Source organism: Symsagittifera roscoffensis, chromosome 3, assembly GCF_963678635.1.
Source record: "Symsagittifera roscoffensis chromosome 3, txSymRosc1.1, whole genome shotgun sequence".
NCBI lineage: Eukaryota > Metazoa > Xenacoelomorpha > Acoela > Convolutidae > Symsagittifera > Symsagittifera roscoffensis.
This window is the reverse complement of record NC_087064.1, coordinates 12,893,988-12,966,076: the sequence shown is the minus strand read 5'-3', so window position 1 is coordinate 12,966,076 and position 72,089 is coordinate 12,893,988. Positions and strand designations below refer to the sequence as shown.

General features: G+C 34.6%; 3 protein-coding genes across 5 annotated transcripts; all 3 read right to left on the bottom strand.

The window, feature by feature from the left end:
- Positions 1-18,414: 18,414 nt before the first annotated feature.
- On the bottom strand, positions 18,415-27,944 carry LOC134842698 (uncharacterized). The gene is made up of 4 exons (XM_063859153.1): positions 27,723-27,944; positions 24,799-24,894; positions 23,333-24,035; positions 18,415-18,886 (listed from the first exon to the last, which is right to left on the bottom strand). Exons 1-4 carry the CDS (start codon positions 27,741-27,743, stop codon positions 18,552-18,554), a joined length of 1,155 nt encoding a protein of 384 aa, XP_063715223.1. The 5' UTR covers positions 27,744-27,944; the 3' UTR covers positions 18,415-18,551.
- A 6,882-nt stretch (positions 27,945-34,826) lies between these two features.
- On the bottom strand, positions 34,827-50,367 carry LOC134841572 (tRNA (guanine(26)-N(2))-dimethyltransferase-like). Its single transcript, XM_063857603.1, has 11 exons — positions 50,179-50,367; positions 46,930-47,087; positions 43,901-44,110; positions 43,318-43,538; positions 42,499-42,648; positions 42,053-42,193; positions 40,008-40,157; positions 39,578-39,702; positions 36,737-37,001; positions 35,978-36,131; positions 34,827-35,256 (listed from the first exon to the last, which is right to left on the bottom strand). Exons 1-11 carry the CDS (start codon positions 50,351-50,353, stop codon positions 35,020-35,022), a joined length of 1,986 nt encoding a protein of 661 aa, XP_063713673.1. The 5' UTR covers positions 50,354-50,367; the 3' UTR covers positions 34,827-35,019.
- Positions 50,368-52,647: 2,280 nt separating this feature from the next.
- LOC134841656 (uncharacterized) lies at positions 52,648-59,379 on the bottom strand. Of its 3 annotated transcripts, XM_063857690.1 has the most exons (6): positions 59,217-59,379; positions 55,560-55,793; positions 55,006-55,322; positions 54,305-54,835; positions 53,186-53,249; positions 52,648-53,065 (listed from the first exon to the last, which is right to left on the bottom strand). In XM_063857690.1, the coding sequence occupies exons 1-6, from the start codon at positions 59,362-59,364 to the stop codon at positions 52,731-52,733; spliced, it is 1,629 nt and encodes a 542-aa protein (XP_063713760.1). In that variant the 5' UTR covers positions 59,365-59,379; the 3' UTR covers positions 52,648-52,730. The 3 variants fall into 3 exon arrangements, with proteins under 3 accessions (XP_063713760.1, XP_063713761.1, XP_063713762.1); XM_063857691.1 differs by lacking the exon at positions 53,186-53,249 and having other exon boundaries at positions 52,809-53,065; XM_063857692.1 differs by lacking the exons at positions 52,648-53,065; positions 53,186-53,249 and adding an exon at positions 53,275-53,848.
- Positions 59,380-72,089: the final 12,710 nt, after the last annotated feature.

Below are 72,089 nucleotides of genomic sequence, written 5' to 3'. Positions count from 1 at the left end.
CCCGACCCCCCTAGCCCCGTTAATGAAGAACTCGAAAATGAACTTGATAATTTTATAACCCTACAACAACAGCTTCAAAACCCTAACACACTAACAATTCATCACTTATCGCAAACCATCACATCCTCCCAATCCTCCAACCCAGCATCCACAAATGAAGAAACCCGAGACCACCTAGTATTTAAGCGAAAACATCACAATAACCCAATGCTTCCCAAACCCCGACTTCCTCGAATGTTTTACCTTCATCCACTTCACACTAACACAAAAGATTTCCTACCATTCTTTCCACAATATACTTACTACCAAACTACTAACAACGATCAACGAACTTACGTTGACGAACTTGCCTTATTTCCCACACTTCCATGGACATCATGTTACCATTTCACTAACCCATTATCACTTCCATTATATAATAACCAAGAAGACAGTGAATTATGTCACACTCGACTATATCACGTAACCACAGCACTTCATGAAAAACAATTCACAGCTATCGGACTAACCCAAACACTAAATAGGTTTGTTGCACAAAAAGCAAATCGATTTTCCATTAACCACTATGATCACCCTATTGCACGTTATATGGAAGCTACATTTTTAGAAGACGATACAAACGCTAGTCCCCAACTATCTGAAAAATTTTTCATAAAATCTCAATACGTATTTGTCATTAACTGCATGAATACAGAATATGATAATGTTATATTCACAGCACTTTGCGACACCAAAACCTACGATTCCTATTTAATAAAATTTAATCATTTTCTTTATTTTTCAATTTCCTAACACCAAAAGAACGTGACTTACACTACTCACATCAAATAGTGTTACGCACAACACAAACTCACACATACACTTATTATATATTTATCCAACACCACTACACAACTAACACACCATCACGAAACCCACAACATTGATTCACATTTATTAACTCTAAATATACTTCACCCTTCTTCTTAAATTTCACATACTATATAAAAGACACTAATAAGCAAGGCATCATCCAAAATTACGACCCCATAAAACAAATGTATTTATTCTGCCCACTAACCAGAACTGTCAACGCTGATCAGTCTCGCCCACTAATTATCCCCCACGCATATATACAGCCCGTGGAAGTCCCAATCCTAGAATATATTCACAACACTTATAATAACCACAAGCTTAATAACCTAATTCAAAACACACAGCATGATTTCTCACCAAGTAGACACCATGAATTCAAAAGATCATTAAAGCACTCGAACTTCTATGGCCTCTCCTACAAACTAAATACTTCACCCGCTTGCTTGCTAAACTCCTAACATCATCAGACACAATCCACAATGTTTTCCCAAATGGAGTTTTTGGCCGACGATGACACCTAATAAAAATAATAAGTATTTTTAACTAATAAATTCCAAATACAATTAACAATTCGTTATAACTGTTTAACTTTTTTTTTTACATTTCATCACTCAATCATTTAAAACAAACAAAAATAATGAAAAAATTGAAAACTCTTTTCTAGAAATATTAAATTTATTTTAACAATTGCAGTATTTAATTAAAAGAAGTAAAATTTACCTTTTAAAAAGTAGTAAATTCATAAGTTCAATCCTTTAAAGCAGTAAAATTTCCCTCTACAAAGCAGTAACTTCATAAATTTAAACCCCCAAAAGCAGTAAAATTATTATTTCATTGTGGTAAATTCATAAGAAATTGCAAATAAACTAAAAGAGTACAAACCTTTTCCAAAGACGCTTCTTCTATAAATTTGAAATCATTCACCCGCCCATAAATCACACACTCTTTCCACAATCGCACGCTCGCCCACGAAGAATAATTTAATTAATGAATTTTAATTTTCAATTTTCACTGACAACACCTCTAACTAGTTTTCACACGTTTCAAACTTTCCTTTAACCCAGTCGGAAGAATTTGATAGTAAATTGAAATAACCAACCAAGCTTACTAACGTCACAAAACCACAAACTAATAGCATGACTAATCAAGAAAAACCCACGGTACCCAAACCAGATCAAAACCAGATTAAAACTGGATAAATTATTCTTTTGAAAGTCACTTTCAAGTCTCACCGCAACCAAATAAAACACAAAAAAGTCGAAAGACAAATCCAAAGCAAAATACTCTTTTTTGAGAAAAGGACGCAACCAAAACAAAAAAGAGAAAAACAAGTAATAAAAATGAAACAAAATGTTGAACTCAAAAAGAGACTCTGCACAAAGAGACCATAAAAATACACCCCACTCCTGGCCTCACCAACCAGAGGTACGTCCTGAGGATGCTCTATAGCCAGCCTAATCCCCCGCACTATAACCACGCTTTGTGACCCACAATCTATTTTTGCCAAGAGTTACTCTAGTGTGAGCGCCTCTTAAAAAATAACCATACTAAAGTAAAACGCTTTTGCGATAACAATTAATAACAAATTATAACTAAAACCTTATTAACAAAAAGTAATTATATATGTAAACCAGAAAGGCAGTATGTAAAGATTTCTTAGAGCCCAAGGAACGAGCAGCAAAGGAGAAGAGAACCTAACTTCATAACAACTTTGAAATAGCAAATCTATTCGATGTGCTGCCTAAAGTCACTACCCTCAAATGATTTAAAGCATGGAATCCACATCGCACCAAAGGAAAACCATTAAACCAGACCAATGGCCAACTCGATGTTGGCTACACGTACCGATCCTAGTCACTGGGCACTTCAAACGGAAAAGTCAAACTTCACCCTGCACGTAGTCTGGCTCTAAACTTAACGAAATCGATACATCATTGTATCGATCAGAAGTCTTGATACAATCAACCAAGACTCTTTTATGATTCTTACTTTTGTGATTTTTTCTTAAATTTTCAAAACCACGATCAACGAGACCCATCTTGAAACACGAAAAAAAAACAATCTTCCTCCGTCTAACACAAACAACCACACTTCTCTTCTCTCCAAGAAGTCAACGCTTGCAACTTCAAAAAGAAACTACATCGCCCGTCCTTCACTACATCAAACAATTAAAAACTAAAAACCTCTCTAAACCCCGGATGGGTGGAACCAGTCTAAGCTAGTATTTATAAACCAATTTTAATATTGATGGATTATCACTACAAAGTATTTATAACTAACCAATCATATTCCATCTCTAACATTGACACTTATTTGTAAGTGCTGAAACTACTTGTACTTTCAGCACCAGAACTATTTAAATAGAACTTCGAAAACAGTTGTTCTTTTTATGGATAAACTCCAAGAACTAACTCGCATAAACCAGTATACACTAGATCTATTGATACTAGGAGATATAAGAGTAAGAATAAGAGCGGCATTAGACTAAGAAGTTCCACGAATCTATCCGGCTGAAAAGAGGATAGCGTGACAAGTAGACGGTGCACTTTATCTGAAATTACTCTTTGAGTATAACCAATAGGTCATAACTCATATATTAAACGATAAAAAAATTCCCAACATGCTGAGCCGTTTAGCCCTTTGAATCACGTTTTCATACTTTTATGATTCTTACTTATGTTTTCAAAACCACATTGATAAAAAACATCACGAAATCTAAAACCAGGGCCAACATTAAATGTTCAGACTGCCCTTTAACGTGTCTGTGGAATCTTTTGGTGAAAAAATGGTACATTTTGATATAAAATCATCCATTTTACACAAAAATGCCTGCAAAATACTGGTTTCTGATGTGATAAATTGAGATCTACAACCTGAACCTTTCGGAGTTAATGATGGTTCACATAACCATGGTTCAAAAGTCTTTTGTTCCGAATTTCAAAGAATTATGCTTGGAGTATTTTTTCTTCAGTCAATTTTCGACTAATTACCTAACCACTTTTGACGGAATTATTTATACCATCTGGAAGATTTTTTGTCTTGAGCTCGAAATTCAAAAAAATGTTCATTTTAATTGTGATTTTTTGGGTTCAAAAATTGCTCATTTGTCCGATTGCGGATAATTAACGCGCGATAAATTGCGTTCTTCTAACACGCGTAAGCGGCAAATTAATGCGTTCCAAAATTCAGGCCTGTTAAAACAATGCAATACGCTAAAAACATCCTTTGCATTTTACATATATTTTGGGGGGATAATGATGAAAAAGAAACAGTTTTCTTTTTTTAAATTGTTTTTGTCGTTAAATTTTTTTGCTATTGGTGTGGGATAATTCTCCACGCTTGATAATGCGCGTCAAAGTTTCAGCATCAAAGACTTTTTATAGTCACGTTAGTCCATTAGTGAGTGTTTCACATAAATTTTCTAGGACAGGATAGCCTAGTGGTCAGCGTGCCTCTTCTGGGACCACGGAGCAATTCCCTGTTGGATATATTTTTGAAAATTGGTATGAAAAAAAAACCCAAAACAATTGAACTCAGTCCAACGGTTATGCCTTAGCAATTTCTGTTTCTATATTCAAGGGCATTTTGTTCAATAGTTTTTCCTAAGTAACAAAATTTGGACAACTAAAACATTCATAAAATTGTTTCAACGAACTGCTTCAAAAACCCTTAATCAAATATAAATTTATCTTGTTTGGGTTAATTTTACAGTCGTACGAATGCGCTCCAGTATTTACACCGCTTTATTGTATTTGTATAGATTATTTCAAGAAACTCAAAACTAGATAAAAGTATATTTGATTAAGGCTTTTCAGAAGCAAGTCCATGAATCAGTTTTATGAATGCTTTAATTCTCCAAATTTCATTATTTAGGAAAAACTACTGAACAAAAAGGCCCTTCAATATAGAAACAGAAATTGCTAAGGCATAACCGTTTTTGGGTTGATGCATACGTTGCAAGCTTAATGCATACCGTAATGAATTGAGGAGAAACGGGTCTAGAATCCTAAGTAAAGGGATTGTTAGAAGTTAAATTCCAAATTCTTATAATTGCAGTTCAATTTGCCTGCAGAAAATAAATCAAAAACAAAATAAAATAAAACTATAATTTTAATGAAATCAAAAACAATTAAATACTAGACTTGTGTGTTTATTTGCGAATGACATATAGTTTAGCTTACATTATGACATTATGTTGTTTGGACTGGCGAAGAAAGCGACGCAATGTTTCTGCTGGTAGTGGATTTTTTCACTAGCAATTTTTCGCAGACTGTTAAGAACATTTTTCGAAAAGTATTGTTATCTTCAGCTAAAATTCAAAACGATAATTCTCTACTGATCAATTTTTTAACAAAACAGAATCGGAAGTTTTCTGTCATTTCGAGTTAAATTTTTTAAATACCGTGTTTATCTTATAGCTGATAGACAACAAAAAGATTTTTGTGGTATATCCATTTGACCAGGTTGTACCGGAGCATAGCGCGACTTCAATCAAACACATTGTAATTGTATAGTGTTGAATCTTAGACAGCAATTTATGACCACTTGTTTTCCGTACAGAAAAACAGAAAGTCAAAATTAGAATTTATTGTTCCAACTTTCGAGGAAAGTGCGAAACATGTATGCTTGTTACTCTTGCAGCTACTACAGATTTTGAGATGACCGGAACTCCGTAAAAAAAATTCAAGATCAACCGTACAAACCCTCCCCCCAAATCGGGAGGAAAAAATATCAATTTTTCATAAACTAAATTTGAATACAGCCCAGAATTGTTATAATTTAACCGTGTTACTAAAAAATTGAATTAAATTGAAATAAAATGAAATCTTGATAAATAACAGCATACAAATTCAATCTCGCATTGAAAAGCAAAAAAAAAACAATTTTATTTGCGCGTTTGTATGAAAAATGCATATTTTATACAAAACTAATTTTCAGAACTAATACATGCTGTGGTAGGTCATTTAGGGGGGGGGGTTGGGGGCATGGGTGAGAGATTGTAAATTTGATCCAAATTTCGGAACAGACGTTTTAAACTATTGTTAAGAGCGATTATGTTATGATTTTAAAACGAATGCTCGTTTGAATCGAGCGTGACAAACGCGCATAAAAGACTTAAAACGAATTCAATTTCGCGACAAGAATAGCAGGTTGCTCTGCAAGTAGCACAGAGGGCTCCGACAACGTAAGGTTTAGATTTCCGAATTTTTCTTTCGATACAAATGTTTTTTTGCAACTGAGGGGACTTGAGGAATGAAATGGTAAATTGGAACCCATTACAAAGGTTGTCAATGACATATCAGTAAAAAATTTTCATCAGTTTCACAAATTCAAAATCACAACAAAAAAATCATAACATTTTCCTCTGAAAAAAACTTGAAAAAACTAAAAATTCATGATGATTTTTCTCCGAACCAAGAAAAGGTATTGGATTTTTTTTTATTGATTGAATCACAACTGCATTTGTTTCAACTCTGTAGGGCGCCTTATTGTTAAAAAACTGAAAAACTAAGAATTTTTGTGCGATATATTGACTTGGTCAAAAAATTTGGTGACCAGTTTTTCAATAAGCATAAATTGCCAAAGATATCTGAAAATCTTTCCTGGCAAACAAAAATTCTCACATAAAAAGGTCTGTCTGAAAATCTCTCCAACAATTTGTTTTTGAATTGTTGACTTCCGCTCTTTACCATTTATATGGTACTAAATTGAAAAAATCTAGGGGATTGGAACAGAACGTCAAGCTCTAAGTTGAGTGATTTGTTTCTCAAAATTACTGATTGAAGTTTTGACCAAAAATTTATCACAAAAATAAACCTTTTCTTGGAATTTTACTAAAAATTCCAGAAAACAAATAAGTTTAAAAACACTCGGTTTACTTTTAAAAACAAATTTGGAATACAAAATTTGTGTGTGGTAAATTTTAACAGAGGCAAAGCGGAGTATGTTTTCAAAATATGGCCCGGATTTATGTTTTATTTGCAAACACATCCAAAAACACATATGACAGCGGCTAAAAAAACCAAAAACAATTATAGATTGGCAACTGAATCGACAAAGCTTCAAAAAACGTCAAACAAAAACTTTGAACTATAGATTCTGTTCGTTTGAACTATAAACTGCCAATCAAAACGAGACGAAAACATTTAGACCGAAGTTTTTAGGCAAGAACAAACAAATAAAGCAAAATATGCGTATTTAACAAGGTCAGAAAAAATGAAAATTGTAGAAATGAGAATTGAGATGAGAATTGAAGAAATGATAGAAATGCGTATTGGTTACCAGCAGACTAAATGTACCGGAAACACGAGGAAAGCCAAGATATCATTGTTCTACAAATTTTCTATCAAAACTGAATTCATGTTTTTTTACTCGATCTGCAAAGTTTTCATGGTGAAAATAGTTGTGCAGCAACAAACTCTCCAAGGATCTCAATCCGCTCAAAATTATTCGAGAAACACTGTAAACTCGGTAAACACGGAACACGGAGAAAAGTTATTTTTTACGCTTTTCCACGTAAAAAATCCTTAATCAAATATAAATTTATCTAGTTTGCGTTAATTTTACAGTCGTACGAATGCGCTCCACTCTTTACACCGCTGGGTTTAATTATTGTATTTGTATAGATTATTTCAAGAAACTCAAAACTAGATAAATTTATATTTGATTAAGACTTTTTAGAAGCAGGTCCTTGAATCAGTTTTAAGAATGCTTTAATTCTCCAAATTTCATTATTTAGGAAAAACTAATAAACAAAAAGGCCCTTCAATATAGAAACAGAAACTGCTAAGGCATAACTATTTTTTGGGTTGATGCATACGTTGCAAGCTTCATGCATACCGTAATGAATTGAGGAAAAACAGGTCTAGAATCCTAAGTAAAATTATTGTTAGAAGTTAAATTCCAAGCTCTTATAATTGATGTTCAATTTGCTTGTAGAAAATAAATCAAAAACCAATTAAAATAAAACTATACTTTTAATAAAATCAAAAACAATTAAATAATAGACTTGTGTGTTTATTTGCTTGTGACATATAGTTTAGCTTCAAATTATCATATAATGTTGTTTAGACTGGCGAAGAAAGCGACGTAATGTTTCTGCTGGTAGTGGATGTTTTCTGCAGACTATTAAAAACATTTTTCGAAAATTATTGTTATCTTCAGCTAAAATTCAAAACGATAATTCTCTACTGATCAATTTTTTAACAAAACAGAATCGAAAGTTTTCTGTCATTTCGATTTAAATTTTTTAAATACCGTGTTTATCTTATAGCTGATAGACAACAAAAAGATTTTTGTGGAATATCCATTTGACCAGGTTGTACCGGAGCATAGCGCGACTTCATTCAAACACATTGTAATTGTATAGTGTTGAATCTTAGAGAGCAATTTATGACCACTTGTTTTCCGCACAAGAAAAACAGAAAGTCAAAATTAGAATTTATCGTTCCAACTTTCGAGGAAAGTGCGAAATATGTATGCTTGTTACTCTTACAGCCACTACAGATTTTGAGAAGACCGGAACTCGGTAAAAACAATTCAGGATCAACCGTACAAAATCTCCCCCCCCCCCAAATCGGGAGGAAAAAATAGCAATTTTTCATAAACTAAATTTGAATACAGCCTAGAATTGTTATATTTTAACCGTGTTACTAAAAAAAGCATCTTTTATACAGAATTATTTTTCAGAACTAATACATGCTGGGGGGAGGGCACTCTACGGTAGGTCATTTAGGTGGGGGGGGGATTGTACAGGAGATTGAAGGAGATTTAATCCTTCTTAGAAATCGTTCCAAGTTGAATTGAGACATAATATCTGGTCTTTATAAAACTTTGCTAAATGGACTTTAAGCGTTTTGGGCTTTATCAAACATCTGGCGGGTTGATTTTCAAAAATCAATCTCAAAAAAATATATATTTTTTGTTTTTTTTTTTAAATCATTTTTAAACGAGTTCATGATTTTCGTAAGGGAACATATTTTTTATAGCTCCTGAATAGCTGGTACATTTTGATATAAAATCATCCATTTTACACAAAAATGCCTGCAAAATACTGGTTTCTGATGTGATAAATTGAGATCTACAACCTGAACCTTTCGGAGTTAATGATGGTTCACATAACCATGGTTCAAAAGTCTTTTGTTCCGAATTTCAAAGAATTATGCTTGGAGTATTTTTTCTTCAGTCAATTTTCGACTAATTAACTAACCACTTTTGACGGAATTATTTATACCATCTGGAAGATTTTTTGTCTTGAGCTCGAAATTCAAAAAAATGTTCATTTTAATTGTGATTTTTTGGGTTCAAAAATTGCTCATTTGTCCGATTGCGGATAATTAACGCGCGATAAATTGCGTTCTTCTAACACGCGTAAGCGGCAAATTAATGCGTTCCAAAATTCAGGCCTGTTAAAACAATGCAATACGCTAAAAACATCCTTTGCATTTTACATATATTTTGGGGGGATAATGATGAAAAAGAAACAGTTTTCTTTTTTTAAATTGTTTTTGTCGTTAAATTTTTTTGCTATTGGTGTGGGATAATTCTCCACGCTTGATAATGCGCGTCAAAGTTTCAGCATCAAAGACTTTTTATAGTCACGTTAGTCCATTAGTGAGTGTTTCACATAAATTTTCTAGGACAGGATAGCCTAGTGGTCAGCGTGCCTCTTCTGGGACCACGGAGCAATTCCCTGTTGGATATATTTTTGAAAATTGGTATGAAAAAAAAAACCCAAAACAATTGAACTCAGTCCAACGGTTATGCCTTAGCAATTTCTGTTTCTATATTCAAGGGCATTTTGTTCAATAGTTTTTCCTAAGTAACAAAATTTGGACAACTAAAACATTCATAAAATTGTTTCAACGAACTGCTTCAAAAACCCTTAATCAAATATAAATTTATCTTGTTTGGGTTAATTTTACAGTCGTACGAATGCGCTCCAGTATTTACACCGCTTTATTGTATTTGTATAGATTATTTCAAGAAACTCAAAACTAGATAAAAGTATATTTGATTAAGGCTTTTCAGAAGCAAGTCCATGAATCAGTTTTATGAATGCTTTAATTCTCCAAATTTCATTATTTAGGAAAAACTACTGAACAAAAAGGCCCTTCAATATAGAAACAGAAATTGCTAAGGCATAACCGTTTTTGGGTTGATGCATACGTTGCAAGCTTAATGCATACCGTAATGAATTGAGGAGAAACGGGTCTAGAATCCTAAGTAAAGGGATTGTTAGAAGTTAAATTCCAAATTCTTATAATTGCAGTTCAATTTGCCTGCAGAAAATAAATCAAAAACAAAATAAAATAAAACTATAATTTTAATGAAATCAAAAACAATTAAATACTAGACTTGTGTGTTTATTTGCGAATGACATATAGTTTAGCTTACATTATGACATTATGTTGTTTGGACTGGCGAAGAAAGCGACGCAATGTTTCTGCTGGTAGTGGATTTTTTCACTAGCAATTTTTCGCAGACTATTAAGAACATTTTTCGAAAAGTATTGTTATCTTCAGCTAAAATTCAAAACGATAATTCTCTACTGATCAATTTTTTAACAAAACAGAATCGGAAGTTTTCTGTCATTTCGAGTTAAATTTTTTAAATACCGTGTTTATCTTATAGCTGATAGACAACAAAAAGATTTTTGTGGTATATCCATTTGACCAGGTTGTACCGGAGCATAGCGCGACTTCAATCAAACACATTGTAATTGTATAGTGTTGAATCTTAGACAGCAATTTATGACCACTTGTTTTCCGTACAGAAAAACAGAAAGTCAAAATTAGAATTTATTGTTCCAACTTTCGAGGAAAGTGCGAAACATGTATGCTTGTTACTCTTGCAGCTACTACAGATTTTGAGATGACCGGAACTCCGTAAAAAAAATTCAAGATCAACCGTACAAACCCTCCCCCCAAATCGGGAGGAAAAAATATCAATTTTTCATAAACTAAATTTGAATACAGCCCAGAATTGTTATAATTTAACCGTGTTACTAAAAAATTGAATTAAAATGAAATAAAATGAAATCTTGTTAAATAACAGCATACAAATTCAATCTCGCATTGAAAAGCAAAAAAAAACAATTTTATTTGCGCGTTTGTATGAAAAATGCATATTTTATACAAAACTAATTTTCAGAACTAATACATGCTGTGGTAGGTCATTTAGGAGGGGGGGGGGGGGGGGTTGGGGGCATGGGTGAGAGATTGTAAATTTGATCCAAATTTTGGAACAGACGTTTTAAACTATTGTTAAGAGCAATTATGTTATGATTTTAAAACGAATGCTCGTTTGAATCGAGCGTGACAAACGCGCATAAAAGACTTAAAACGAATTCAATTTCGCGACAAGAATAGCAGGTTGCTCTGCAAGTAGCACAGAGGGCTCCGACAACGTAAGGTTTAGATTTCCGAATTTTTCTTTCGATAAAAATGGTTTTTTGCAACTGAGGGGACTTGAGGAATGAAATGGTAAATTGGAACCCATTACAAAGGTTGTCAATGACATATCAGTAAAAAATTTTCATCAGTTTCACAAATTCAAAATCACAACAAAAAAATCATAACATTTTCCTCTGAAAAAAACTTGAAAAAACTAAAAATTCATGATGATTTTTCTCCGAACCAAGAAAAGGTATTGGATTTTTTTTATTGATTGAATCGCAACTGCATTTGTTTCAACTCTGTAGGGCGCCCTATTGTTAAAAAATTGAAAAACTAAGAATTTTTGTGCGATATATTGACTTGGTCAAAAAATTTGGTGACCAGTTTTTCAATAAGCATAAATTGCCAAAGATATCTGAAAATCTTTCCTGGCAAACAAAAATTCTTACATAAAAAGGTCTGTCTGAAAATCTCTCCAACAATTTGTTTTTGAATTGTTGACTTCCGCTCTTTACCATTTATATGGTACTAAATTGAAAAAATCTAGGGGATTGGAACAGAACGTCAAGCTCTAAGTTGAGTGATTTGTTTCTCAAAATTACTGATTGAAGTTTTGACCAAAAATTTATCACAAAAATAAACCTTTTCTTGGAATTTTACTAAAAATTCCAGAAAACAAATAAGTTTAAAAACACTCGGTTTACTTTTAAAAACAAATTTGGAATACAAAATTTGTGTGTGGTAAATTTTAACAGAGGCAAAGCGGAACTTCACGCCGCTGGTGATACCAAATAATTTCATCAATGAAAAAAGCAATCGACAGCCACAAAATCCACAAAAATTGAAAATCTTAACTGAAAAATTTCAAAATATGGCCCGGAAGTATGTTTTATTTGCAAACACATCCAAAAACACATATGACAGCGGCTAAAAAAACCAAAAACAATTATAGATTGGCAACTGAATCGACAAAGCTTCAAAAAACGTCAAACAAAAACTTTGAACTATAGATTCTGTTCGTTTGAACTATAAACTGCCAATCAAAACGAGACGAAAACATTTAGACCGAAGTTTTTAGGCAAGAACAAACAAATAAAGCAAAATATGCGTATTTAACAAGGTCAGAAAAAATGAAAATTGTAGAAATGAGAATTGAGATGAGAATTGAAGAAATGATAGAAATGCGTATTGGTTACCAGCAGACTAAATGTACCGGAAACACGAGGAAAGCCAAGATATCATTGTTCTACAAATTTTCTATCAAAACTGAATTCATGTTTTTTTACTCGATCTGCAAAGTTTTCATGGTGAAAATAGTTGTGCAGCAACAAACTTTCCAAGGATCTCAATCCGCTCAAAATTATTCGAGAAACACTGTAAACTCTGTAAACACGGAACACGGAGAAAAGTTATTTTCTACGCTTTTCCACGTAAAAAATCCTTAATCAAATATAAATTTATCTAGTTTGCGTTAATTTTACAGTCGTACGAATGCGCTCCACTCTTTACACCGCTGGGTTTAATTATTGTATTTGTATAGATTATTTCAAGAAACTCAAAACTAGATAAATTTATATTTGATTAAGGCTTTTTAGAAGCAGGTCCTTGAATCAGTTTTAAGAATGCTTTAATTCTCCAAATTTCATTATTTAGGAAAAACTAATAAACAAAAAGGCCCTTCAATATAGAAACAGAAACTGCTAAGGCATAACTATTTTTTGGGTTGATGCATACGTTGCAAGCTTCATGCATACCGTAATGAATTGAGGAAAAACAGGTCTAGAATCCTAAGTAAAATTATTGTTAGAAGTTAAATTCCAAGCTCTTATAATTGATGTTCAATTTGCTTGTAGAAAATAAATCAAAAACCAATTAAAATAAAACTATACTTTTAATAAAATCAAAAACAATTAAATACTAGACTTGTGTGTTTATTTGCTTGTGACATATAGTTTAGCTTCAAATTATCATATAATGTTGTTTAGACTGGCGAAGAAAGCGACGTAATGTTTCTGCTGGTAGTGGATGTTTTCTGCAGACTATTAAAAACATTTTTCGAAAATTATTGTTATCTTCAGCTAAAATTCAAAACGATAATTCTCTACTGATCAATTTTTTAACAAAACAGAATCGAAAGTTTTCTGTCATTTCGATTTAAATTTTTTAAATACCGTGTTTATCTTATAGCTGATAGACAACAAAAAGATTTTTGTGGAATATCCATTTGACCAGGTTGTACCGGAGCATAGCGCGACTTCATTCAAACACATGGTAATTGTATAGTGTTGAATCTTAGAGAGCAATTTATGACCACTTGTTTTCCGCACAAGAAAAACAGAAAGTCAAAATTAGAATTTATCGTTCCAACTTTCGAGGAAAGTGCGAAATATGTATGCTTGTTACTCTTACAGCCACTACAGATTTTGAGAAGACCGGAACTCGGTAAAAACAATTCAGGATCAACCGTACAAAATCTCCCCCCCCCCCCCCAAATCGGGAGGAAAAAATAGCAATTTTTCATAAACTAAATTTGAATACAGCCTAGAATTGTTATATTTTAACCGTGTTACTAAAAAAAGCATCTTTTATACAGAATTATTTTTCAGAACTAATACATGCTGGGGGGAGGGCACTCTACGGTAGGTCATTTAGGTGGGGGGGGGGGATTGTACAGGAGATTGAAGGAGATTTAATCCTTCTTAGAAATCGTTCCAAGTTGAATTGAGACATAATATCTGGTCTTTATAAAACTTTGCTAAATGGACTTTAAGCGTTTTGGGCTTTATCAAACATCTGGCGGGTTGATTTTCAAAAATCAATCTCAAAAAAATATATATTTTTTGTTTTTTTTTTAAATCATTTTTAAACGAGTTCATGATTTTCGTAAGGGAACATATTTTTATAGCTCTTGAAAAGCATTCACAACAATCAAGTCTCGGCACTGTACAAGCAGTCTTGTTATTCCGGATTTCGAAGAATATGCGGAGTATTTATGCTTGGGGTGGCTTTTTTATTCTGTCAGTTTTCGTCATTTCGATTTAAAAAATTTGGCAGAACTTTTTTTTACTATAAGAAAGATATTTGTTTGTTTACTTTTTCACAAATATATTTCACTCGTGATCATTTTTTATAAAATTTGTTGTGTTTGAAAACTTCTAATTTGGTCAATTTTGGATAACTAATGCGTAATAAATTGCGGTCTAATAACACTCTTAAGCACTGGGTTAATGCGATCCAAATGGGATTTAGGCGACTCATGTGGTCGTAATTTTAGCATAAAAGACGCTCAATACATCCCTTTTTATGTTACATCAGCGTGTGGGGGATAAATTTAAAAAAGAAAAAAAACTATCTTCTAATTTTTCTCGAATATTTCGTCATTTTTCAACCAAATTTGTTTTTTAATTTTAAAGTTGGCTTTAAAGTGGAGTCGGAACAATCAAGGCTTCACCCTGAAATACAAACTATCTTGTTTGTTTTTGAATTCACTTAGTTGCAAAAAAATTATTTTTTGTTCGTAACTTATCGGCTGTTCAACGACTTGTACGTCATTTGAAGCTTCAAATTTGAGAAAACAAATTTTATACTAGCGACAGAGTTAGGCTTTTTTTTTCAAGCGACTGCAATGTTTCAATTGAGCATGTAGCCGTCAGAAAAGGTAATAGGTCGTTTACCATTTGTTCAGGCTGTCACTTGAGAATAGTTCTCACTCGGGTACCAATCGTTTAGCAGACCAATCTTTTAGCATTAAAAGTGAAAAATAAGTCTTTTAGCAGACTAACAGAATAACGAGATGCATGATTCATTGACAGATTCAAAAAAAGACGCTCAGCCTTGGACCAAGATTCCCCAATTAGGACAATTATCTCACGATTATTGAAGTTTTTGAAACTATCAACTTCAAAAACTTCAATAGTCTTGTGAATTAGCGGCAAAATGAAGTCCCGAATGAAATTGCAGTGGAAAAAGCGACCGCTAATTGCCAATGCACCTTTGAAATTAGCTTTCTGACTTGCTAATTGTTCTGAGTCTGCTAAAAGAGCAGTCTGCTAAAAAACAAGACCGCTAAACTCCCTAGCACCTTCTCACTCACTCGATTAGCGACGTGAGTTTAGACACAACTTTGACCCGTGTTCTGCTATTCTTCTACGATCAGAAGATATAATCAATTTTTGCTGAAAAACTGCAAAACCCGTATCTCCAATAGCGTTACTAATTCATTTCTGAACATTTTGAGGTAAGTTTTCCCAGTTTACAAGCATTTATTTATATTTTGGAAGAACAGAATCGAAAGTTTTCTGTCATTTCGACTTAAGTTTATAAATACCGTGCTTATCTTATAGCTGAAAGACAACAAAAAAACTTTTTTGTGGTAAATCTATTTGACCAGGTTGACCGGAGCATAGCGCGACTTCATTCAAATACACTGTAATTGTATAGTGTTAGATATTAGAGAGCAATTTATGACCACTTGTTTTCCGCACAAGAAAAACAGAAAGTCAAATTTAGAATTTATTGTTCCGACTTTCGAGGAAAGTGCGAAATATGTATGCTTGTTACGCTTGCAGCCACTACAGATTTTGCGAAGACCGGAACTCGATAAAAACAATTCAGGATCAACCGTACAAATCCTCCCCCCAAATCGGGAGGAAAAAATATCGATTTTTCATAAACTAAATTTGAAAACAGCCTAAAATTGTTATAATTTAACCGTGTTACTAAAAAATTGAATTAAAATGAATTAAAAATGAATTAAAAATGAAGAAAAAATTGAATTAAAATTGAATTAAAAATGTTAATTAACAGCATACAAATGCAATCTCGCATTGAAAAGCAAAAAAAAAACTTTTTTATTTGCGCGTTTGGGTGAAATAGGCATATTTTATACAAAATTATTTTTCAGAACTAATACATGCTGAAGTAGGTCATTTAGGGGGGGGGGGAGGGAGAGATTGTACAGTTGATCCACATTTCGAAACAGACATTTTAAACTATTGTTAAGAGCAATTATCTTTGGTTTTTAAAACGAATGCTCGTTTGAATCGAGCGTGACAAACGCGCATAAAAAACTTAAAATGAATTCAATTTCGTGACAAGAATAGCAGGTTGTTCTGCAAGTAGCACAGAGGGCTCCGACAACGTTAGCTTTAGATTTCCGAATTTTTCTTTCAATAAAAATGTTTTTTTTTTTGCAACTGAGGGGACTTGAGGAGTGAAAAGGTAAATTGGAACCCATTACAAAGGTTGTCAATGACATATCAGTAAAAAGTTTTCATCAGTTTTACAAATTCAAAATCACAACAAAAAAATCATAACATTTTCCTCTGAAAAGAACTTGAAAAAACTAAAAATTCATGATGATTTTTCTCCGAACCAAGAAAAGCTATTGGATTTTTTTGTTATTGATTGAATCACAACTGCATTTGCTTCAACTCTGTAGGGCGCCTTATTGTTAAAAAATTGAAAAACTGAGAATTTTTGTTCGATATATTGACTTGGTCAAAAATTTTGGTGACCAGTTTTTCAATAAGCATAAATTGCCAAAGATATCTGAAATTCTTTCCTGGCAAACAAAAACTCTCACATAAAAAGGTCTGTCTGAAAATCTTTCCAACAATTTGTTTTTTAATTGTTGACTTCCGCTCTTTACCATTTATATGGTACTAAATTGAAAAAGTCTAAAGGATTGGAACAGAACGTCAAGCTCTAAGATGAAAATTGTTTCTCAAAATTACTGATTGAAGTTTTGAACAAAAATTTATCACAAAAATAAACCTTTTCTTGGAATTTTACTAAAAATTCCAGAAAAAATAGGTTTAAAAACACTCGGTTTTTACTTTTAAAAACAAATTTGAAATACAAAAACTGTGTGTGGTAAATTTTAACAGAGGCAAAGCGGAGCTTCACGCCGCTGGTGATACCAAATAATTTCATCATTGAAAAGTGGCAGCCGACAGCCACAAAATCCACAAAAAATTGAAAAACTTAACTGAAAAATTTCAAAAGATGACCCGGAAGAATGTTTTCATTTGCAAACACATCCAAAAACACAAATGACAGCGGCTAAAAAAACCAAAAACAATTATAGATTGTTAACGGAATCGACAAACTTCAAAAAACGTCAAACAAAAACTTTGAACTATAAAGTCTGTTCGTTTGAACTGTAAACTGCCAATCAAAACGAGACGAAAACATTTAGACCGAAGTTTTTAGGCAAGAACAAACAAAAAAAGCAAAATATGCGTATTCAACAAGGTCAGAAAAAATAAAAATTGTAGAAATGAGAACACTAGAAGCAACTTGATAGAAAACTGCGTAGAACGAAAAGAAACATTCTAAGATGTGGCAACTAAGCCAACAAAACATAAGCTGATAAAAAATGGGCCAAAAGTTTGTTTGGTAACTCCGGTTTGAAAAAAAGTGCTCCTGGTTAGTTTTGAACACAGGACATTTACGCCCAGGCGTATTGGTTACCAGCAGACTAAATGTGCCGGAAACACAAGGAAAGCCAAGATATCATTGTTCTACGATTTTCTATCAAAACTGAATTCATGTTTTTTTACTCGATCTGCATAGTTTTCATGGTGAAAATAGTTGTGCAGCAACAAACATTCCAAGGATCAACTAGCGTTTTTTTCTGGTGCTCACAGAAAAATAATGAAATTATTTTTTAAGAGAAACGAATTGAAGGTAGCTTTGAGAATGTTAAACTTGATAAGAAGACTGAGATTAGCAACTAAATTCTGACGCTGATTACCATTCCAACACCGGCCAAAAATGATCAGCAAATCTTTCAAATGTGAAGTAAATTTTTTGTTTGGAAAAAAAATTGGTTTCCGTAAATTTTTGGCTCAATCCGCTCAAAATTATTCGAGAAACACTGTAAACTCTGTAAACACGGTACACGGAGAAAAATTATTTTTTACGCTTTTCCACGAAAGTTTTACTGAAATTTTGACATTCCAAATACTGACATACTGAAATAATTTTAGAAAATCCATTACGACTTATCCAGTGCTCGGCTTGTTCAGCATATACACTGTTTGGACTCATTATGATGAGCTAATTTTCTATAAAAACCTTGCACTATTCTTCGTTAAATTGGATCAGCACAAAAACTTATCTTAATTAAGAATATGCTTCCAAATTAATAAATTTCTACATGATTTGAATTGAAAGTTTGCCATCCGCAGCAAAGTGAAACCAAACTGCTAAATGATTCACATGTTTTTTTTTCACAAAACAAGGTTCCAGTGAATTGCCACGGCTGGGATTGATCAGTCAGCAAATAGCTTTCGCTCAGTCAATTTTCAACATGCGCATCTCACTTGAGCGAACGCCGAATGATTTCCAAGAACCATTCAGGTGAATGTTATAGCTCATGTACAAATGGCTAAATGTAGGAGATAAGGCTTCTGCGTTATTGAGGTTCAACCAATCACAATAATCAAACCACCATCCACCGCCATAATGTTCTGCGCACGAATTACCGCTTTGATCTTTATCTGCTGTGGAGAATGGATTATCCCGCTGATAGTCCAGACCTTTGTCGGTTCCGTAATCACTGTCATAGTTTCCGTCGACCCAGCCTGTATATGTCAATGTATACGCCGGTCCAGCTAGGATCTTGAAGCCTGAAAGAAGTTTATTTAAAATATTTAATTGATCACTCATATAGATAGAACAAACTTCGTTTTGCGACCTTTTTTCTAAACAAAAAGTTCCTTGAATGGGTTTTGATGAAAATTTTATGTCTAAAAAATTGTTTTTTATTTTTTTTTCACGCTTGCGTGCGAAAAAAAAAGTTGGATCGAAAACATCACGGAACTTTCTGTTATGAAAACCTTTGAAGTCAATTGAAAAAGTTCGAACTAGCATGCATGTGCCCAAGCAATCATTCGACTACTTGAACAAGAATAACCGGCTCTGAGCAAAAAGCACAGAAAGTGCCAATTACACTATTTTGAGAACAGAAAAAAAGCTGAAGAAAATTTTAAAAATAAAAAAAAACGGAGAGTTGACACGATTTAACAAAATGGTTGATAATCAATTTTATGCTAATTTTTCTGGTTTTTTATGTAGATTTCTTAATATTTCGATTATAATCGATTCAAAATGAATTTTGAATTGTTACTATTCTGTAAAGTAATTAATGCAGTATTTCCAAGAACCATGCAGGATGTCCACAGATATCAATTGCTATCATGAGTTAACCTCTACCCTCTACCGTAGACAGGGTACCGAATGTTTAGCCGAAGGGATTTCAGGCCGAGTAATATACGACTTTTAGAGGCCGAAAAAAATCAAATACAGAAAAAATGCCAAAATATTTATTATTCAGCCCAAATTCCCAGTCGCAAGACATCCGGTACCCGTTTTGACCTCTTAATTTGTAGCTTTTCATCTGTATTCATCTTTCAACTGAAAGGTCATCGTACCTGCAGCAACTTCTCCGCTGAAGAGTCATCGTAACTTGACCGGCCTCTCAACAGAACAGACATCCTACCTGCATCCAACTCTCACGTGAATGAGCATTCTACCTGCATGTACCTCAGACCTGAATGTAGCATAGACTATTTTGGCAGCAGACTACATGAGCATAGCAGATTACATCAGAAGATGTTGAAAAAATTCATTTAAGGGTTTATTGCTGTTATAACGTTGTGTTCTCAGTATATTCTGTTTATTAGCTATACTTCAATTCAGTATATATATCAACTCTGCTGAACAACCGCTCCGGCATAATTGAAGTAGCTGAAATCCACTCCAGATTCACATTTTTTTCGCTTTTCTTTCCTTTTCTTATACTTTCAGCATAGTCGCAGCAAATTTCTTCATTTTCACTCGCAGTTCCATCTACCAAAACGGTATCCATTAGTTTCTCCAATGCTTTGTTTTGCTCTGGTGATAAAGAAACGCCCTCGATAGTATTGAAGACTTCATTTTCGAAATCTGGATAATGAGTCAGTGTCCCAATGTTCCTTTCTAAAAAATTTTCAAGTCCTGAAAACTCATTGATCTTCGTGAAGTTTTTTAGTGATTGACTGCAACTTGGTTAGGGGGTTCCGCAATTCTTCCAGTAAAACGAGATCGTTTGGAGACAAAAAATAGGGAGTCAATTCTCTATCAAGCGGGATGAAGAAGTCTTTCAAATCAAACAACCGCTGAAACATCATGTACGTAGATGACCAAAGAGTGAAATTTCGAGTTACTGGGCAGAGATCAGTCAATACACGCAGGTACCCTCTCCGCTTTAGAGTGCTAGCTTTTTTCATCAAGTTGTTGACTTTTTCTATGAGATCAGAGTTAGGTTTCAGTACTTAAGAACTGCCAGAATGAATCTGTGAATGGCACACCCGATAATTGGCACATTGATCAGTTTCGCAATTTTCAGGTTGGTAGTACAGTTGTCTCCCGTGATGAATAAAACATCGCTCAATGTTCGGTTGAACACAACGAGAGTGAAATCAAAAAATTCCACTTGACTGGACGCAAAAAACTCAGTTTCATCAAAAAGAGCTAAAAATGCTATTAGCAAGGTTTGCGGTTTGAGGTCATTGGTTTGAAAGGCGGCAAACACTGCGCTAAAATGGGTACCGGTTCCTCCTTTACCCCATCCGTCAATGACTAACCCAAACTTTTGAGGGCAAGACTCCTCGACTGTTCGTTCAACCTTCTCCGTCAACAACTGGAAATACCTCATAAACAGAAATAGGAGTAAGCTTTGTATGCTTTTTGTTTAGCTCATTTTCCATAGGGTTGAACGGTTGGCCATTCATTTTCAACCATTCCGGCCATCCGTAGACATTTTTGAGTGTTCGGATTCCTCAAACTTTACAGCAGGGTTTGTTCTATTCATTTCTTCTTGATAATTCTTATGTTTTTGCAGAACGTGGCCGAAGAGATTTTCATAGCCGTTGTTCTTGGTCTGCTTCCGTTTGAACCCACGTTTCTTGCATTCCCATAACAAATCAGGTCCAGTAAGAGCTTTGGAATAATGCAAAGCCACGTCGCGTTTCTTGTGAGGGGCCATAATTATCGAGAAAACGAAATTTCACAGTGCAAAGTAGTCAAAACGAGATGTTCTTGAAGCTATAGTCTTAGTCAATTCTGTTTCATTGATAAATTATTAATGCTATATTGCGTATCAAATTCGTGATCAGTGCTTTTCAAAACGTAACTTTACCAAACTTCAGCTTTTTTAATCAATAGAACAGAACTTGTGTATGACCATAACTTCACAATGTTGATCCGAGGTTTTCACAGGTGTAAAACAAGTTTATATGCGTGTATTAGACTCTAGTTTGGCTTATTATTCAGTTTGCGCCTTCAAAACAATCGTGGCCTATCAATAATTAGAACAGAAATGAGTTCATCAAGTTCATTCGCGTGTAATAATAGCCTATTACAGTCTCTTAGGTTGTTACGAATCGACTTTTATCCTTTTTCTCTGATTTGAAAACGATCGTGGCCAATCAGAATGCAAGCGATGCACGATTAATCCATTCAAGTGAAGCTAGCCGAGCCAATTGTCAATTAGCCAAGTTAAGCCAAGAACTTCAATTAGTAGCCGAGTTATATTGGAAACCTGCTTTGCAATTCAAATATTGCAACTGGAAAATAAATTATTTAAATGTATTTATTGTCAATATATTTTAATACAATATATTTTTTAGATTTCTGCTTCAATTTACATTTACGTTGTTGAGTTTTCGTACATACCAAAATTGTAATCATTTACAAAAGTTTTTTTTTGCTGTGATGAATTTATTTGTAGACAAGGAGAGTTTTATCTATTATAATCGATTTGAAAAGATATTCAGCGAAAACTACAACCAACTATATGTGGTTACAATTTATTATAGTTTCACTAAAAAGCTTAAGACCACAATGAAAACAAAAATCTAACAAAAATTGTACCATAAATAGCTTGATGAAAAAAGTTTGCCCCTAAATTAATAGTGTGTCTGGCAAAGGAATTTTTTTATCAACGCTTTATGCATTCGACAGTGCGGGTTCATTTTTCAAATAGTTGTTCTGTGTAAATTTACTGTTGCATTTTTTGAATGCATGATTGATTTAGGTGAAAATTAAGCAGAAAAGCCATTGTAGTTTAGAACATTAGCTTAAGTTGCGTTAAATTTCTAATTAGTTTGAAATTTCTTCGTGGTATTAGGAGAGTAGCATTAAGAGAACTTAATCTCTATTCAAGCTGTCTTCTGTCTAAAAATCGATAAAATCAGACATTTTTCACAACACAGGTATTTGAATTTTTTTGTTGGGAATACGGTTTACGAATTATTTGGTTTTAATTTGATACCAGACTTGTCCCACCTGATTAAAAGATTAAATAATCTAAAAGATAACAACTAAAAAATAAAACAATAAAAGAACTTTTTTCGGTAACACTTTTTGTGTTTCTTATGTGTATTAAGTGTAATTTTTTAAGTTTTAGTCGTCTTTCATACAAAAAGTGGTACAAAAAACATGAAAAGAGATTTTCCGATTTTGAGGTTCGAAAATGTACATCATAATTTGAACATCGCCTTGTTATTTCTTGTGCAATTGAGGGTTTTTTTTTCTATTTTTTTAAGACTAACTCACATGACATTTTGTTTCCTGTGCTAACGTGCAACTCCTTAAACCTGCATTTCGAAATGTTTATGCGCCAGAGTTCATTTTTGAAACTTAGACTTCGGAAACTTATCGGACGTTGCGCCGGCCAGACCAACTGGGTCTTTTGGAATACGTTGTTTATCAAAAACATGAGTAAATATGATAGCCACTAGATGCTTTTGATGATTGTTAGGCCAAACATGGCTGTCAAAAAAAAAGTTCTAACGGACGGATAACACGCCAAATAAATGGAATTTTTAGCTTTTCTGCAATTGAAAAATGGCCCTCCTGTGTCTATAATTCCAAATGACAAAATATCCAATTTTATAGCTGGTTGCGAATCAATTTCCGCCGTTTATTTGTTCGTCTCTTTACAATATCCCCACTTTCTAACAACTCTGGACACCATGTGAAAAACATTTAGCCCAAATCAGAATTCAAAAATGGCACAATGCGATTCTTACTTGAATACTGAGACCACCACTCATTGCCATCGAAATCTGTGAACATGACCTTCAAATTCCAATTTCCGCTGGTAGTGAGTTGATTCAACTTCGCCAGGCCCAACCAGAAATCGCCACCTTTTTCATCATTTACGTCTCCGAATCCTTTCTCATATGCCACGAATAACTGATCAGTGAAATCTACGTCATATTTAGCACGTCTTTGGAAAATAACCTCTGTCATATTATTTAGTTCGCATCGTATTCCATAATACCCGCGATCACATTGGCATTTTGTGAAAGCTACATCATCTTCATCCCACAAACAGTAGCCATTTTCACAATCCAGGACAGAGCAAAGAGCTGACGTGTCACAAAACTCCCCAGCCCATCCTGACTCACAACTGCAGCTAGTCATTTCTTCGCCATTAAGTTTACAGACTCCGTGATTGCAGGTGTCAAAATTGCATCCCGATGACTTGTCACAGTACTTTCCAGAGAAACCCAAGTCGCATTCGCATCTGGTTTCTTGGTCAGTGTTGTCCCAGACACAAGTCCCGTTGTTACAGTCGAAGTCCAAGCACGGACACCAGAAAGTGCAATAGGGCCCGGTCCAGGAATCGTAGCATTCACAGGTTGCAGAGCCGTCGTGCCGTAGAACACAGAAACCGTTTATGCAATCTGCAGCTGTGCAATCCACAGCAGCGGGTTCCATCTTAGAAGCCTGTGCAATAAGCGCAACGTATGTAGGAAACAGTTTCATTTTTTTTACGTGTGTTTTCGAAAGTTTTTCCACTTTTTTCTTCGAAAAGTTTCAAATTGTGCACGGTCATTCAGCAAAATTTAACAATTCAAAAATGTGACTGAATTTGCGTTTGTGCTTTTACGTGCTATAAACATACCAAACATTAGCGTACCAAATATTATCAAACAAACAAGGTTTTTCAAAAGTGGATTGATTTTTAAAAAAAATCAAAAATTTGTCGACTTTTTGTTTTAGGTCGACCAAATTGTTTTTCTCAGCTTTCAAAAACAATATAAAGAACCTTTTTTGTCAAATTTTCTGTGCTGCAGTCGAATTTATGAAAAAACAGGCTAAAAAAGCCTTTTTAGGCACTTTTTGGAAATTTTTGCCTAAAAAATTGAGTTTTTTGGCGCTTCCTCTCAAAATTAGTTTATATTGGCGCTTTTAGAAAATTGTACGGTTGGTCAGCCAAAAATGGATGTCCTAAAATAAGACCAAACGGACCCTTTGGATCGTAGTCAGGGGGTCAGAAAAACAGAAAAATTTGGACCAGTTTTTTTGAAACTGCGACTAATTTTGGGAATCCGAATTACGGCAAAAAAAGTTATATTATGATAGAAATTTGACTTCATTCGAGCATCCTCTGAGGTAGCCAAAAGCGGGCGAAAAAAACGCTAGCTGATTCATAACTCTTTTCTGTCACTTAGGTGACGTGGTTAGAACATTAAATAGATAAACCTACAGTTTCGCAGGCAGCATCATCTTGGAAGGGAGGATTTGAAGGATCACTTTGATTCTCAACAGCGATAAATGATCCAAAGAGAGAACACAGCAAAAACTAAACACACATCAAACTTTTGTAAACGCAAAATATCTATATCTAATCGTATTTAGTCGTACTTGCAGAGGTTTGTAATGGAGAATTAGCGTTTTTCATCTCTCGCGTTCGCGTAATATTTTCAACGGACGAAGAGATTGATAATCTTTTTGATTGATAAGGATTTACCCTAAGGATGTACTCGCTCTTACTCGGTAAAACAAGTATAATAATTAACAAAATTATCAAAAAAAACGTCAAGATGTAAATTATCTGAGTAATTTGAGCAATATTTTCTAACACAGAGGCAAGGCGGAGCGGAAAAAATAATTGTTGAAAAAAACTAGATGAACTTTAATTTTCGGATTTCTCGATAAAAAAAAGAACTAGTGGCCCAGTTAAAATTGGATATACATGTTTGATATTGAATGAACTTGCTATACTGATGGCGTACGAAAATTGAACTTTCAAAAATTGAACCTTGCCCAAAACCTTAGTTGGTTCTCTACTAAATTAAGTAAGAAGAGTAAAAAAGTTGAGATAATCAATTTACCGAAGGAGATAACAATTCTCTTACAACGAACTAAGGATTCGCCCCTTCTGCAGAAACCTGTATCGCAACCGCTTCTTTCGATTGAACTTTTCATCTTAGATTTGATTGCTAAGCTATAAGAAAATAAAAAAGTTCAAAAAAAAAACGGTCAAAATTTCTGAAAAACGGTCAAAACGATTTCTAACACTCATATTTTTTTTCTGCTAAAAGCAAGTTGTAGCCGTTTAAGCGAAGAAGATTCCCAAAACCGAATTTCTCGATTGAACAAAATCTGAGAATTGGCACCGTAGTTTTCGCGTAGAGTGAAAAATTTCCAAAAATTTGTCAAAGTTTCAAAACTTCAACTTGCTTGAAGGCCATAAAATTTCCTGAAACTAACTGGGCATAGCCAGTTAGCAATGTAGGTAATTAACAATCTGTTGTTTCGATTAAACTTATGATATCAGATCAGGCAGAATAGTTAGCGAGAAAAGTCCAAAAAACGGTCAACAAACCAATCATTTCACATTTCCAAGAATGATAGCTTTTTTGTGTGAGAACATAGGGCATAGCCATTTATGCAGAACAGATTCACTCAAAAGGTAGTTTCGCTTGAACCCAAAACTTTCAGATTTGGCAGGGCAGTTCTCGAGAAATTTCAAAAACTTTTCTTAAAAGCGGTCAAAAATCAAAATTTTGACCTTGTCGTGTCACAAAAATTTGGGAGTAGTCAAAAAATTAAATGAGCTTCCCACAACCCGTTCTTCGAATTGAATCCAAAATCTCATATACGGCTAGACAGGCCAGGTAGTTTTTGAGAATTTTCAAAAAAGTTGAAAAACTGTCAAAAATCAAAATTTGAATTTTACGAGGGTAATAACTTTTTGCATAAAAAAGCTTTGTGAAGTGCCTGCTAATGCAGGGGATTCTAACTACCCCTTGTCTCCATTAATTCCATAATATCAGACTTGAGAAGTTAGTTTTCGAGAAAAGTCAAAAAAATTCACAAAACAATCAAAAATCAAAATTTGAACATTTCACAAAAATTTGGGAGTAGTCACGTAAATGAATGAGCTTCCCACAATCCGTTTTTTGAATTGAATACAAAATCTCAAATACGGCTAGGCAGGCCAGGTAGTTTTTGAGAATTTTCAAAAAGTTTGAAAAACTGTCAAAAATCAAAATTTGAATTTTACGAGGGAAATAACTTTTTGCATAAAAAAGCTTAGTGAAGTGCCGCTAATGCAGGGGATTCTAACTACCCCTTGTCTCCATTAATTCCACAATATCAGACTTGAGAAGTTAGTTTTCGAGAAAAGTCAAAAAGATTCACAAAACGATCGAAAATCAAAATTTGATTATTCCGAGGGCCATAAATCTATGGAAAATCATGAGTCAAAAAATTTGAACGTAGCCGCTCATGAAGAGAGTTTTTAGAAATCAATCTACCCATTGAAACTGAAAACTCAAGTTTGAGAGGGGCAGTTTTTGAGAAAATGATTAAAAAAGGAAATAGGGTTCAATTATTACCTCACAGACTATTTCGAAAGAAATACGAAGTAAATTAAGTAAAGTTGAAAATTATGGGAGTAAAATAAACACTAAAAGTAAACTTAAAAAATGCACGCAGTAAAAAAAAACTGTTTTAAGATGTGTCAACTAAGCCGACAACATATAAGCAGACAAATAATCGGCAGACAATTTTATTTGAAACAGAATATTTCCCGTTTGAAAAACAAACGATCAGATTCAAACCCAGGATCTTTGCCGCCCCAAGCATATTCGTTACCTACAGTCTAAGGTGGCCGGAAACGTATAGAAGTTTAAATTCTGTATGAACCAAGATACAAGTGATTCTGTTAAACAAGTTGTTAACCCGAAAAAAGTCTATATTCCAGTTTGGTAGCGCTTGCTAATCGCAAGCGGAAGCATTCAACAGAAAAAAACCTGCTGCAACTACTCAAACAATGGATAATTTTTTCGTTTCCTTGGTAGTATTAATAATTCTATAAAATGTTTGATCGATCAACCCCCATAATCAGTATGTGTCTGTTTTTAAGCTTTCAGGCCTTTTCTACTTTTTGACCATACTCTGCTCATTGACTGGCCATCTTCTGCAATACTAATTTTGGCTCAAGATGGAGAAATTATGGGTAAAATCTCAAGTCCCCACAAGTCAGAATTATTGAAGTTTTGATACATTGCGGCAACGCCAAACTATGTTTATCAGAAAACAGGATTCAAAACGAATGACGACTACTTGCAGCTAATTCTAATTGCCCAGGTTCAAAATGCAAAATAAAAAAGATTCACTTACAATTACAGCGAGAGGTTCCATATTTCAGAGATCTCTCAAAAATTTAATCAGCAAAAAACTATTCAAATGAGGGAGCCGAAACAGTCTATCTTTAGAATCACAAATGAAATGAGCCATAATTTGCATTGCTGACGTCAGTATAAAAGCTCTTTTTTGTTTAATTCCGTTATTTCGCCAGATATTTATTATGAGTTCGCCAGAGAATCTATCCTCGTAACAAATTTCGTCAATTGGCAAGGATTTACTATAAATATTACCATTAATTAGTCAACATTTGCCTATGAAAGTAAAGAAATTCCATGTTGCAACATGACTCGGCTTAATTCGTGTTCTAACTTTCATAAATGTCAAGGATCTCGCCAAAGGATCGCCTGATATCCGTTCGCTAGATGCTTGCCCGATTCAACAAACAAATAATTTTCTGGGCATTTGACTTTTTCTTGGGCTTACATCATTACAACGATTTCAGTCGAAAGTTCATTTACACGGATTGCAAATATTGTTCCTAAACGTCGATTGGATTATGAAAGAAACAATTCTCTTGGAAAATCTTAACGGATGAGTTTTGAGAATTTCGACTTAGATCTAGTGTTCGGAATAAATTACATAAAAAGGATTGAAATTTATGTCATTATTAAAACATTTTTATGCTTTGACCTGCAACAAATAGTTTCTTAAAATTTGCCCCAGTGTCGACAAGAAAAAATCTAATGCAACACTATGCTCGCTAGCTCGCGCGCTTAATAGAAAAAAAAACAATATAACAGAAGCGAAGCTGCAATTTGCAAATATAAGAGAAAATGATAAATAAATAAAACAATCCGATAAATATAACGCTTCCATTCATCAAAGTAGAACCTATGACAATGAAATTTTTAGTCTCAAGTCTTCCCATTAGTGCCATTAGTGTTAGGGTTTTATTGTCTCCACGGAAACATAGTTAACAAAAAAAAATTACAGATAAAGGGTTGAAATGTATGTCATAATAAAAATATTTTCAGTAATGCTCTCTCTGACCTGCAACAAAGTTTCAAAAAAGTTGTCCCATTGTCGGCAAGAAAAAAAACTGTAAATATCGCGAGAAACTCTTACTTCATATCGCCTGATGCACAGCAGAATTAAGAAGTTGAAACAAATTCTTTAAAAAATTGCATTGTGATAATAGTTCTGACGGGAATCATCTGTGGGAAGGCTACAACCATCTATCATTTTTTTTGCAGAAAGTTTCGATAACATCTTATCAAGTTGAGGAAAACGAAATATCCTTGCGAACGAAATTTTTTTAAAATATTTTCAAAGCACAACTACAGGGTGTCATAGACAAACTATTCGAAATGAAATCAATTTTCTCGTTACGTATATTAATAAGCTGACTAAAAAAAAGGAAAATTTGATATTATAAAGCCGTAAAACAGGACGCTTGATTAATGAAATGACAATCTCGGAAAACAAATATTCTGCTGCATTGTTTGGTAGAAACCAAATTTTTCGATATTTCAACAGGAAGTTTAAATTTTTTGACAATGCCCTGTTTGATTTTCAAATTTTCCTTTTTCAGTGTGATAGACAATGCAATTAACTACATGCTGAGCATAAATTTTGACAATTTAAAGCCTTTTGTCTGAAGATCGATCAATATTAGAAAAACTGCCAGTTAAATATTCTCCGATTTGCGACTGTTTCCGGTTTTCGCTGAAAGTTGGCATTAAGACTGCTATAAAGTTTCCTTCGAGCCGCCTAAAATTTAGAAAACAAAGCCTAACTTAAACCGTATTTTCTTCGCATTTCAGGTAATGGAAAGAACTTCAATTTAAAGTATTCAACACACTTGGAAAGAACTTCAATTTAAAGTGTTTAACACACTAACACTAGCTACATATACAATGACATTGCCAGTTCTTGAAAGTTTACCAAAAGTGTCACCAAATAAGCACTTTTTATTGCACTTTCGGTTAGAAAAACTTGATTCCTAATGCAACATTATGCTCGTTAGCTCGTGTTCTTAATAGAAAAAAAACAATAAAACATAGGCGAAGCTGCCATTTGCAAGTATGCAAGAAAGTGATAAATAAAAAAACAATCCGGTAAATAAAACGCTTGCACTCTTCAAGTTAGAATCTATACAATGAAATTTTTAGTCTCACATCTTCCCATTTATGCTATTTAAGAAACTATTAGCCTAAAACTAGCCTCCAATTAAGCACCTATAGGTGCTGATAAATTGCCAACGCTATGCAGCAAAAATACCATCAAATGTAAAAAAAAACAAAGGCTAAGTAGGCTATTCGATTTTCTATCTTAACATTAGGAGTCTCATGTGCTTGTGCCTGCGACAAGGTCACTTTGAAATAATCAAAAACTAGTCATCTTTGAGCAGAGAACAGATGATATTAAACTGCCATTGTGATGATATTAAACTCTGATTATAGCAAAATTTCCATCAAATGAGCGGTTTTGTTTACGGTTTGAGTTGATTCGAACGAATTATGACACTACGCTCATTAGATTGATGTTTAACGACAAACATTCATACCTCAATAAGCAATTTGAGTTCGTGGTAGATAATTTGACCTCCATTGAATGTAATTTTTGAGCACATGAAAATAATCCGCATAAACCTAACAAATTTCGATACTCAAACATTTTTAACACAGTCGAAGCTTCGCTTCGCAAGCACTACCGAGCAAAGGACAAAAAGCAGCTCAATAAAATGCACTCAAAAAAATTAGAAATAAGCCTCGAATTATAAGGTTCGAACCAGCGACCTGTAGATTAAGAGTCTCGCAACTAACCACTTAGCCACGGAAACTTAATAGGTGCTAAACACTAGCCACAAACAAAACAGAGAACAGATACTATGCAGTTTCGATTGCTACAGTGAAATTTCCAATTAAGTGAACATTTTTAAAGAATACTTTTATTTGCGAGTTAGGTTAAAAAAAGAAACGATTCGTAATAACACACTAAGCTGATGGCTAGTGTAGTAACCTTTTTTAAACTCAAATTATTTGCTGATTGCAGAATAAGCATTCAGTTTCGATGAAGAGAAAATCAATCTATCAGAGAAACTTTCGCTCATGTTTTCGCACAAAGGAAATGCTGCTCACAAATAAAACTTATTTACCTTTCCTGAATTAACATTGAGAGAAAAACAAGTCGATTGCAACCTTTTCCTCATTACGTGTTTTTGGACAAACTTTTGCACATAACCCTGAGATGGGATTTGCTAAGACTTTTTTTTGGTAAAGCGTACTGATCTTAAAAAACTACCCTTAATAACTCGCGTGTGCAAAACGGATCAGATATCAGATTAAATTAAAATTCAACACCATTCATCGTTTAAAATTTTAAAAAAATTACGAAATTTGCTTAACTTGCTTGCACTTACAATGAAAGTTTTTCAGTTTCACACAAATGCTTAGTTCATTACATGTTTACTAAATCAGGTCCCAACCAATCAATCGAAGCAACCAATTTATATCTCAATTTCTGTAAATCTGAGAAAACAACTTCCAGATGTCGATAGAAAAAAATTATAGAAATTGCGTCGCAATCTAACACTGATTTCAACACGAGTGCAACTAAATAGCAACTCGAGCAGCTTGTAGGCTTTGAAATTTCCAAAAAACTTACAGGTTCGAAGGTATGACAAAACTGCGAGCCGCTCTAGTGTATTGGGTCAAACAAAAGAATTTTACCAAAATTTTTCCACTACTATTTCAACTGCGCGTGCAGACTATTCGGTCACAAAAATTTTGCCAATTTAAAATTCAGACACAGCGGAGCTTCACACCACTTGCCATGCAACAAAAACAAAAACATAAGTCAAAAAATTTTGAATGTTGAAAAAAACTAGGTGAACCAGAACTATAGTATGTCCAGCTGGACCCCTAGTTGTTTTTAATCATATCTACGATAGTTCTGGTTCACCTAGTTTTTTTTTTCATTATTTAAAACTTTTGCCGTATCAGTATAGCAAACTCAACCAATACAAAACACATACATCGAGCTTAAGCTGGGACCATCGTTGTTTGTAATTTAGAGCTGGAGGTATGTTTTTTATATTGCTTGAATTTGCTATACTGATACAGCACGCTAAATTTGATTTCAAAAATTCGACTTAGCTCAAAACCTGTGAACAAAAATTCTCAACTAAAATACGTGAGAAGAGTAAACAATTTTGAAACATACAATTTTTCGAAGAAAACAATTTTTCTCTTACAGAAAATTAAGGAGCCGTCGCTTCTGCAGGAACCATTATCACAACCGGTTCGGTCAATTAAATTTTTCATCTTAAATTTGATTAGGCAAATGTTAAGAAAATTCAAAAAATTTTCAATAAACGGTAAAAAAACTTCTACAAAACGGCCAAAAATGTTTCCGCAATCCATGAAATTTTCCTGCAAAGAAGATCTTGTGGCCGCTTAGCATAGAAGATTACCAAAATCGGGTTTCTCGATTGTTCTCAACTGAGAATAGGCACCATAACTTTCGCGTAAAGCCCAAAAGTTTGCAACAAACTGTCAAAGTTTCAAAACTTCGTTTTGTGTGATTTTTTAACAGGTCATAATTTTTTTAACAGGTTGTGCACAGTCATATATAGAGGTAGGCTTTCAACAACCTATGCTTTTATCGAGTAAACCTATGATATCAGATTTGGCAAGATAATTAGCGAGAAAACTAAAAAAAAACGGTCAACTTATCAAAACTTTGACATTTCCGAGAACCATAGCTTTTTGTGTGAAAAATTGGGTCGTAGCCACTTATGCAGACGGGATTTACTCAACCTGTAATTTCGTTTGAGCCCAAAATGTCAGATTTGGGAGGGTAGTTCTCGAGAAATGCCAAAAACTAAAAAAAAAAACGTCTAAAAATCAAAATTTTGAGTTTTCCGAAGGCCAAAACTTTTGGTGTTCAAAAAAAATGCGAGTAGTCACATAAGCAAATAAGCCTACCACAACCCTTTCTTTGAAATTAATCCAAAGTCTCAAACATGGCAGGGTAGTTTTCGAGAATATTCGAAAACTTCAAAAAAATTGACTCCGAAGGCCATAACTTTGTGTAAAAAAATTGATCGTAGCCGCTCATGGAGGGAGCTTTTTGAAATGTTCTATTCATTGAAATCGAAAACTCAGAAATGAGAGTGGTACTTTTTTGAGAAAACAAATGAAAAATCAAAAATGTGTCAACTATTCCCTCAGAGACTTTTTCGAAGGCTGTTGACAGAACTGTCAAGTTAAAATAGACTCTAGGGGAGTATACAGGCACACAGGGGAGCAGACGGTCTTTTAATTGATATCCCATTTTAAAATTCAGTAGAAACTTCTGGGAAAATCAAAAAACTTTTCCATAAATTTGGAAATAGTTTTCCAAAATGAAAAAAAAAAAAAACGAAACTTCAACAAACCGATTGGTAAACATACAACAATCATGAAAAGCGCGGATAGGAGTATTTAAAATGTGTTTCCTTGAAACGACCTCAACTAAGGTCATGAGGCCGATAAAAAACAGGCCAAAATAATTTTCACCAAATATTTTTTTAAGCGAAACAAAAAACAAAGGAAATAAGAAATCAAGTTAAGTACAACTATAAGTTTAAACACTAAAAGCAACACTAAAAATTGAGCGCATTGAAAAAAAAAGATTTCAACATGTCAACCAAGGTGACAGCTAAGCCGACACTAGATAAGCAGAAACAATTTCAACTGAAACAGAATATTTCAAGTTTAAAAAAAATAGGAACTGGCCAGATTCGTAATCATGAGTTATGCTGCCCCAGGCATATTCGTTACATCCAGGCCTCCAGCAAACAAAATAAATTTCCTTTCTCTGCAGCGTCGACAATACAGCAACGCTACATATTATTGGTGTATAAACCGGAAAAGGCAGCAAGCTTCAGAACAATAATGAAACCAAAATATCTTGAGAGCTATAACGATTTTTCAAACCTCTCAAAATCAAACACAGTGAAGATACGTTCTTATACTATGACTCTGGTAAATTGGTCAGCAGAACATTGGCTTTTGCATCATTTTCTGTCTTCGACTTGCTTTCTCAGTCCGACACTTGTCATTGTGACAGACTCTTTTCAGTGGTACTAGATTTTTTTTACCAAGCCTACGCCATATATGTTGTGATAGAAACGACACTAGGCCCTTGGTAAACTCTCTGCTGCCCATTAAAATCAAGACACGTATTAAAAACGTTTCGACTGATCACACCAATGCGAGTAGTAGTAAGAGACTTAAAAAGCCGCTGCATGCAACCCCACAAACAGATGTAGTCTGATACAAAATTATAATTATGTTCTTTCAAACAATCCCTCAGTATGGCGCAAGATACAAAAACTTGGATTTTGGGGCAAGTAAAAGAACGATGACGTGTTTCGCAAAAACCTCAAAAAATTATATTTGTTTGACGGTTGCTCTCGTTGACAGTAATGTTTTGAAGAACTCCAAGAGAGATCGCTAGGAGAAATTTCAAAGTTTGAGGACAAGTATAAGTACCTTTCGAGGAAATCGAAGCCTCAAACAAAAACTTGCTGTTGCAGATTTCAATATTTTTATTTGGTTGCTCAGCGAAAAATGTATTGGAGGCACAGAATGGCAGCTTTAATCAATTTGAGTCCATAAAGCACCCATTCCACCCCAAATTTGTCATGTAGTTTAAGGATGAGCAAAAAATGCGGAAAGCGCTGTAGACACCAGATGGGCGGTGATAATATCAGAAAATTGAAACCCAAACAATCAATAGTCAAGGAGAAACTGTTGCAAAAAGGAAGTTACTACAAACGATACCATATATAATAGTTTTCTGTCGTATTGCTGAAATCCTTGTGACTCCAATAAAATCAGAAAAACTAAAATTTTCATTTGATCTTGTCCCTTTAACCAAAATTTTGGCGGACTTCTCTGTGTTTGAAATTGACTGTAATGTCTAAAGTTCAAAAGTATCTGTGCCTTAAACCACTTCTGAAGCAGTCCGGTTCCTAATAAAAAGAAAGCCTAAATGAGTCAATAAACAAGCTAAGTGTCTAGAAAAATAAGCTTGCCAATTTTAGTATTTAAGTCTTTTATTTGCGTCTGAGTTTAGACCAGAAGAGCACTCAATTTTGCCGATTCAAAAAGCATCGTATTTTAATTATCACTAAGGATTCGCAAAAACTGAAAAACAAACAAACAAACAAATGATATTGACTGCTCATTCATGGCCGATTGATATTCCAACGCCTTTCAATAAAACTGTATTTCAAAAACACGTATCAAACTGAAAAGAAAAGAAAAACTTATTTTAAAGTTCAGTTTGCCTCAACTTCCGAAGTAGTTTTTTCGCATTTCTGCTTCTTATCAGGCGGTTCAGAAATTTCAGTCATGCTGGTCGACCCATTTTTGTGACTATCAGCTGCCGAATTAGAAGTAGCATTTTGGGGTCTCGGTCTGGCCTTGGGACCCCAATTGGGCGGGTTAATAGGAAACCGGGTCACCTTGGAGGTCCTGGACACAGGATTCGCAGCTGGGTGGAGAGTGAAATCAATCTAAAATTGAAAAGAGCCGCTAAATGCCAAAACAGCAGCCGGTTACTTTACTAGAAGCACATAGTCCGACGACAGCTATTAAACAGACATTTTTTCCTCACAACAACTCCGCTATCGTTCAATTTGAGTTTTTTTTCTTTTTGTTTTAGGTGACAGGTGGACTGTTAAATAAGGTAAAACGCTCTCTTATAATTCATGTCGTTTTCCTTTCTTTGCATCAGACCAATTTCTGTAAATCGTCAGTCGAATATATAGTCAAACACAAGAAAAATTTCTAAGTTAAAACCATTTTTTGGATACCGTTTTAATTGAACTTTTAAAATGCAATTCATGTACGATTGAAAGAACTTAAATGTGATACATCACTCAACCCCGTACGAAAGTTTGTTGGTTCGATGTTGTTAAATATAACGGCGCTTAACAGCAAAATATAATTACTGTCGAGATTTAATCAGATAAAAAAATTAGATGCTAATTGCTATTTTTTTCGTATTTAGAACGCTTTTTAGTTGTTACATACGATTTTAAAATCTTTGGATTTTCCGAACGATTACTCTGGTCTATTTAGCAATTTGCAACTGATGACATCTAGTAATGAAAATCAACCCCAACAAAGGATTAGTCCGACGGTTAAGCATCACCAATGTTGAACCTAGTAATGAATTTATCCTTTTCCTTTTTTCAATTAAGGGAGATAAAACAATTACGGCAGACTTGATACCTTGTGCGTAATGGTCTGTTCGAGAAGTGCCTTTGAAAAGGGGGACAGCTTCTCCCTGTTGACTGGGTGATCTCTCTCAAATTGTCTCACAATGTCCCAGAGGAACGAGGAGGGTGCATCTGTCTTCACAGCCACTGGCGAACAGTGCGACACACTAGAAAAGATATAAATTTATTAATGAAATTATCAAAAAAAAAACGACAGGGATTGGATTCTTCTTTCTTTAAGCTTTGCTATTAAAAAAGGAGGCTCAATTTTGAAATGGCGAATATTCGTAGCATGCAACAAATCGAATTTCTTTTTTTAAATCGAATCGCTTGAAGTAGTTTCAAAGACAACATAGGTAAAAAGATAACGAGTGCTCCGCTGCGCTTAGATTTGGCCACAGTAATACATTGCGCTCCAATTTTTGCTTGTCGCTTATGTTTTAGTTTAATATTAGGCAAGAAATAAAATATTAATGCAAAGGAAATGTAAAACTTTAATCTCCAAAACACCGATCGGCGTAACTTGTAGTAGCTCGTTAAGAATTATCGCCATTCTTCTTTCTTCTGCCATTACAAAACTTAAAAATCGTCCCCCGTTTCGACTTATTGGCTGACGTTTCAAAATGCAGCATCACTTAAATGTCTTCTCAGTTTCATCTGAAGCTTTTGAGGACATTTCACTCTTTTTTTTATCAAATAATCTAAATGTAAAATAATAAAATTGTTTTTAGTCTTGTGTATTTTTTATCCCTCCATTCCAATTTTACCTAACCTGAACTTGAAGCCTGCATTAAGAATAGCACTAGACACAAGAGTCAGTTTCGGCCCCGATACTTTCGCTGCACTGAACATCATTTCCTTGGTTAAAAAGAGAGGCGAGTCCGGCAACTCCTCCGAAATGAGACTGACAGTCGCTAGTATTTTCTTCCAACTCCCGAACCGGGATGACCCCTCGTCTCTAATGAAGCCCAAAAGAGAGGTCACAAAATCTGGGTTGTGGAGACGTCCATTCCAAATTGGACCTCCCATCCGCATTGCTGAAAGGACACTTATCTTCAAACCAGATTTTAGCAGCATTTGATATCAATATGTTGAGAAAATGAATGCATGCAATTTTCTGTTCTGCATAGTGAATTCCAGGACAGGATTTGAAACCAAACTTTTACATAGAGGCGAAGCAGAGCTTCGCACCACTTGCAATACAACAAAAATATAAAAAGCACAAATCGAAAAAAAAAAAACAATTTAGATGTTGAAAAAAAAACTAAGAGAACCAAAAACTTCGTATATCTCGATAACAACAACTAGACGCCCAGCTAAAGCTGGAGGTACGTGTTTGATATTGAATGAGTTTGCGATACTGATTGCGGCACGAAAATTGTGATTTCAACAGTTAGACTTTGCCGGAAACCTTAGTTGTTTCTCTACTACAATAATCGAGAAGAGTAAAACATTTTGAGAAAATCATTTACCCAAAGAGACGCCGCTTCTGCAGGATTAATCATTGCAACCAGTTTAAACGAAGTTTTCATTTCAGATTTGACAACTCAAATTTCACACAGAGGCGAAGATGCGCTTTGCAAACATAAGCAAGAAAAATGCAGAAAACCTTCAAATAGGCAATAAATAAGGAAAAGATTAAAAATAAACCTTTCAAAAAAAATTGTTGACATAAGGAGTATCACGTTCTCACATCTGCTCCAAGATCGCTTGTAATTTTGATAAGAATATCCACCAATAAAACAGCTACACAGTTTCTAACAAGTTGCCAATAATAAGCAGCAAAAATTCTACCAAAAAAACTATTTAAATGTTCCGGATTTGAAAACCCGACCAGTTGATTAGGAGTCTCACGGCCTTGTATATTCACCACGGTCACTTGGAAGTAAAAACAATGCTCGATCCACCTGTTCTAATGTTTTTAATCTTATACTGTACTGTTACGGAAATGCTTAACTTTCAAAGTTTCTTAAATTGGACTTTACTCTAAACCGTAGTTTTTCTCTGCTCAATTAGGAGATTAACCGCTTATTTAAAGGAGAAAACTACAACTCCCCCTTTCAATCGAATTCTTTATCTCAAATTTGGCTGAGCAGTTTTTGAAAAAAGTGAGAAAGATTCCGAAAATCGATCAAAAATTTGGTTTTTCCTAAATCCATAAACTTTGCTCTACTAAAGCAAGCATAACCTGAATTAGACTTAAAGCTAAACCTTTAGAGTTTTTCTTCTTGGGCAGCGGATTAACCGCTGATTTAGAGAAGCAATTTACCACACATTCTTTCAATTAAACTCTTTATCTCAGATTAGGCTAAATAGTTTTCTAAAAAAGTGAGAGTTAAGAATCGATTAAAAATATTTTGACTTCCTAATAGCATAATTTTTTCTCTAATTAAGCATAGGATTAGCCTCCAATTTCCGCACCCTGATTTTTCAATTGAACACTTGCTCGCCCTGATGTTTTAGATTTTTAGATTGAACCTTTAGTATCCGATTTAGCTTGTAATTTTCGAGAAGGGTGACGAAATTTCTTAAAAAGGGTAAAAATTAAAAAGGAACTTTTTCGAAGTCCATTTCGGCTTTTCTAGAAAAAAATAGGGTGAAACAGACTACGCAGAGAAAATCCAAATACCATGTCAATTTTAATGAATTATCATTTTTTGAAACTTTGCCCGTTTTTTGAAAACTCTTTTTGTCTTCAAAACCTAACCTGCGAATTAGCAGGTAAGGTTTTAAAGAAAAAGTTTCCAAAAAACGGGCAAAGTTTCAAAATTTAGACATTTTCTAAGGCCATAGGACATAATCGTTTGCAAAAACATGAAAGAAGAAGAGCAGCCGGTCTTTCTATTGGTGCCAGGTTTTTTTAAAAAATCGGTATAGTAGCAGCTAAATATGCTAACAAATTGCCAATGCGATTCAGCACCAAATACAAATAGACCCAATTTTAAAATTATTAACTTGGAATATTACAAACTGAAGACTTCCACAATAACTTCGCAGGTAACAAATCGCAAAGCATAAAGCCACATTATGTATAAATAATGCATTTCAAAATATTGCGAGAAATATTGAGTTTTTATTATCACAAAAGTCCAAAAAAACGGTCAGCAAATCAATGGTTTGACCTTTCCCAAAACCATAGCTTTTTGTAGGAAAAAATTATGCGTGGCCGCCTATGCAGAATGGATTCACGCAACCTGTTTTTTCGATTGGGCCCAAAATCTCAGATTTGAAAAGGTAATTTTCGTGAAATCTCAAAACTTTCAAAAGAAATGGTCAAAAAATCAAAACTTTGACTTTTCCGAGGGCAATAACTTCTTGTGTACAAGTTTTGTGAGTGTCCGCTAATGCAGAATAGCTTCCCACTACCCAGTACTCCATTAAGCCCATAATATCAGATTTGAAAATTTAGTTTTCAAGAAAAGTCGAAAAGATTCACAAAACGGTAAAAAATCAAAACTTGACTATTCAAGGGCCATAAACTTTTTAAACAAATTGGGCGCAGCCACTCATGCAAGGAAGTTTTTCGAAACAATTCTGATAAAATTATTTATTTAAAGTTTGATCCCTCAATTTCTAAAAGGAGTCTTAAATAGCCACACAAGTCTCTTCTTACCACTTTCACACTGTTTGCACTTCTGGCCTCCCCGCACTGTGGCGTGGACATACTTCGAAGGTCCACTCTTCAAAGCCAGTGGATTCAGAATGAAGTCAGTACACTGGCTGCAGTAGTTGACTACACTGTGGTACAACAGAAATGGATTTAAACCCAAACTTAAAAGTTTTTCTCACAAAATTGTCTATTTTGAGACATATCTTTTCAACCAAAACCAGAGCATACATATCAATAATCATAACTATTTTCTAAACAGAGGCTAAGCTGCACTTCGCAAATAAATGTTTACTTATACCAGTCTCTGCATTTTATTAGCTTTTTGTTGCTGTGCATCAAACGCAATTATGCGAAAAAAAATTTTTATATTCATTATCTTTCCAACTTGGTTTAAAATAAGACTTAATTATTGATTTAAATTGCTTGGCCATACCTGTGTTTTAGACAGACGTCTTTGACTAGAAAAGCCTTAGTGTGTACTGTGACTGCCACTCGGATGTAGAAGTCTTTGAAGAAGGACAGTTGGGGGATGATGTATCTCCCATGCATGGCCGCCTGTCTACTCATGCAGTACAGTAGGATCCTAGATAAGAACATCAAAATGAACACAGTTTGAAACACAGAGATACAAAATACTGAACGCAACCTCTGTTATTAATCTTTAAGAGTAAAAAGCTAAATGACCGTACTGACATTGACTCTTTAATTTCAAAAAACTTGTGGCTCGTTAGTCTTTAAATTATAAACACAGAGGCGAAGCTTTGCTTCGCAAACACTAGCAGGAACACGACAAAAAACAGCTCTATACTGCAAAAAGAACAACTAGAAATAAGCCTCGAATTAGTTAAAATTCGGCTACTTCTCGAATTCGAAACTGCGACCTAGAGATTATGAGACTCACACACAAATACTCAGTACGCTTAATAGAAAACAAACACTAGCCACAAAAAAAGCAGAGAACAAATACTCTGCAACTTCCAATGCTACAGTAAAATTTCCAAATAAGTGAACACTTTTACTTGCGAGTTAGGTTAGAAAAAAGGAAGGCTCTTAATAATAGACTACGCTGACGCTTAAGTAAAAAAGCACATCAATATTTATTGCAGTTCTCAAACTCTGCTACTTATGATTAGAACCAGTTTCAAACGCGTATTTCGATTAATTTTTATACACAATTACAAGTATTTTTATTATATGTTTATATACAAGTACAAGTATTTACAAGCACATACGAACAGCAACAAACCTGAGTGCATAATTTTTTCTCTAATTAAGCATAGGATTAGCCTCCAATTTCCGCACCCTGATTTTCCAATTGAACACTTGCTCGCCCTGATGTTTTAGATTTTTAGATTGAACCCTTAGTATCCGATTTAGCTTGTAATTTTCGAGAAGGGTGACGAAATTTCTTAAAAAGGGTAAAAATTAAAAAGGAACTTTTTCGAAGTCCATTTCGGCTTTTCTAGAAAAAAATAGGGTGAAACAGATTACGCAGAGAAAATCCAAATACCATGTCAATTTTAATGAATTATCATTTTTTGAAACTTTGCCCGTTTTTTGAAAACTCTTTTTGTCTTCAAAACCTAACCTGCGAATTAGCAGGTAAGGTTTTAAAGAAAAAGTTTCCAAAAAACGGGCAAAGTTTCAAAATTTAGACATTTTCTAAGGCCATAGGACATAATCGTTTGCAAAAACATGAAAGAAGAAGAGCAGCCGGTCTTTCTATTGGTGCCAGGTTTTTTTAAAAAAATCGGTATAGTAGCAGCTAAATATGCTAACAAATTGCCAATGCGATTCAGCACCAAATACAATTAGACCCAATTTTAAAATTATTAACTTGGAATATTACAAACTGAAGACTTCCACAATAACTTCGCAGGTAACAAATCGCAAAGCATAAAGCCACATTATGTATAAATAATGCATTTCAAAATATTGCGAGAAATATTGAGTTTTTATTATCATAAAAGTCCAAAAAAACGGTCAGCAAATCAATGGTTTGACCTTTCCCAAAACCATAGCTTTTTGTAGGAAAAAATTATGCGTAGCCGCCTATGCAGAATGGATTCACGCAACCTGTTTTTTCGATTGGGCCCAAAATCTCAGATTTGAAAAGGTAATTTTCGTGAAATCTCAAAACTTTCAAAAGAAATGGTCAAAAAATCAAAACTTTGACTTTTCCGAGGGCAATAACTTCTTGTGTACAAGTTTTGTGAGTGTCCGCTAATGCAGAATAGCTTCCCACTACCCAGTACTCCATTAAGCCCATAATATCAGATTTGAAAATTTAGTTTTCAAGAAAAGTCGAAAAGATTCACAAAACGGTAAAAAATCAAAACTTGACTATTCAAGGGCCATAAACTTTTTAAACAAATTGGGCGCAGCCACTCATGCAAGAAAGTTTTTCGAAACAATTCTGATAAAATTATTTATTTAAAGTTTGATCCCTCAATTTCTAAAAGGAGTCTTAATAGCCACACAAGTCTCTTCTTACCACTTTCACACTGTTTGCACTTCTGGCCTCCCCGCACTGTGGCGTGGACATACTTCGAAGGTCCACTCTTCAAAGCCAGTGGATTCAGAATGAAGTCAGTACACTGGCTGCAGTAGTTGACTACACTGTGGTACAACAGAAATGGATTTAAACCCAAATTTAAAAGTTTTTCTCACAAAATTGTCTATTTTGAGACATATCTTTTCAACCAAAACCAGAGCATACATATCAATAATCATAACAATTTTCTAAACAGAGGCTAAGCTGCACTTCGCAAATAAATGTTTACTTATACCAGTCTCTGCATTTTATTCGCTTTTTGTTGCTGTGCATCAAACGCAATTATGCGAAAAAAATTTTTTATATTCATTATCTTTCCAACTTGGTTTAAAATAAGACTTAATTATTGATTTAAATTGCTTGGCCATACCTGTGTTTTAGACAGACATCTTTGACTAGAAATGCCTTAGTGTGTACTGTGACTGCCACTCGGATGTAGAAGTCTTTGAAGAAGGACAGTTGGGGGATGATGTATCTCCCATGCATGGCCGCCTGTCTACTCATGCAGTACAGTAGGATTCTAGATAAGAACATCAAAATGAACCCAGTTTGAAACAGAGATACAAAATACTGAACGCAACCTCTGTCTGTCATCAATCTTAGGAAAAATGACCATACTGACATTGACTCTTCATACTTTGTGGCTCGTTAGTATTTAAATTATAAACACAGAGGTGAAGCTTCGCTTCGCAAACACTAGCAGGAACACGACAAAAAAGAGCTCTATATTGCAAAAAAAAACTAGAAATAAGCCTCGAATTAGTTAAAATTCGACTACTTCTCGAATCCGAAACTGCGACCTAGAGATTATGAGCCTCACACACAAAATATTCAGTACGCTTAATAGAAAACAAACACTAGCCACAAAAAAGCAGAGAACAAATACTATGCAACTTCCAATGCTTCTGTGAAATATCCAAATAAGCGAACACTTTTAATGAACACTTTTACTTGCGAGTTAGGTTAGAAAAAAGAAGGTTCGATATAATACACTACGCTGACGCTCACGTAAAAAAGGACATTTATATTTATTGCAGTTCTCAAACTCTGCTACTATTGATTAGAACCAGTTTCAAACGCGTATTTCGATTAATTTTTATACACAATTACAAGTATTTTTATTATATGTTTATATACAAGTACAATTATTTTAATCATATAAGTAAAGCACATACGAACTGCAACAAACCTGAGTGCGTTTTCGTGCATGCATGGCGTCTTGACAGAGAGTGAGCCATAGAGTGAGTAGCTCTTCTCTGGCACCTGGCCACACAACACGGCCAAGTCAGTGGCAGTCACCAGTAAGAGACCTCCTTCAGACACCATCCTCACTGCAGTGTCTATGAAGATGGCAGGGGATCCGAAAGGGTCAACGTCCACCACGTTCGGCCGAGTGCCTTCTGACACCAGCTGAAGCAGCAACGGTATTCAATGAGTGGTTTCCATCCACGGGAGTCCCACAACGGTAAGAGCATATCGTTATTAAAAAAAGAAGAAATTAAAGAAGAGGGCTGTCACCAAAACGGTTTTCCGAACGGGCCAATATGTAGAAAAATTGAAATGATCATACAACAGATTTGTGGATGAAATCCATGAAAGTAGTGCCCAAAAAGCAATTTAATTATCTCGCGAAAACTTTGGCCCAATCTTGGTTGAGGAACACCGAATTTCCAACTCCGCGAAACACGTTATAAGCGACTCAATATCCAACCTAGGCAAAAAACGGTTCATAGAAAGGTATCTCTGGTGGGGTAAGCTAACTTGAAACAGACCTTACATAAGTTGGCATTGCAGTCCCCGAGCAGCGGCTGCACTAGAGCACCCACTCCATTTCTCTCTATGTTGTCTCTGATACATCCAAAAGCCACTTTGTCCAAGTCATTCGCGTATATCTGGGACACGCTGGATAGTTCTTTGGCGTATCGAATAGACCGCAGACCTGTGGCTGACAGGCCCTCAAAGATGCAGAGTTTTTCATCCTTGAGTAGCAATGAGCATTTAACATTAACTTTTTTCAACCAAATGAACTAAAAACTACGTTAAAAGTTAAATCGTAAACAGTAATAAATTGGAGAGGGCGAGGTGGAACTATTTTCAGGAAGACGCTACGCTACACTCGCCGCAGGAACATTTCTCGCCACCATATCGTCTTCTCAGCGTTTTCAAAGGAGACTTCCCTCAGCTTATACAGGAATTAGATAAAATCCTCTCCGCCCATGCCGCACAAATTCTACATCTTACCCTGCTCTTTATCTTGAAAATAATCACAATTCCATAAGAAAACACACCCCCATGTTGACATATTTCAGAGTTGATATTACATTTTAAGTCTTTCAAAAAAACATCCTACCGAAGTTTGTACAATTCTAGAAGCTTCTATGTCCACTGTTGTTTTAAGTTAATTCTAATTGTCAATAGCATTTGGGTCGCCTGTTTTGAGCTTCTAAAAGAGGTAAAACGGATCGTTGCACTAATTGCGCTAAAAACAAACAAAGCATGGCAGATAATTAATGAAACAGACAAAAAGGAAAGTGTAAACCTAAAAATAACCAAAAGACAGTTAGAAAAGAGTCAAGGAACGCAAGAAAACATTTTAAATATACTGTTTTATTTTTTGAAATATAACTGAACTTAATTTAACTGAATTTTTGAATTGATTTTGGAATTTCAAAGAAAAAAACTAGATGGCTTAAAACTACTTCAATTTCTACAAATTATGACTGGCACTGTTTTGATAAAAACTAACTCCATTTTGGAACACTGGATCAAAATGTAAAGTTCTTATTCAGCTGGGAAATCTGAAAACTTAAGTCTACTTTCGAAAGTAGAAGTCGATCACGTTTTTTATGACCTCCTACTTTCGATGTTCGATAGTCGAATTCACCTTCCTTTAACAAAGGAAATGAACTTAATCAAAAAGAAATCAAAAGTCAAACCACGAAAAATTAAAATTGAGCGTGAATAAAGTTTGAGACTTTTCCTTGAAACAAAAAATTCATCATGACCTATATAAAAGTCTTCACTCCGTTCATCGACTCTGAAGAAAGTATGTTACAATTTGATATCACTATTTTTTAAACAAATTTTTTGATTTTTCAATATTTCAAAAATTCGATGTGCGGTTGCCTTGAACCAATTTACAAAAAGTTTTAATAGAAAAATCAAAATAAGGAAATTAAGAAACGGTGCTTATATTTCAAATGAAAAAATAAATAAAACTTTTGAAAAGCATAGTCAGTAAAAAGGCGAAGCTGCCCTTTGCAAACACAAAAGCGAAGAAGGCAAAAAGTCGCTCTAAAAGGGTCAAAAAGTAAAAAAAAAAAAGGAAAGCAAAAAAAAACTAATTACAATTCTGCTATACACTGCAGTCGCACCCATGACCTGGAGGTTGAAAGTCTCGCATCTTAGCATCTGCGCCATGGACGCTAAATCTGCACCGAGGGCGCTAAAGCTGAAGGTACCTGTTTGATAATGATTTTAAAACATGCACTAATGCGCAAATTTGAAATGTGTCAAAATGTCAACAATTGAACATTTACTAAGTCCATAGCTGATTCATATCAAAAATATGGAGAACGCGCTCTTGCTGGGGAGATTAATTTCTGTTTCAGAATTGGCACGGTCGTTTTTGGGAAAATGAGTGAGTCCAAAAGGGGTTCAAACGGTCAAATATTTCTTTTGCCCATAGCGGAATCCTTGCCAAAATTGGAGAAGTACGCTTCTGAAGGGATATCCTTAGTTTGTTCTTTCAATTGAACCCCAATATCAGACCTGGCACCGTAGTTTTCGAGAAATTTAACAAAATTCCAAACAAACAAAATTTTGCTGCATCGAACATTGGTATTCTACAAAAAATAGGGTGTAGCCGCTATGAAGGGAAACTTTCTAGCGCACATATTATACTGAATCCCTAATTTTAAAAGTGGCCTTAATTTTAAAAGTGGCAGAGTAGTTTTCGAGACAAATAATCCAGAAAGGGGTCAAAAATTCCCTTAGTAGACCTTTCGAAGGTCGTAGAACGTCTAATGAAGTAAAAGAGACTAGCGGAATATCCAGGCACACAAGAGTGTTGCCTGTCTCTCGATTTGTACCATTTTTCAAAATCAGGAATATAGGTCTCGAGAAAACGTCATAAGCGTCTCAAAAACTAAGGTATTATGAAAATGTATGTGGTTTGGGTTTTCGGTAGTTTTTGAGACTCTTATGACGTTTTTTTCGTTTTTTTTCCACTTTCCGCAAAACTTGTAGTTTTTCTCGAGACCTATATTCCTGATTTTGAAAATGGTACAAATTGTGTGCCTGGATATTCCGCTAGTCGCTTTTACTTTATTAGACGTTCTACGACCTTCGAAAGTTCTAGTAAGGGCAAACAGCCACCAACAAAGCAGATACAAAATATAATGCTATGGAGCAAAAGTTAAACAGAGACAAAAACGCAAAGAAGCCACCAAATAATGAGCACCTTTATTTGCGACGTAGGTTAAAAAAACAGTGGATACATTAATATTAAACTACGCTCCGTAAGTGCAAAAGAAACACACGGCAAGAAAGCCGAAAAAAAAATCATTTTATTTCTGAAAAGATTTGTTACCATTTCAGCTCGAAACTGCCACAGCATTAAGAACCATATTTAGATGCAAAAAGATTACCAGACTACTAAAGCTGAAGATTACCCCAATTTCAGTCATCCTGCAAATGAAATGGTTTCCGGGAAAATTTCAGTGCCCCGTAGCAATAATCATTTAACCAACTTGATTGAAAATATTTTTTTATTACTATTTAAATGCTCATAGTTTTCCTTCTGCAGTGATTCGCTGTATGTTTTGATCAACGCGATACTGAGGTCTCGGTTGAACTCCTGCACGGGATTGTAGAACACAGTGGCGTCTGACTGTCCTGTAATTTGGGCCTGGCCCTCAGTAATTACATTTGACTGGCGATTCTCACTCATTTTGAAATCACATCAACAACAACTTTGATCTGAAATCATTTCTCGCTTTATTAACTGCCTTTAATTTTTAGCATGTTTTCTTATTTTGGGTGCGCTGATTACACCATTTAACCATTAAATAATTCTTTTCAATGTACTGTCACGGAATTTAGAAGTTGTATCTAGTTTTCAAGCAAGTAATTGAATGAAAATTTCTCCATATTTCTGCCGTTTTCTCTTCAACTACTTGAGACCCATAGTTCAAATTTTGACGTAGGATGAATGAAACTGATCATCAGAATATAGCAGGGTAATAAACCGTAAAAAATATTTTCAAGGCGTTGATGGGCCATTTGACCAGAAGGCGTTGAAGAGATGTTCTTAGTGTCAAAAATTCTCCGTTAACAGCAAAAGAAGTTTGAAATTTTGAACATAAATGAATTCGTTGAAAAGCTAAGCATCTAAACTAGGCCCTTATATAGGTTTCAAATCAGATATGAAAGAACTAAAAATTTGACTAAGCTTTTAAACACTGTTTACGGGGAACTTTTGGAATTAGGACCATCTCTCTAACGCTCTCTAGTTAAATGGCCCAACAACGTCTTGAATTTTTTTTTACGGTTTCTTATCCTTCTATATTTTAATGAGCAGTTTCATTCACCGTATGTCAAAACTAAAGCTGTCTCCAGTAGTTGAAGAAAAAACGGCAGAAAAAAGAAAAAAAATTTCGTTCAATTAACCGTTTGAAAACCAAAGGCTGCAACATTCATCCCGTGACTTAAGCTCTGTGTCTTCAATGCTGAAGAAAGTGAAGCACAATTATGCTTCGTGTGGTTTTTTTATTCAGTAGATTTTTGACTTGTTAAATAAGCGTTTTTAACGGCTTTTTTAAATACCATTTGGGAAATCTTGTCATCCTAAGCTCAAATTTAAAACGTTATTTCACCTGTGATCATTTTTCAAAAAGTTACGGGCGTTACTTGGCTAATTTGGCCAATTAGGGATAACTAAAGTGCGATATATTGCGTGCTTATAACACGTGTAAAAAGCGAACTAATGCGTTCCAAATTGAACTGAAGCCAGCAATAGAATACTATTATCACAATACGAGACACTTAACACACCCCTAGTATTTTACAGATCGTGTGGGTGGATAAAATGAAGAAAAATGATTTTTTTTTCAATTATCCTTAAGTGCAGTCGAAACAACCAGGACTTTGCCCTGATATTCCAGTAGTCTTGCTTTTATTATGAAGCGTTATAACTTACGACCACAAGACCAATACTATGCTCTTCACAGATCAACTGTTAAATATTTTCCCAAAATGATACACCATTGAATACATGTTTCAGCGTTTTTAACTTAAAAAATCATTCTATATAATAAATACATTTCATTCTCACAAAACATTTCACAAAATGTTGATTAAAAAAAATGTTTTATATCAGTTTTTTCAATTAAAATTTGATTTTTAGCTCAAATAATTATTTCAACTCCAATTAAATTTAAGAAAAACTAGTTTTTATCATATCCTCTCATGTCGAAATGTGGATGGAGAGCAGGGAATTGTGGTGTTGAAATTGCTTGTCATGTGACTTGCATCGTTGTATTTTTTCGTTGTTAAAAAGCGATGAGAGATATTTCCAATAAACAATCTAAATGAGCAAAAAAAAGCCTAGTGGCGCTCATGCTATTTAATTTTACAAAAACGAGTTAAAAGAGGCAGCAAAACCTATTCAGGAAAAATATGGAACAAAATGCACCTTTCAAATTTGCAACTTTCATAACAATTATATGATAAAATAAAAACATAATGAACAAGTTCTTTGAATAAACCTTTGCGATACTGCTGAAATGTCCTCATGAACTTGTTAACTGTTTTCATATATTTTAGCAGTATCGCAAAAGTATATTCAGTCTTCGACTTCAAACTTCGGCAGTTGATTCATGTGCTAACAAAAAATCACAGAATTTTGTACTAGCTGGTCAAAGAAATGGTCAAACAACTGATTAAGAAAAGTATTCGTCAAAACTGCTAATATTATCCAATTTCGTTTACAAAACATGGTTCTTATCACTTTTTTATCGTAAAAAAATCTATTTTATCAAAAAAAATCTTTGATTATGTGCAGCCATATGCAATAATATCGAAAAAAGTGGCTTTGCGTAAGAGTCTCAAAATTTGATTTCCTTGTCTTTCTTGATTCCAACAATTAAAGCGGTCAGTACACTCAAAAAATATACTTTGATGGTGTTACTTATAAATTAAAGCCATTTAAATAAAAAGCACAAAAATCGCCCAAAATCGGACGATTGCCGAAAAAATCAGAGAACTTTTTGACCAGCGTACAAAACGGTACATACCGGAGTACATACAAAAAAGTTAAGTTACCCAGCTGACAGTTAGCAAGAATCAATAAACAAGAAAACCTTGAAAGTCTTTGGATTCTAGAAATCCGAGATAAAAACCAACAAAATTTGAGAAAACTGGGTTTTGTGTTTTGTTTTTTAAGCAGCTGGACAACTCACAACCACGTTCAAAGATAAAAGTCATCAAAAAAAATTTTCGTGCCATTTGCATTTTTGCTATTGAAGAGCTTAATTTGCCTGTCTCTCTATTTCTACCATTTTTCAAAATCAGGAATGTAGGTCTCGAGAAAAAACTAAGTTTTGCGAAAAGTGAAAAAAAAAACGTCATAAGCGACTCAAAAACTACGAAAAAACCCAAACCACATACATTTTCATAATACCTGTTTTTTTATCAAACAGAAACTAGCCACCAACAAACCAGATGCAAAATATAATGATATGGAGCAAAAGTTAACCAGATACGAAAATGTCAAGGTGCCACCAAAAAATGAGCACCTTTATTTGCGACTTAGGTTGGAAAAAAGTGGATACAGTAATAGGAAACTACGCTTCGCAAGTGCAAATAAAACACACGGCAATAAAGCCGACGAAAATAAATCAATTTCTGAAAAATTTTTTACCATTTCAGCTCGAAACAGGCATAGCATTAGGAACCACATTAGATGCAAAAAGATAACCAGACTACTAAAGTCAAGTGGCCCCGTAGCAATAATCATTTAACCATCTTGGTTGAATTTTTTTTCAAATACTATTTAGATGCTCATAGCTTTCCTTCTGCAGTGATTCACGGTATGTTTTGATCAACGCGATACTGAGGTCTCGGTTGAACTCCTGCACGGGATTGTAGAACACAGTCGCGTCTGACTGTCCTGTAATTTGGGCCTGACCCTCAGTAATTACATTTGACTGGCGATTCTCACTCATTTTGAAATCACATCAACAACTGTGATCTGAAATCATTTCTCGCTTTATTAACTGCCTTTAATTTTTTGCATGTTTTCTCATTTTGATTGCGCTGATTACACCATTTAACCAATAAATAATTCTTTTCAATGTACTGTCACGGAATATAAAAGTTGTAACTAGTTTTCAAGCAAGTAAAGGAAAATTTGAATGAAAATTTCTCCCATATTTCTGCCGTTTTCTCTTCAACTATTATAGACTTATAGTTCAAATTTTGACATAGGATGAATGAAACTGATCATTAGAATATAGCAGGGTAAAAAACCGTAAAAAATATTTTCAAGGCGTTGTAGGGCCATTTGACTAGAGGGCGTTGAAGAGATGTTCTTAGTGTCAAAAATTCTCCGTTAACAGTAAAAGAAGTTTGAAAGTTTGAACATAAATGAATTCATTGAAAAGCTAAGCATCTAAACTAGGCCCTTATATAGGTTTCAAATCAGATATGAAAGAACTAAAAATTTGACTAAGCTTTTAAACACTGTTTACGGGGAACTTTTGGAATTAGGACCATCTCTCTAACGCTCTCTAGTTAAATGGCCCAACAACGTCTTGAAATTTTTTTTTACGGTTTCTTATCTTTCTATATTTTAATGAGCAGTTTCATTCACCGTATGTCAAAACTAAATCTGTGTCCCCAGTAGTTGAAGAAAAAACAGCAGAAACGTGAAAAAAAAATTCGTTCAATTAACCGTTTGAAAACTAAAGGTTGCAACATTCATACCCCGTGACTTAAGCTCTGTGTCTTCAATGTTGAAGAAAGTGAGGCACAATTATGCTTGGTGTGGTTTTTTTATTCAGTCAATTTGAACCATGAATACATGTTTCAGCGTTTTTAACTTAAAAAATCATTCTTTATAATAAATACATTTCATTCTCACAAAACATTTCACAAAATGTTGATTAAATAAATGTTTTATATTAGTTTTTTCAATTAAAATTTGATTTTTAGCTCAAATAATTATTTCAACTCCAATTAAGTTTAAGAAAAACCAGTTTTTATCATATCCTCTCATGTCGAAATGTGGGTGGAGAGCAGGGAAATGTGGTGTTGAAATCGCTTGTCATGTGACTTGCATCGTCGTAATTTTTCGTTGTTAAAAAAGCGATGAGAGATATTTCCAATATATGCTAATTCCCTTTACAAAAAAAAAGAGTAAAAAGAGGCAGCTAAAACTATTCAAGAAAAATATGGAACAAAATGCACCTTTCAAATTTGCAACTTTCTTAACAATTATATGATAAAATAAAAACATAATTAACAAGTTCTTTGAATAAATCTTTGCGATACTGCTAAAATGTCCTCATGAACTTGTTAACTGTTTTCATATATTTTAGCAGTATCGCAAAAGTATATTCAGTCTTCGACTTCAAACTTCGGCAGTTGATTCATGTGCTAACAAAAAATCACAGAATTTTGTACTAGCTGGTCAAAGAAATGGTCAAACAACTGATTAAGAAAAGTATTCGTCAAAACTGCTAATATTATCCAATTTCGTTTACAAAACATGGTTCTTAACACTTTTTTAACGTACGAAAATCTATTTTATCAAAAAAAATACTTAATTATGTGAAGCCATATGCAATAATATCGAAAAAAGTGGCTTTGCGTAAGAGTCTCAAAATTTGATTTCATTGTCCTTCACGATTACAACAATTAAAGCGGTCAGTACACTCAAAAAATATACTTTGATGGTGTTACTTATAAATTAAAGCCATTTAAATAGAAAGCACAAAAATCACCCAAATCGGACGATTTCCGAAAGAATCAGAGAACTTTTTGACCAGCGTACAAAACGGTACATACCGGAGTACATACAAAAAAGATGACAGTTAGCCAGCTGACAGTTAGAAAGAATCAATAAACAAGAAAACCTTGAAAGTCTTTGGATTTCTAGAATCGTTTATGATTGACACTTCCGAGATAAAAACCAACCAAATTTGAGAAAACTGGGTTTAGTAATTTGTTTTTTAAGCAGCTGGACAACTCACAACTACGTTCAAAGATAAAAGTCATCAAAAAAATTTTCGCGCCATTTGCAATTTTGCCATTGAAGAGCTTAATTTGCCTTAAAACTTTCCTCTAAACGAGCAAGCATATTTTCTTTATTAGTAGGCTTAAAATTTAATCATAAACTTTGACGCTTACTTGTCATATTTAAAAAAACACCCGAGCCAAAGAAACAAGCGCCTAAAAGAAAAACAATTGAAAAATGTGCAAAATTTGCTCGCTACTGAAGTTTTTGCAATTTCATGGATAAGTATTTATAATATAGAATTAAATTAGACTAGACAGAATTAAATTAGGAAGCGAATAGTATCGCGACTTTGCTAGTTGGATTCAACTGAGTTTGTGGACATGTGTGTAGTGCAGCCTCAATCTTTTCAGAGACGGCGTCTGGTACTCACACAGCTCACAACTAACCAACTCCCTCTCTGTCACAACTCTTCCTGATGACGTCACAACATCACTTCCCGATGGCGTCATTGTGATACTTTCTGATGATGTCACAACATCTTTTACCGATGACGTCACTTCGAAATTTTCCGATCCAATAGACGCACTGGTGTGGCTACTGTCAAGTGATACAACTTCAAGTTGTGATTGTGGTAGAGGTGGAGTCTTAAAACGCGACCCTTGTAGTCCAATTGGAGATGTATCGTTTGATGCAATATCTAAAAACAGAACTTTTGAAGGAAGAAAGACGAGTACAAGAAGAAAAGTTGACTTTTCTGAGCCGCCAAGCATTGATCATGTATTCCCTTTGATACATATTTCAAACTTTTAATAATTACCTTGACGGATGTTTTGAGTGATTGACTCCGCACTTCTTGAGTTTCGTTGATTATTAGCTGAATTCTAAAAAAGTAAAAACCTCACTTTAAAACTAGTAGTTTTAAGGCCGTTCGTTTCGATAGTTCAGCACCATTTATTGGTCAATTGTAGTTCAATTGATAGCCCATTTAGTATTTCAATGGGCCATTGATTTGAGTTACAAGCTATCGCAGTCTCGTAACAAAAATGGTGAACCAGGTTCAAGACTACTATGGAGCGTTCAACACTCCCATATGATTTCCCCGATTATTCCTTTCCAATCAGTTTTTCGAATGAAAAATGTGCGCTATTTTTACGCCGCCCTTATTTATTTTTAACATTTGCAAAAGGTAACTTCCGACCACTGATTGATTAACATATCGATTGCTACACCATTTAACTTCACTTCTGATCTTTCCTAAAAGGTGAAACAAAATCACTCAAAAATGAAAAAAACAAAACGCTGGAAAATCTTATGAAGTTCATTTTCCAATATTATTGTAACTTTTTTTCTAAACTTTTCTAAGCTTCGGGAGCGTGGTGAAGTGGTTACGTCTCCGCGTCTTAATCGGTTAGATGTCCGAGACCCAGCATGATCCGTGCTCGTTGCTTGAGGGCGAGGCAACATTTTCCAGCACAGAAAACTAACAAAAAAACTGCATGTATATTGGTCCCATTAAAGCATATAGATTCTTAAAGAACATGGCCAACAGAAAGTTGGAAAAGAGTCAATCAACGCAAGCAACAGAAAAAAAAATACTGACTTGCTCTTTGAGAAAATCGAATTTACTTACTTTCGAATTTCGAATAAAAACAAACCAATTTGATAAAACAAACCAATTTGATCAACTGAATCAATAGTGAATAGATATATTTTTTATTGCGTCTAGAGATCTCAAAAGTAAAATTCACTTTTGGAACAAGTCACTCACAAAATGTGACGCAAATTGCCCTTATCATTTTGGAGAGAGTAATTTAGCCTCCTTCTTAGCAAATGAATTTTCAAAAAATCAAACTCGAGCAAGAACAAATTTCAAGTTTTTCCTGGAAGTAAAACCACACAACCTAAATGAGTGTCTTCGTTAATCATCTCTGCTGACCTCTATTGTAAATGGCGTCAAGTGACTATCCCATGGCTCTTCAAGCGAGCCAGTAAGGTGACTGGCCAAATTCTCGATGTGACTCTGAAGATATAAAGTATCTGCTCCGCTACTGTTTGCGACACTTGAAGGTAACCCACTGCTTAACCCGGCAGTTTCTGCTTCTGACTTCAACCCCGATAAACCTACTCCTCCAAATGATTCCAACGTCAGTTCTTCTTCAACGGAGTCGACAGGAGGAAATCTCGATCCTTCTGATGTTGCGACGTCATGCAAAGATTGCTGTAATTCGTCTCCACTGGATGGTAGTTTCACCACCCGTCTCGCTGGATGATCACCTAGTAGATTAATCGATTGATGGAGAATCCTCTCAGTTTTAGTGGGTGTATTCTGGATATGCGACATTTGTGATGGCATTGATGTCACTGATGATTGCTGTCTGCTATAGCTTGATCCGTCTGGGGTAGTTTTGTCGCGCGGCGCTCCTATCTCCTGGATCTCAAAATCTTCGTCGTCACTGACCAAGTTAACCTGAAGGGGAAAATGAAAAATTAACTAAGACTCAACTTTCCAAGGAAAATTAAAGCTTCACAAATGTTTGCCTGGATATCTCACTAGGATAGTTTCATAAACTACTCGCTGATTCAACCTAACACTCAGGACAATCCAGGAGCTAAATCTCGATAAAATAAAACAGGTACCTGAGTCTTTGGACCACTTTTAGGCAACTTCCTAGGTTGACTACTACTCCCAGCCACTGACGGTGGGGTTCCGGGTACCTTCATCGGCGACCTGGAAACTCTTCCTCTGATAGAGGGACTCCTGTTCTGAGGAGAAACTGCGGAAGGAGCGGATACTGACGATGATACAGAAGCGACATAGGGAGGCGTAGTTGATCTGACGCTCTCCTCAACTGGGCATTGTTGGACCGATGAAGTTGACGCCAAACCAACGCTGCTGTTGACTCTTCGTCTTTTAAGAGGCATACTCTTTCCCCCTCTCGCTCTGTATTGTCTGACTAGAAATGAAAACATCAAGGAAATCAAAACTTTCTCAGTTATTTTGAGAATATTTTATATGTACTCTAATTGCATCCAATCATACAATATGAAAAAATAATCAGGCATAGAAACAAATTTGAAAGTAACCGTTTTCAGATTCAATGATTCTAGAAACACCGATCCACCGCGGATTAATTTATATGAGTCGTGTTCAAACTGTTGAGAATCGATCTAACAGTAGTTGCCCAACCCACCTTTGCCTCTTAGGTGGTGTTCGGCTGCTCTGCGGTAGTTCTCGCTGAGAAAAGCGGCCGGATTGAACGAACTCATCCCGATCTCAGTGCCATTCAGCTGACCACTCGTAGATGCTATGTTAACTCTACTGGCTGGTCCAGATCCACGGGGCAGTTCAGTTTGCGAATTCTGCCTCAGATTTCCTGGATGGGAGTGCGACTGGGGAAGCGACCCACCAGATGCAATTGGAGGACCTAAAACAAACTCGCATCTTAACATTATCAAATGTAAGACTGCAATTCGAAAAATGCATATCACTATTGGTTTAAGGTTGAAGAGACTTTAGCCGAGAAGGTCACAACACTTATGATGTCAACTATCAGCCCTTTAACTACCGTCATTTGTTAACATTAACATCATTTAGCGAAGCAGAACAGAAAATGATCACAACGGCGAAGCAGAGCTTTGCAACACTTGCGTTACAAAAACTAATCAAAACCACTACTTGCAGCTGAACCGGCAAGTCTAAAAGAAAAAAATTAAAAAACTGAATTAGCTGCACCTTCAGAAAATTTCTAAACAGCCGCGAAGCGAGGATTTGCATTGCTTGCGGCAAAACACATACATAGCATGACAAATTAACCAAAAAAAGAGATGCAGCCGTAGAAAAAATTCATTGATTCCAAAAAAACTGATCTACCAAAAGATTTTAAACAATTGTCTTGATTTTCTCTTGAAAAAACAATCATTCAGGAAAAAATGCAAAGATCAAAACAATTGAACCTTAAACACAGAGGTGAAGCTGAGCTTCGAACCACAAGTGATACAACAATTATAGGATGAAAGCATCATGGCGCGCAAATATTAACCAACAGAACTTGAAATAAGCTTACAATTGACCCAGGCACAGGAAATTTTAACTCAAAAAATATAATTAAAAAAAAATTCTGGGTTAAAATTTAGTAAATTTTTTTCCAACATGTCACAGCGGGGTTCATTATGGGCATTCAAAAAATGGTGACCGAGTCTTATCGATATCAAAACTACTGCCGGACATTTAGAGGAAAAAAAATAGGAAAATAAGTCGACTGAAAAAAAAGCCGACGGCCGATTAGCTGCAACTCAGCCGGAATTTTTGTTTAAAAAAATCAAAAAATAGCGTGTTCAAAGAAGACTTCAAAATTTGGAAACTAAACCGACAGAAATTAAGTCGACAACCATGAAGCCGAAAAAGCTTAAGCAGAAAATTAACATCGAAACTCAATAATTAAACACATGAACGGTTTGAGTTCCAGTGATAAGTGATTCAACTGATTTTCATCAACTAGTTGTTAATCCGAAAAAAAACGTCTAGATTCCGATTTAACAATGCTTGCTAATCGCAATCGTTATAAGCATCAAAACAAAACTCAAAAAGCAGTAACAAAGCCGAAAAGAAAATAAGTGAGCAAAAACACGTTGCGCTGATTAAAAAATCTTTTTATTAAAAGCTCAAAAAAACGTAAAAGTCCACCTCAAAACATTTAGATAAAAATTTTTTCCTCTTGAAACGACACAGAAAGAGGCTTCTAAGCGGGTGTATGAAAAACCGAACACTTAAAGCTGAAAAAAGAGAAAATGAAACGAAAAAAAAAGATATACTGATCTAGAAAGTGTTGCGAAATTTTACGACCCATCCGTACCGAAACAAATGAAAGTGTGAAAAGAAAATTAACTGATATCATAAGACAAAATCAATTACTAAAAAAATGAATCTACTCAAAATCAGACTTGGTAATATTACAAATTACAGAAACTTCAATTTTAGTAAAAACTGTTTAAATCGAACCAAAACCCATGCTTTAGAAAATACGCCCATAACAAAACTGTATCAGATAATAAAAACTGCAGTAAATATAACGAAAAATGAACCGACAAAAAGCACGAACCCGAACAAAAAAAGTATTTGAAAAGAATATATATTCCCTAAAACAGACTCCACCTAATTCCTAACTAAATGATGGTAGTTTTATTTTAAATTTCAAAAAATTGATAATGTCAGCTATTGCGGGTGAAAAAAGTATTTGAAAAGAATATATATTCCCTAATACAGACTCCACCTAATTCCTAACTAAATGATGGTAGTTTTATTTTAAATTTCAAAAAATTGATAATGTCAGCTATTGCGGGTGAAAACTGCTGTTGCTTTTCAAATACTAACATCGAAACTCAATAATTAAACACATGAACGGTTTGAGTTCCAGTGATAAGTGATTCAACTGATTTTCATCAACTAGTTGTTAATCCGAAAAAAAACGTCTAGATTCCGATTTAACAATGCTTGCTGATCGCAATCGTTATAAGCATCAAAACAAAACTCAAAAAGCAGTAACAAAGCCGAAAAGAAAATAAGTGAGCAAAAACACGTTGCGCTGATTAAAAAATCTTTTATTAAAAGCTCAAAAAAACGTAAAAGTCCACCTCAAAACATTTAGATAAAAATTTTTTCCTCTTGAAACGACACAGAAAGAGGCTTCTAAGCGGGTGTATGAAAAACCAAACACTTAAAGCTGAAAAAAGAGAAAATGAAACGAAAAAAAAAAAGATATACTGATCTAGAAAGTGTTGCGAAATTTTACGACCCATCCGTACCGAAACAAATGAAAGTGTGAAAAGAAAATTAACTGATATCATAAGACAAAATCAATTACTAAAAAAATGAATCTACTCAAAATCAGACTTGGTAATATTACAAATTACAGAAACTTCAATTTTAGTAAAAACTGTTTAAATCGAACCAAAACCCATGCTTTAGAAAATATGCCCATAACAAAACTGTATCAGATAATAAAAATTGCAGTAAATATAACGAAAAATGAACCGACAAAAAGCACGAACCCGAACAAAAAAAGTATTTGAAAAGAATATATATTCCCTAAAACAGACTCCACCTAATTCCTAACTAAATGATGGTAGTTTTATTTTAAATTTCAAAAAATTGATGTCAGCTATTGCGGGTGAAAACTAACATTCCTACTAAAATTGACGATTCTGTGAAGAAAACTATTTACGGAAAAAAGCCTAGTGGCCGATTGCAACACCCTTGCTTATCACAAGGGTAACAATGCAATGATTAACAAAACCGTATCAGATAATAAAAATTGCAGTAAATATAACGAAAAATGAACCGACGAAAAGCACGAACCCGAAAAAAAAAGTATTTGAAAAGAATATATATTCCCTAAAACAGACTCCACCTAATTCCTAACTAAATGGTGGTCAATTTATTTTAAATTTCAAGAAATTGATCATGTCAGCTATTGCGGGTGAAATCTAACATTCCTACTAAAATTGACGATTCTGTGAAGAAAACTATTTACGGAAAAAAGCCTTGTGGCCGATTGCAACACCCTTGCTTATCACAAGGGTAAAAATGCAATGATAACTAACAAAGCCTTGAAAATGAAAAGAGAATTCCAATTGGTCAACCCTTGTCGGCAAGCTGCTGTTGCTCCCTTGATTGCGAGATAAATCGTTCTTTCGGAAGCTCCTCAGTGTTAATTCCAGTGAAGTCAAAATTAATTACTTTTACATGAACAAGGCTTCCTAGCAACAACAACTTCTTGTCTGCTACGCGGAACCTTTAATTAATATCAGAAAATTTCAATGCAGTAACTGAGTTATACGAAATGACTAACCAAGCGTGAACGTTCCAAGACATTTCGACAGCAGTGAGTTAACAAGGTAGAATTGCACATCACACTGTGCGGACTCGATAGTCGAGAAGACAGATTTATCCACACAAATGCTCAGTCGGTAGCTCTCATTCGCATTAAATTCCAACATCTTACAACATTTACATGTCCTGAAAAAACCGCAGAAATAGTGTCGACAACTTTATAATTGCATTATCACTGTGAAACCTTTGAGGAGGTCTCTATAACTTCTCTGTAAGCAAAATAAAACAGAAGATTAATAATCTATTCCAGAGTAAATAAATCATACAAAAATATCGGATTACAAATCAATTAAATTTAACTACTAATTGACAAAATTAGCTATTTCAGACAGAACACTAGAAATACATTCCAAGATAAACAAAAAAATAATCTAATTCACTGCTAACAAAATTTAACAGCACTGCAAAGTTTGCGAGTATATGAGACTGTTTTTGGTTAGTTATTTCCCCAGTGTACCCGGGTTGAACTCCATACACCGAAAATTCTTATCATACAATTCCATACAACAAAAACCATTATCATACAATTCCATACATCAAGTGTATGGCGAAAATGCTTACCATACAATTTTCCTACATTTTCTAAAATCAATAGAAATTAAAAATTGAACAATTTCTGCGGCTTTTTGAAAACAGTTCAACAGACTGGAAACGGAAAAAAACTGATTTTAAATTTTTTTTTTACAAAAAGTGCTTACCATACAAATTCCATATATGATAATTGTATGACAAGCATTTTCGCCAAATTTTTTGCAAACCTGTTAATAAAAACTTAAAATCACTTGTGAAAACTTTTTAATCATTTTTTCTGAGGATGAGAACAAATTGCGAAAACAAATCCGTTCAAATCCAAGTAAAGGAGAAGCAACCAAGAACGAAAAAGTAGAAATTTCGTTCAACTTTTTTCTCTCGAAAATGGTTTGATATAAGTGACCTTTTCTGGAATCTGTCACCATTTAGCATTGTTAAGATTTCCAATTAGGTACTAATGTCCTATAATTATGTAAATTACTCGTTTTCCATAGAAAAAAAAATCAAATATGAAAAAAAAATTGGGAAATTTTATTTTTCTTTCAAGCAAACAAAATTTACATTTTACAATTCCATACCGGGCTGAGGTGCTCGACTCAGAATTCAACCGAAATGGTTGAACGATGTCAGATTTTGACTTTTCGAGACGAACGATGTCCGTTTTCGACTTTGTTCGACTTTACCGGACATTGTTCGACTTTGTTCGACTATACTGGACATTGTTCGACTTTACCAGACATTGTTCGACTTTATCGGGAAATAGCAGAAGAGTCCTAAACTATAACGACACTCGGACATCATTGGACTGTTTCTGTCAAATCACCTTTCAAAAACCTCAACCTGGGCAGCCATTAAATATAATAGAAAAAGCCAAAATATAATATCATTGAAACAGACCAAAAATGGTAATGTTTCAACCGGTTCGTTTAAAAATGGCTATGTTTTGACAGACTGGACCCAATTTTGCTATGTTTTGACCGACTTGATTAAAGAAAAAATGGCTTCGATTGTGTTTGTTGTAAGCTAACTATGTTGCGACCGGCTCGACCCAAGCTGGCTATGTTTCGACCGACTCGACCAAAGGATAAAGTGTTCGACAGTGTTTGAAGCGAGCCAATTAGTTTTGAACGGACTCAGCCGAATGAAAATTTGATCGACCGCAGCCCATTATATTTTGAATGACTCGAAGAAACTAGGGGACCAGCTGAAAGCTGGAGAGACCTGTTTGATTATTTTAATATTGATTATTTTAAAATTGTTTTAAAATTTCAGGTTTCTCAAGTCGATAGCGCCCTTCCTACGCAAAAAAAAGTGAAAGAGAAGCTTATGCATTCATTGGTAACGCTTTGGTAAAAAGTTTTCATGAGGGAACTTTTCAAGTCCATAGGTGTTTCCCTAGACAATAGGGGCCCAGCTGGAAGCTGGAGAGACCTGTTTGGTTATTTCAGAAAAAACGTTATACAAATTTTTTAACGACTCCTTAATTTTCGAATTAATTAAAATTTGTCCAAGCATTGCAAATATGACTATAATATGTTGACTATAACTGACATCACAAAAACGTTCTGGAACAAACCGACCTGATTAAAGAGAACTAGCGTAACTCGTGGAACTTCTCGTTGGACTTCTTCGAACCATACAAAAAAACTCAACACAAAGCCAATAGCACCAAGCAAAAGCGAGAAAACGTAAGCATAGCGGATTCCATTGTCTAAAAAATACACACAATAAGTATATTGAATCTTTGTTCCAATGCCAAAAAACTTTAAAAATTTTTTTTCCTAAGTGTACAGCTCTTCCCCGAGACAAATTAAGGACCAGCCGCTTGGGCAGGGGAGTTTCCTACAACCTGGTCTATCGATTAAACCCTTAATCCCAAATCTGAATGGGTAGTTTTTGAAGAAATCGAAAAAGTTTGAAAAAATGGCCTAAAAACCGAAAAATTGACTATTCCTAAGTGTATAGATCTTCCCCTAGTCAAATTAGGGACGAGCCGTTTGTGAAGGGGGGGGGGGGTTCCTACAACCTGGTCTATCGATTAAACCCTTAATCCCAAATGTGGACGGGTAGTTTTTGAGGAAATCGGAAAGATTTGAAAAAAGGCCAAAAAAGTGACTTTTCCCAAGTCTATAGCTCTTCCCCTAGGCAAGTTAAGGACCAACCGCTTGTGCGGGGGAGTTTCCTACAACCTGGTCTATCGATTAAACCCTTAATTCCAAATCTGGATGGGTAGTTTTTGAGGAAATCGATAATTTCCGAAAAAATGGGCAAAAAGTGAAAAAAGTACCGAGTTGTGAAGCTTTTCTAAGACCGTAGGGGGTGGGGTAGGGTAAAAATTGCCCTAAATTTCATGCAGGCAGGTAGGTGAAACGCTACTGAATCCATTGGTACCACTTTTATGAGAATCTGACGGGTAGTTTTTTGGGAAAGCGAATTTTTCGAAAAAGCGTCTCAAAAAAAAAAAAAAAAAAAAAAAAACAGATCTCATCTGAAAAAAAAAAAAACGTTTTCATAATACCTGTTTAATAAATCAAACAGGAATTAGCGGTGTTTCACAACTAAACAAAAAATGTTTTCAACTGTAATCGACGCAAGTGAGTTCAGAAAACAAAATTCTAGAACAAGGCGGAGACGGCGCAATTTTCCAGGTCCTGCGCCTGGTGGTTTTTGTGAACAAAGGCCGCTCGATAACCACCATGCGCCAAGGTGCTTATGTTCACAAAAACCACCCTCACAAACCACCATGTTCACAAAAACCACCCTCAAAAACCGCCATTTCTCAAATGAGCTCAAAACCCATAAATATTTGGCACAAAGCCCCAAAACATCGAAAAACCTCAAAAAACCTAAAAAAAGTTTAAAAAAACCAAAAAAAAACGGAAAAAAATTTTTTTAAGACAAATGTTGCAAAAACATTGATGGAACAGAGAGGCAAACCTAGAAATGAGTCGATTAACCTCGTTTACACTTAAAATTGCAATTTCTACTAAAATTCTCAAAAAAAACACAAAAAAAAACAATGGAAAACAGTCAAAAATACTAAGTAAATACATACAAAAAAGTGTGTTATAAAGGTATCTATGATATACAAATAACTTTGTATGGTAATATAAAAGACAAAAACACACTTATATGACAACTCTTCCAAACGAAAAGGCCGCTTGGGTAACCCAAAGTGACCCTGAGAAATGGTGGTTTTTGAGGTTTTTCGTAATTTTGGCGTTTTTCTGATTTGTTCTCATTTCTTTGGATTATTCAAGCCTATCGGGTTGAAAAGATGTGTTATCAGGCTTTCCAACGATACCCATATTGTTTGAAAACTCGAAATATAACTCGGTCAAACATTTTTTAAAACTTTCTTAGAAGACCTTAGCTGTTTTTTTTTCGTTTTTCTGAGCCCACATCAGCTCTATGAGTAAATATTACTGTTATTCGAGTCAAATTGACTGCTATGTTTGTGCTAGACATCTATGATTGTAACCTGAAAGAACCAGCAAGATATATTTACCCTATCGCTCCTTTCACTGAACCAAACATTTTTGTAAAGTTCGAACTCAAACGAGTTTTTTTTTGATTTTTTTGGCGTTTTTTTGATTTGTTCTTGTTTTTTGGGTAACTCAAGACTATCGGGTTGAAAGAATGTGTTATCAGGATTTTCAACGATACCAACAATGTTCAAAAACTCGAAGTTTAACTTGGTCATTTTTTTAAAGTTAGCCCTAAGCTGGATTTAAGTTTTTTTTTTTCGTTTTTCTGATCTCACATGCACTCTAAGAATTAAACACTTAATCGAATCAAAATCACTGCTATCAGTGTGATAGACAGCTACAACCGTAATCTGAAAAAACCAGCAAGATATAATAATCCTATGGCTCTATTCACTAGACCAAATCTTTTTGTATAGTTTGAAATCAAGAGGTCTTTTGTTTTTTTTGGGCATTTTTTTGATGTGTTCTCAATTTTTTTGGGTTTTTCAGTACTATTGGGTTGACATGGGGTGTTATCAAGCTTTCAAACGATAACAATATGTAGTTTAAAATTTTGAAAGGAGAACATGGTCAAAAAAGTTTTTAATTTATCCCAAAGATGGTTTTAAAGGGTTAGAGTTAGTTTTGAAGAGGCAGTATATGGTCCTTGCCATTCCTCTAAAGTTTTTAGCATGTAAGCTTGCTTGTTTTCAGAATAAAATAAACGAGCCTTCATGCAAGAAAAATCGCTATTCTGAAATACGTAAAAAACTGTTTTCTAAAAAAACCTCAAAAGTTATCTCGTACAGTTAAATGAAATTTGTCATGTTCATCTTATTTTGTTTTTCCTTGTTTTAAACGACGTAAAATAACATGACAATTAGTGGGAAATTGCCATTTTAATCATAAAAAGCAGAAAAACTGATATTAATTAGAAAAACACTTCTGAGTTAAAATTTTACAAAAACTATGGTCTAGTGAATAGAGCCATAGAATTGATATATCTTGCTGGTTCTTTCAAGTTACGGTTGCAACTGTCGAGAATACTCATAGTAGTCATTTAGAACGCGTTTTCATTTAGAACGCGTAGTCTAAATAGTAGTCATTTGGAACGCGTTTTTTTGCACTTTTTGAGGACACTTAACTAAAAGAGATTTACAGATATATCATCAATTTTCATATCAAATGTTCACCATAGCCGGGTCTACACTGTGACGAAGTTTCATCAAAAACCAAAACTTTTAAAAAAAGTTAGAGGTCCTCAAACTTGCACAAAAATAGGATTTTTTGAAATTTTTAGCTTTTTTGAAGCTTGATAACTCATCGAGTTTTACTTAAAACAACAAAACAACACAAAAAAAGGTGACCATGCTCAAAAATTGTAGAGTAACAATCAGTCAAAAAAAATTGGCTGAGTTGCATTGGTTGATTCTGAATTTTCTTTCAAAAATTGCTAAAAATCAAAAAATTCGTTTTTTTGGCAAATTTTGAGGATCTGTAACTCATGAAAAAAAGAAAAAAACATCATACTTTTGATGTCAAAGCTTACCCAACTGCATGACAACAGAATGAACAAGTTTGAGCGATATTCGAAAATTAGAAAAAAAAGTTAGAGGTCCTCAAAGTTGCAGCGAAATCAGTTTACATTTTTTACTGATTTTTTTCGCGTTTTTTGAGGACCTCTAACTCGAAGACCACTTGAGATATCCTGAAGATTATGATGACAACTATTAGTCACAATTTGTTCTCCACTATGACACAGTTTAGAAAATTAATATAAAAAGAGAAAAAAGTTACAGGTCCTCAAAATTGTAGCAAAATGGACGCTTTTCGAAATGTGTCAATTTTTTGGCAACATTTGAAGATATATATAAATTGAAAACTATTTGCGAAAAATTAATGATTTTTTGATATATTGTTACCATAGCAAAGTTCAATTGTTTAAAGAGCAAGGATTCAAAAGTTTAAAGAGCAAAATTAAAGAAAAAAAAATTAGTGCTCCCAAAAATTTACAAAAAAAAACAGATAGCTTAAGAAAGCTCGTTATTAGTCCTCCAACATGCAAAAAGGTAATAATAAGAATATTTAAAATAGTTTTCTATTACAGGATTCTTCATGAATGTTTCGATAAAAACTCATATTCGCTCCGAAAAATTAGTTTTTATCGCTATCAGAGAGTGAAAAAAATGACCAAAAATGGGTCATTTAAAAAAAAACGAAAATTTTTAATAGTTTCAGTCTTTTTCAGAAAACGAAGTGATATTTCCTAAACGTAACACATCAAGCCCAATTTTTCAAAGAAAAGAAATAAAGAAATTTTGCGAGTAAAAAAAGTTATAAAGGAAAAGCTAGTAAAAAACTGCGTTTTTTCAAAAAAAGTGCACCTACAGGGAGCCAGATCTCAACAACGCATTTGAAATTTGATCTCAAAATGTTTTGAAAAAGTGACTCGCAAGTAGAACAAGAGCTGATTCTTACATATATTTTCGACAAAAGCTCATTTTCTTACCGAAAAATTAGTTTTCATCGCTATCAGAGGTTGAAAAAAGTGACTAAAATGGGTCAATTGTTTTTTAAGAAAAAGAAAATTTTTAGATACTTACAGTCTGTTTCAGAAAGTGAAGTGATACTTTCTAAGCAAAACACATCAAGCCTAATTTTTAAAGAAAAAATTAGGGAAATTTAGCGAGTGAAAAAAAGTTATAAAGTAAAAACTATTAAAAAACTGCGTTTTTTCAAAAAAGTGCAAATACATTGAGCCAGATCTTAAAAACCCGAATGAAATTTGCGAAAATTTTCCATCCATAAGATAGGTGCTATGTAGATTCTTTTTCATTAAGGTTAAACTTTTCATTGAAAATTCGTCTTCACGTCAAAAAATGTATTTTAAACTTTTTCAAATGCTTGTACATTAGCCTCAAAATTGGTCAATTTTTACTCCAGTTTTTTTATTTTTTTTTTCAAATTTTAGATCTTTTCAAGTTTTTTTTAAAATCTGAGTTAACTTAGCTGTGGACTGACTTGAAAAAAAACAATTATGAGCCCAATTTCCTCCGCAAAAAAATGATATCTGCCGATTTATGGTCGAAAATTGCGTTTTTCTGGAAAAATGGAACGTTTCTTCGTGAATAACTCTTTGAAAAAATGTTTCTATCATTTGCCGTTTTTTTTCAGGGTTCGGCGCGTCAAAAGTTCTTTCTACAAAGTATACATCATCTTTGCATAAAAATTTCGTCTTCATGCCGGAAAATTGAAATTAGTGACTCTCTGAAGCTCAAAAATGGAACTCAGAGGTGGTTTTTTTGGTCAAAATTTTTTTTCGTTCCGGTCGAGCTTTGTGGGGTAAACCGTTAAGTACGTGTTGGAAAATTGCATTCGTATCTTATTTCACTCAAAATTCAGTTAATTATCTTGAAAATTCACATTTACAGGTTAGTAAAAATTGGGTTTTTCGCAATTTTTTTTATAAAACTGCGAAAACTTACAAAAATTTGTGGGGTGGTACTCTAGTTGTTGCTCTTTATGATGCAACAAGCCGCACTGAGCTATCTAGCGCTGAAAAGTTTTTATAGGTATTTTAAAAAGTAAGCTAAAAACAAAAAAACTGGTTATTGACTCAACTTTGAGACTTCATAACTCTTTGAAAAAAATAGTATAGAGTTTAAAAAGTGTTCAGTAGTTAGCTCTTAGAAAATTTATTGCGGTTCTTTTTTGGGTTTTATGCTGCTTCCAGTCCAAAAAAAAGTTATGGGCTCTCAAAAAATCCAAAAATCACAAAAAAAGCGTTTTTTGGCCATTTTTGAAGGCTCATAACTTTGATAAAACTTGTTCGATATCCAAAAAAAAACAGCATTCCAGGTAACTCAAAGTGTGCTAAGCCTAGATCAAAGAAAAAAAAATGATTTCAGTCAGCGAAAAAAAAGTTATTGGCTTTAAACTTGGTTTCAACTGAAAATTGTGCTTTTTAGTGCAAATTTTGATCGCCTATTACTTGACAAAAAAAAACGTGAACTGACTCAAAAAAAATGTGGAGGTCTTTAACAAGGTGTAGATAAGAATTGGTTACATGGGTTGGGCGATTTTGCGGTTGAAAAAAAAGTTAGGGGCCTTCAAAAAAGCTAGAAATCACAAAAAACGCGTTTTTTTTGCACTTTTTGAGGACTTTTAACCAAAAGAGATTTTCAGATATATCAATAATTTTCATATCAAGTGTTCACCATAGCCGGTTCTACACTGTGACGATGTTTCATCAAAAACCAAAAATTAAAAAAAAGTTAGAGGTCCTCAAACTTGAACAAAAATTGGATTTTTTGAAATTTTAGCATTTTTTGAAGCTTGATAACTCATCGAGTTTTACTTAAAACAACACAAAAAAAGGTGACCATTCTCAAAAACTGTAGAGTAACAATCAGTCAAAAAAAATCGGCTGAATTGCATTGGTTGATTCAGAATTCTCTTTCAAAAATTGCTAAAAATCGAAATTTTCGTTTTTTTGGCACAATTTTTGAGGATCTGTAACTTATTTAAAAAAAACCATCATAATTTTGATGTCAAAGCTTAACCAACTGCATGACAACATAATGACTAAGTTTGAGCATTATTCATAAATTAGAAAAAAAGTTAGAGGTCCTCAAATTTGCATCAAAATCAGTTTACAGTTTTTACTGATTTTTTTCGCGTTTTTTGAGGACCTCTAACTCAAAAACCACTTGAGATATCATAAAGATTTTGATGTCAACTATTAGTCACAATTTGTTCTCCACTATGACACAGTTTAGAAAATTAATATAAAAAGAGAAAAAAGTTACAGGTCCTCAAAATTGTAGCAAAATGGACGCTTTTCGAAATGTGTCAATTTTTTGGCAACATTTGAAGATATATATAACTTGAAAACTATTTGCAAAAAATTAATGATTTTTTGATATATTGTTACCATAGCAAAGTTCAATTGTTTAAAGAGCAAGGATTCAAAAGTTTAAAGAGCAAAATTAAAGAAAAAAAAATTAGTGCTCCCAAAAATTTACAAAAAAAAACAGATAGCTTAAGTTTTACGCGCTGAGCAGAAACAGTGCGCCGAAGAAAGGCAAAAAGCGAGCGTATCTCAGATTGTACATACCCTAGTTTCGGAGACAAGTGGAAGTGAGGAAGAAGTGATATCAGAAGGAGAGGGATCAATGTTACCGCCACCAATGATCAAAAAACCAAACACCGAGCTGAGTCTCGCAGCCAGCTTCGGGTTCAACAGTGAAGACAGTAGTGATGGAGAGCCAGAGGAGGATGAGCCCATTATTGCAGATGAAAAAGCCGAAGAAAAGCCGCTCTACCTCACAACGCGATTCAAGACTGTGGAAGAGATACCGGAGAAGAGATCTAAACAGAAGGAAACAACATCAAAAATATCAGACCCGTTCGTTTTCACCCGGAAAGCAAAAGAATGGCACTGCTTTTCATGTGACTTTACATTGTCGTGCCCCGAGGAAATAAAGCCTCATAGGTTTTCCTGCGAAAATGCGAAAAGAGACTTTCCTGGGAACGAATTCTTTTTCAAATTGACTGGAAACGACCAGTATCTAATTTGTATGGGATGCTATGCCATTTGCTGCAAATCGCAATTCCCGGCTTTCAAGAAGCATATTATCGAGGAGCAAGGTGGGATGAGTGGTGAGAATTGGTGCCCACTAGAGTATCCCCGAGAAAAACCACAACAAGATGAAGTTGCTGTAGCCGTCCCTGAAGATAGTGCAAGTTTTGAGGAACAAAAGGGACTATTTTCCTGCCAGCTATGCCATCAAAGAAACTTCAGTCGAGACCATCATTTGCGCCGTCACTATATGCAGGAGCACCAGTTCTGTGGTCTAGAACTGAATGTTATTCAAAAAATTACCTTACTGCAGAATAGGAACGCAGTGAACTCAACGAATGAGAAACGGTACGTCTGCTCACTACCAGACTGTCTCCACGTTTTTTCTCAGAGCTGGCGCCACCAAGAACACAGAAAAAACCGGACAGTAGTAAGAACCTTGGCGGATGTATCAGTGATCCTCGGGAAGCAATTGAAGCCACTCTCTGGACATCCGAAAGAAACAGGAAACGATGACATGATAAGAGGACCCATCAATTTCGACAGTAGTCTGCGAGAATTTAAAGAACAAAAACTACATGAGTTCAAGCAGAATGAAGGGTCACTTTTCACTCAGGAGAATATAACTACAAAACTGCCGCGAATCCGAGAATGCCTCGTACTAAGTAAAGGCTTTAAAGACATGAGCAAAATAGCAGTTTGGGTACACTCATACGAAAGCATAGCAAGACCAGTCAAAACTGCTAAAGCTAAGCAAAATCTAATGTCTGATCTGCAGAAATTTGCAGAGTTTCTTCTCGTTAAGTACGGCCGCAAACAACAAGTTGTCGAGTTCGACATCTTGTTACAAGAGATAAGAGATCGAAAAAACCTACTGAATAAGTCTGCAAAAGGCAGAAAACATCTCTATAATTACGCGGAGGGAAACTCACTGCCAACAATGAAGGAGCTGAGTGCACTTAGAGAAAATGTCACTCACTATCTAGAAACGGAGTTGGAGGAACAAAATATAGACGCAGTGCAATTCAGAAAAATCCAGCACAACATAAGAGCCCTTTTGTGCATGCGCACCTCAGCTCGAGCAGGCACTATCTTGAAAATGAGAGCAAGCTACTTGCGGGAAATTGAAGCAGACGAAGCCAACGGCCTATATAGAATCGCTCTCATGCCGCCTGAGATCCAGGATATAAGAACCGGAAAAGGACACAACAGGAGAATCAACTTGATTTATCGCCAGGTGCTGGAGAGCCACAAAAATTTTAGATTTGATGGAGAGAAGTACCTGACGATAAAGAAGACAGACTTAAAGATCCTCGAAAAGTACTTGAACCTGAGGTCCCTCTTTCAACTTGATTCTTCGGACTGGCTTTTTGCACCACTGGACTCTAGCTTAACGGAGATAACAAAAGAAGCAGTAGTATCCAGAATGAAGAGCTACTCTCGTACAGTGCGAAAGCAACATAACGTTCCCAACTTCGACGCCAACAGATTCCGCAAGGCAGTCAACTCGCACTGGGCGGAGACTGTAGATGACCCTAGAGCTATCCGGGCACTTGACCAACAGATGGGTCATTCACGAGCAGTTGCTATGCAACACTAAGAAGTTGCGCAGAACAAAAAGCGCAACAGTGCGTTCATGACGACTTTGTTGGACAGGGATCTCACAGGTGCAGTTGACAAAAAGCCGAGAGAACAATTGGCTCTTGAAATCTCAGGAAAAAAAGACGATGAGGACGAAGCCAGCGAGGGCGAAGTCAGCGATGCCTCGAAATACAGCCTATATAGCGACTCATCGACTGAGAGACAGGAAGGCAGACTGGTAGAACTCCCCAGTGAAAAAGAAATTTCACTCTTCATCAAGAAACGAAAACAGAAAACTACGCAGAAGTACATATTAGATGATGAGGGAAAAAATAATCTTGCTCAAGCTTTTTTGAAAAACTTGTTAGAAGAGAACTTTAATTTGAGCAGAGCCATCACGAGAAATGAAGTTCCTGGCTTCAACTTGAAACTTGACCAGGTCAGGGTCATTTTCAAACAAATAAGTGACTGGATAAAAGAAGGATCTGAAAAACATTGAACAAAAACTCTCGTTCCCTAAAAACTCTGTAAATCCAAACTATCGTTCCGCAAAAATTCTGTTCCTTAAAAACTATGTTACAACCCTGTACACTTGTTAAACCCTTTGTTAAAGCATTATGTAAAACCATTTTTTTACCAGTATGTTCTTGCAAGAACTCATAGCTAGAAAACCAAGGTCACAACTAATGAATTTCCAGGTGAAGAAAGAAGTGTGTGGAAAAAGTACAAAACTGAGAGATTGAAACAAAGTTCACAAATTGTTCAGGCGCCATTTTGAAGTTGACTTTTTAATGTTTTCATTTTTGCGTACTTTATCACATTTAATTCTGCATTTAAATACCGAAAATTATGGCAGTTCATTATTCTTTGTTGACTTAAAATTTCCGATAAATACGGTTAACTTACGTATGACCTGGTATTTCGTGCTGTATTTTTTTCGTGCAGTAATTTGATTTTGATCACTTGATTTTGTGCCTCCATAAGCCTTTGTTGTGCTAGGAGGGGCTTAGTTGAGTGATTGGGTGAGTTGTTTTTGACTTTGTGCCTCCATAAGCCTTAGTTGTGGTAGGAGGGGCTTAGTTGCCTACAATTCATCCTTTGCAGTTGATTCTTGTTGTTGCCGTATATTGATTTTGATCACTTGACTTTGTGCCTCCATAAGCCTTAGTTGTGCTAGGAGGGGCGTAGTTGAGTGATTGGGTGAGTTGTTTTTGACTTTGTGCCTATATAAGCCTTAGTTGTGCTAGTAGGGGCTTAGTTGTCTACAATTCATCCTTTGCAGTTGATTGTTTAACACTTATATGTCTAAAAAAGAGAAAGCCTTGGCTTCGAAAAAAAAAAGATGAGAACTTCAAGTTCCAAAAAAGAGAAAGCTTTCTCACGAGAAAAAAAAAAGCCAAAAAAAGTTTTTGGGACCGATGGTGCTCGCCTCCCCGTTGGCGGTCCTGGATAGCCCTGTACAAAAACAGGGTGAACTGAGCGGCACCAAAAAAATAATCCAACTCGAGTAATTCATTTAATTATGTATTATTTATATCTTTTTTTTCAAATTTAATTGTTACCTAAGATTTCATAGATGAAATTATTTGTCATAAATATTCCTCTGATATCAACATTGGTCTCGATTGTAGAAAATTTTAACACTCTTTCAACAATAAAACTTTTTTGCTAG

Coding starts and splice junctions, on each gene's coding strand:
- LOC134842698 (XM_063859153.1), bottom strand. CDS start 27,743: ATGGAACCTCTCGCTGTAATT. Junction 24,895..27,722: donor TGGAACCTCTCGCTGTAATT/GTAAGTGAATCT, acceptor ATGTGTGTTTAG/TTTTTGCTGTGTTCTCTCTT. Junction 18,887..23,332: donor GTGGTGGTCTCAGTATTCAA/GTAAGAATCGCA, acceptor AACTTCTTTCAG/GCTTCAAGATCCTAGCTGGA.
- LOC134841572 (XM_063857603.1), bottom strand. CDS start 50,353: ATGAGTGAGAATCGCCAGTCAAATGTAATTACTGAGGGTCAGGCCCAA. Junction 44,111..46,929: donor CATACAGCGAATCACTGCAG/AAGGAAAACTAT, acceptor TCATTGCTACTC/AAGGATGAAAAACTCTGCAT. Junction 36,132..36,736: donor AATGCAGGCTTCAAGTTCAG/GTTAGGTAAAAT, acceptor TATCTTTTCTAG/TGTGTCGCACTGTTCGCCAG.
- LOC134841656 (XM_063857690.1), bottom strand. CDS start 59,364: ATGTTGGAATTTAATGCGAATGAGAGCTACCGACTGAGCATTTGTGTG. Junction 55,794..59,216: donor TCTTGGAACGTTCACGCTTG/GTTAGTCATTTC, acceptor AGTTTGTTTTAG/GTCCTCCAATTGCATCTGGT. Junction 53,250..54,304: donor TGACGCCATTTACAATAGAG/GTCAGCAGAGAT, acceptor TTACTTTTTTAG/AATTCAGCTAATAATCAACG.